The sequence below is a fragment of the Cornus florida genome, unplaced genomic scaffold, assembly GCF_030987335.1.
Source record: "Cornus florida cultivar Cherokee Brave unplaced genomic scaffold, ASM3098733v1 CherokeeBrave_3.0.0_Hap2_Chr07, whole genome shotgun sequence".
Lineage (NCBI taxonomy): Eukaryota > Viridiplantae > Streptophyta > Magnoliopsida > Cornales > Cornaceae > Cornus > Cornus florida.
In genome coordinates, this window is record NW_026775577.1 from 57,715,548 (window position 1) to 57,787,636 (window position 72,089).

Genomic DNA, 72,089 nt, shown 5'->3' on the forward strand with positions numbered 1-72,089 from the left:
CTCTTAATTTGGCTTAGAAATTGTGAATTTTTGTGTCTGTCTAACACAAGTAGTCAACTTTTTCAAATCCAAAACTCTTATTATATAGAGTAACGAAACTTGCACCGATTTGTTGAACCGAACGTTTTTGATTGATTATTTATACATGGTACATATAATTTAACTGTAGTTTAAGTGTGACACTTAAACTGAGACGACCATTAATTTTTGTGACTCACACATAAATCATCGGTGACACTAAATTTAGGACCAAGAAAGTATTATTAATATTAAATTACTTATATCTATCCATTGGTATCCAAATATGTAGGGAACCTATATGATTCTGGTCCAATAAAAATGCCTGTCATCTCATGGTAAGAAAACATGACTGCCATTTATTAATTGCAAGCCATTCCTCTCTCTACACGCAACACTCTTTCCAGAAACGCGAGCCATCGCTCTCTACAGGCAACACTTGTTTTCTTGGTCGTTGGTATGTTAATGAACAACGCATGTATCGACGTAGTCATGTCTGTATAGTCAAGTCCTATATGGTCACGTCTGTATCATAAAGAGAGAGAAAGTGAGTTATTAGCTTGTCGCTCTGCATCATTACAGACATTTAAATAACACTCTCTCTAAACTAAAATATATTACTGTATAGTCACATCTGTATCTACATAGTCGGAATCCTTACAGTTTTTTTTTTAAAACAAGAATCCTTACAGTTCTATCCTTGAATTTTAATACAAATAAGTCACAAAATCCTGAGAGAATCTTTACAGTCATGTGCCTATCCATGAATTTTAATGCAAAGAAATAGTACCTATGCGAAATCTTTACTCTTGTGTTTTAATAATTATATCGAGTGTCCCAAGCTTTAAAATCTGTTACATAATATCGATTGCTGTATAATGAATTCGGACAAAATTAATGATCGATACAGATCGCGTATCAACTGATACGACAAACTATGATTTAGAGGTAAATTTAAACTTAAATAAATTGAAGATAAATTTTATAATTTTATTTTAGTATAGTCAAATATTTAACCATCATAATAACAAAAATATTACTAAATTTTAAAATTATCATAAAAAATAGAGAAAAAAAAATTATAAAAAAATATTTACTTATTTTAATATAAATATTTTTTTATAAAGAGATGGAAGAGGTAGATGTAGTACTGTAGAGAGGAAAAGTCTGGGATTTGCTCTTCCATTTCTCTTTTACACTGGAGAGAGAAAAAGCTACTTGGAAATTCAGATAATTGTTTACTATTGTTTTGACAACTAGGTATACTTTGCATGATAATCAAAGTGGAATTCAATACTAAAACACCCATTCTTTTTCCGATTATGAACACTGCTCAAACGCACAATTATTTTTATATATATTATATATACACATAGAATTTGGTAAGGGAATGGAAAGTCATTCACAGCTAGTGTGAGTTTCCCTGTTCAGGGTATTATCTAATTCCATATAATTGATATAAGAATAATGAATTCCAAGAAAAATATACCGGTACATAATTTTTTTGGATGCCTTGAAAATAATTGTTTACTATTGGAATTCAATCTTCCATAAAGACTAAAACATCCATTCTTTTTCTGATTATGCACACTGCACAGACGCACAATTATTTATTTTTGATGATAGATTTACTGTTCTTAGTTAATTGTCTCATGCACACTGCACAAACACGCAAAATTATTTATTGGTGGTTATAGATTTATAGTTTATTAGTTAGTTGTCTTATACACACTGCATAGACGCACAATTATTTGTTGGGTGGTTATAAATTTATAGTTATTAATTAGTTGTCTTGTACACATAGCATATACACATAATCGTGCGAAAATTTAGCACTCTTATAATTTTTTTTGAGCGTGTAAACTTAAGGGCCTCGCATTTGAAAGTTCACCTAGTACCTCTCAAAATTTTAAAATCTCAGTGCCGACCCAAATACTTGGTACTACCTCCGTCCCATAATAATTGTCCTATCAAAAATTTTTGACTCATTACCACCTTTTATTTTTGAGTCATTTGAGATCATTTTTAGTTATATTCATTTTTTATACTATCTATATCCCATATTAGATGTCTATTTGGCTAATTTTAACTCACAAAAATTGTGAGTCAAAATTTTTAATGCTGACAATTAATATAGGACGGAGCGAATATATAAATATGTAATTTTTATACACTTGTAATGTAGAAGGTTATATTGCAAATATTATGTGGTTTTTTATATAGGCTTACACAAAATTCTTTCGCAGCTGCCACTTTTCACACGAAGAGAAGTTGGAAGAGAGAGAAAGCTTTTGGTTTTTGAGTTTCTATTAAAGTTGTGGCTCTAACAACTATCAAAGGATCAACGAGTATTATGCCTCCTCAATCTCCGGGTATTATTTCTCTCAAATTCTAGGTTCACTAGTTGAAAAAAGGAAAAAGCTCATTGGAAATGGGTGGATTAGGGAAAAGACAGGTATGTTTTTAGGATTGTTTTTTTGTTAATTAAGGATATTGTATTTATTATTTTTTTCATGTATTTGAGAATATTTTGAACATCATTTGCATTAATCAATAAAACTTTTAATATAAACAAGTACAAAAAAAAAAAAACAGGAAACATTGCATTCTTCTCAAAAAGATTTAAATAAATAAATAAACAATAAAAAGTATAGCCCGCTAACACCCACTAAAGAACCAAAAATCAAATCATATATTTTAAACCATGAATGAGAACAACAAAAACCACCTAAACCTGAAACCAAACCCGGTAATAATTGTAAAACAACCTTTCTAGTTCATTTTTGTCACAGACCCGGCACTCCACCTTTTGGTAGCACTAAAAGTTATCATGCCCCGAAGAAAACATTGGGTTTACTGAAGGAGTGTCTGCTGCTGTTGGATCCATGATATTCAACTATCTCATAAATTATAAGCGCAATGCTAGATTTTTAATATGTATATTTGTTTGTGTGATTGAGATCATGGCCAAGGTAATGTTTATTATTGATTTTTAATTTTCTTCTTTTCTTTATCTTTGTTTTTTCTTGATTAATTATGTACATTACAATTCACAAGAAGAGTAGATTACGCCCACTACCGATTCTTTGCAGATAAACTTGCATTTAATGCAAGTCATTGCAGATAGAATTGCATTAGCGCAAATTGGTTTTGAATGCGGCCCTTATAAGAACACCAACAATAGGTTGTTCACTAATGAAATGGAAGCATGGATTATTCCAGAGTCGCAGTGTGCAACCATCGGCGGCGGAGTTCCAACCTAGCGTGGCTTCATTCAAGATGATGAGGGGATGAAGCAGGTTCCCACAGGTTGGATCTCTGCCGACAGCTGGGATGGAATAATCTAGGCTTCCATTTCATTAGTGAACAGCCTATTGTTGGTGTTCTTATAAGGGCCGCATTCAAAACCAATTTACGCTAATGCAATTATATCTGCAATGACTTGCATAAATGCAAGTCTATCGACAAAGACTCGGTAGTGGGCATAATCTACCCTTCTTGTGAGCTGTAATGTACATAATTAATCAAGAAAAAACAAAGATAAAGAAAAGAAGAAAAAAGAAAAATTAAAAATCAATAATAAGCATTACTTGGCCATGATCTCAATTACACAAACAAATATACATATTAAAAATCTAACATTTCGCTCATAATTTATGAGATAGTTGAATATCATGGTTCTAACAGCAGTAGACACTTCTTCAGTAAACCCAATGTTTTCTTGGGGCATGATAATTTTTAGTGCTACCAAAAGGTGGAGTGCCAGGCCTGTGACAAAAATGAACAAAAAAAGTTGGTTTTACAATTATTACAAGGTTTGGTTTCAGGTTTAGGTGATTTATGTGGCTTCTCTTGTTCTCATTCATAGTTTAAATTATATGATTTTTGGTTCTTTAGTGGGTGTCAGTGGGCTATACTTTTTATTATTTATTTATTTAAATCTTTTCGAGAAGTATGCAATGTTTCCTGTATTTTTGTACTTATTTATATTAAAAGTTTTATTGATTAATGCAAATGATGTTCAAAATATTTTCAAATACATGAAAAAAATAATAAATACAATGCAACATCCTTAATTAACAAAAAAACAATCCTAAAAACATACCTGTCTGTCCCCTACTCCACCCATTTCCAATGAGCTTTTTCCTTTTTCCAACAAGTGAACCTAGAATTTGAGAGAAAATAAGATAAATTTTTTATTCATGACTTAGGCTAGCATCCCAATCTAAAGATATATAACATAATAACAACAAGAATTATATAGTTGAAGATAGTTCATAAAATTAGTAAAAATATGTCATTATAAAACTTAAATCGCCAATTAAGAAGAGCATGTATAGTTGTGAAATTAATACCCGGAGATCGAGGAGGCATAATGCTCGTTGATCCTTTCATAGTTGTTAGAGCCACAACTTCAATAGAAACACAAAAACCAAGAGCTTTTTCTCTCTTCCAACTACTCTTCGGGTGAAAAGTGGCCCGCTGCAAAAGAATAAGTTTTGCGAAAGAATTTTATATAAGTCTATATAAAAACCACATAATATTTGCAATATAACCTTCTACATTACAAGTGTATAAATGTTACATATTTATATAAAAAATATCAAGGCCGGCCCTAAGATTCACAAAATTTTGAGAGGCTCTAGACCAACTTTCAAATGCGAGGCCCTTTAAGTTTCACACGCTCAAAAAAATTCTAAAACAATATAATTATAAGTTAAAAGCGTGTGAAATTTTCACACGATTTTTTCAAATTCTACAACTAATATAATTATGTGTTGTGCGAATAACGATAAATTTATCAACACCAACAAATAATTGTGCGTCTGTGCAGTGTACATAAGACAATTAACTAATAACTATAAATCTATTACCACCAATAAATAATTGTGCGTGTTCGTGCAGTGAGCATAAGACAATGAACTAATAATTATAAATCTATCATCATCAATAAATAATTATGCGCCTATGCAATGTGCATAATCAGAAAAAGAAAGGATGTTTTAGTCTTTACGGAAGATTGAATTACACTTTCATTATCCATGCAAATATACCCGTAGTTGTCATAACAATAGTAAACAATTATTTTCAAGGCATCCAAATAAATAATGTACTGGTATATTTTTCTTGGAATTCATTATTCCTTTATCAATGCTATGGAATTACAGAATATCCTAAACAGAGAAACCCACACTAGGTGAGAATAACACCTCTCTGCACTTACTCCCTCTAAACTTCATCATCAGACCTCCGTATATAGATGATACTAGTTATCAATAAAATCCATAATTACATACAACTCAACAGCTCTAAACAAGACAAATTCTAACCAATCAACTTCATGACCTCTTATACAGATGCAGAACTTTGTCAAAGCCAAAGCAAACAATCTCACTTTCTATTTAATATTAAACACCCAATTTACACTAGTATTCTTAACTCTTTCTTTCACTTTCACATGCATCGTAGAAGACAAATACCAACCTTGAAAAAACCCTAGAAATATTAACACAATCTTCAATTCATAGTTCTTTCTTGGAATATTAGGTATGAATTAAATTATCTTCATATATATATAACAGCCCTTTCTCAGTTTTCTCTGCAAAATCATTTAAGTCCAAGGCAAGGTTCAATCAACATTCCTTGAAAAGAAAGAATTAATATGAATGAAGCCAGAATGGTTTGCCTTGTAACCTGCATGATTTCAAGCAATACACTAGGTAGAAGAACAAGTGGCCAGCTATAATTCCACTTTGAGTATCCAATTTATCCTGCCTTTTTTGTTCTAAGCCCTCTAAGGTAAGGGGTAAATCTTCTATTTCAAGCATCCCATAAATTTTCAAAATTCAATAATGAAATTGGATTCAAATTGATCAAAAAGGAGATAAAAGATTCCATAAACACGCGTAATCAATATAAAAAAATAAAAAATCAATTTCAGATTGGAAAAAGCTAAAAATGAAACTAGTACCATAAATTGGGCCCATAAACCCAAATGTTTTATTTCTATTATGGGTCAAAAGTCAAAAGTCGGCTTTGAATGATTTTTTTGTCTTTGAAATTAGTGGAGTTAGTAGTATCAACAAATCGATTGAACAATTGCAAAAATAATCTCACGAGCTATCGAAAGTTCAAGAACCCTAATTTAAAAAAAAAAAAAAAAAAAAAAATTAACAAAATAAAGTTTCTAGTAGAGTACAGAATTGAAAAACGAAAAAAAAAAGAAAAAAAAAAACATTAAAAGTACGGAGATATTGGCCAAATTTTTCAACAAAATAGAAGATCAGAAGACAATACAACAAAAAATCTAAAATAGGAACACCAAAACCCTAACCCTAAAATTTCATATGGAGCACAGGAACAACAAAACCATGATATAAATCTACCAAAAGTCGATCACGAACCTACCCCTCAAATTACGAACAGAAAATATTCGCCTTCTCTCTCTCAACAATCTAGAGAACTCTCTTCGATCCGTACAGATGCGCAACAGTCTTTATATAGCACATCTGTAATTAGCGGTTTGAGAGGAAAAGCCTTTTGTCCTTTGAATCAAACATTCGGCTAGTTTGGTGTGGTGAAATGGAATAAAAGAAAATGAAATAAAATGATTTTTTTTTTCATTCTTGCATTTGGTGCCAATTTAAAAATTGGAATCATTTAGCCGAAACTACGTACATACCTTCAATTTCAAATTGAGCAACGCAACAATGGAGGGCAGAATAGACTTTTCAAAAGGAAAATTTCTTCACATATTTAATGTTGCTCGCTAACTCGTGAACTAAACTCTGTAAGGGGGCAGAAGAAAAAAGATACTCCATGTATAGTATATGAGAGCTGCTATTTCCCCGACTAATAAACACCAGACAAAAACCGAATCCTACGTGGATGTGTCTATGGCCCACTAAAATCATTGTACGGAGTTCTTTTTTTTTTTTTGCCCTTGTTAGCACAGTACAGCAACCATGTCTCTCTCTGCACAAACTTGCATTATGCCATGACCAATGTCGCTGCCGGAGTGCCACGACAAATGCCACCGCTGAAAACTATATCGTCGCCATCCAACACAACTCTAACAGCCGCCGATCATTGCCGTTGCTGCAGATTGATTTGCCCATGAAGATGATCTGCAATTGTTTCCAAACCCAATCCTCCTACCCCGTTGCCGCAAATTGCCGACGCAGTTGATTTGTTCCTCCACAAACACATGGTAAATCGCCGCGGGAATCAATGGACGCCATGGTCGCCGGCGAAGAAGAAGAAGGATAATTGGAGATTGAAAGGAATGAAAGAGGTACTATGGATCTGAGCATTAATTTAAGAGGTATAGCATGTATGTATTTGATGATGTAAAATTAGTGTAAGATATTTGAAACAATTCCTTTGGTTTGTGCATCCTCTCAGAAGAATTTCGTGCTCTGCTTTGCTTTTGATTTTGTTTGCAAACTTATATTTTTGCTTCAAAGGGGAAAAAGTAGCACTATAAAGGAATTTTATTTTATTTTTTATTTATTTATTTATTTATTATTATTATTTTTTTCTCACCACCAATTTATATTATTTTCCACTAAAGCAATTGGTGATCGCCGAAAACAGAAGAGATTGACGGTTTATATTATTTTCCACCAAAGCAATTGGTGATCGCCGGAAACAGAAGAGATTGACGAAATCACTATGTGCAATTCTTCCTTGCCGTTGCTGGACTCCTTGCTCGAGTAGTTGGATTTGGTGCAGGACCTCTCCATCCATTGCAGGAGAGGATCCTTGTCCTTTGCAGAGGAGTGAGAGGGGAGGGCTGCGAGGAGAAGAAGAGAGAGAGAGTATTGTACGGAAATACTCTGTTGCCAAGTGGAAGTCAATTTTTTTATCGGTAGTCAAAAATAATATTTTCTATAGTAATTAATTACTCTTTCTCTATTCTTATGGAATTTAAAAAATATAACCTACTTTAAAATAAAACTAACATTTTAAAGACAAAACTAACTTTTAAATCCTTTTTCATTATCTTTTGTGTAGCATATATATATATTTATATATTTTACTGTCTTTATTTCTTTCCTTTTTATTTCAATTATGGCCATTAGTTATTTTTTTTCTTTATTTGCCTTTCTTTATTTCATTTTTTTTTCCAGTTTATATATATTAAAAGGGGCTAATGGCGAAAACTAAAGGAAAAAAAAAAAAAATGAAAGGAAAGGGGAAAAAAAAAAAAAAAGGCAAATGCAACAATTTAGAAAAAAAAAAGGAAAATAAAAAAAAATGAAGGAAAAAAATAACTAGTGGTGACCATGGAAATAAAAAGAAAAAAAATAAAGATAATAAAAAATATATATATATTAGACGTATATGGATTGAGGGAGGAGATATAAAGAAAAAAGATTTAAAAGGTAGTTTTGTTTTAAAAGGTGAGTTTTGTTTTAAAGTAAATAATATTTTAAAATTTTCTTTAGAATAAAGAAAGAGTAATTAATGAAATTTAAAGTAGTCAATATGAGAAGTAATTGTGAAAGGACAGTCGAGAGTTTAAGTGGCATGGTGAAAACATGTGGGAGCATGCGTAAGTATTGTATGTTCAAAAGCATCCAAAGGCAAAAGTGCACGATGTGACCAAACAGTGAATGCTCTCTCACTTCAAAGGCATTCATGTTGTCCAATCAATAACCTTTTTAGGTGATGGATTCCACCAGGAGAAAAATCCTCTCCAAGGCACCTTCCATGGAGGGGTAAATTGCTGACATGGCTGATTGAGTAAAAAAGGTATTTACTTGAACTGTATATACATACATATGTATCACTGATTTATACAAGAATTTTGACTGAAACTGAAATTTTCCCCCAAAAGTCTGAATTCATTTCCCCCCAAAAGTATTCTATATATTTAACTCTCTCTTTCTAAGATCCAAACTAGAGGAGAAAGTTCCAAAATTCAGCAAAGAAGTAGAGCAAGGAATTTTATGGCAAAGTTACACGTTTGGATTGGATTAGTTTATTTTTATTTTTATTACTTGCAGAACTAATCTATCCATTGGTAGCTTGTTTTTAATTTGTTGGTAGAACATAATTTGTTAGGCTTTCTTATTGTATTATTTTCTTATTGGATCTTTAATGTTTTCCGATATACCTACATCAAGCTTCGACCTTTCAACGGTATTGTCCTTATCAGTGGTGTAAAGAAAACCATTTGGGTCTCTTCTCTATCTTAATTTAAAATTTAAATGTATATTGTGTGTGTGTATATATATTATAAATTTCTATTTTACTGTTTATAGATTCATTGACACTCACAAATTAGGGTCATATATATGTGTGTGTATATATATATATATATATATATATATATTGTGTATAATATATACGTATATTATTTGGGCACTTATATCTTCTGTAAATGTCAGTTATGTTTAGGGTGGTGGTGGTGGTTGTATATGGTTTTCAAGTGTATTTGGGTCTGCATAGTGCATAATATTATACATATATATATATATTGTATAATATTTACATATATAATTATTTTGGGCATGTATATACTCTACAAATGTAAATAGGATCGCCCCTGTGTTAATGTTGATCATTCGTTTCAATGGGCAAGCTTGTTAACCATACGGATATAATTTGTTGCAATCAATTTCAAACCAAATGACTTGTGTGGAAAAAATTTCCGAGTTTCTTTTTATATATATATATATTTTTTCTTTGAAAAAAAAAAACATAATTAGTATACAATTTGTATTGTATATAATGTTGTCTTTTTATTCGAGTTAATTGATTATAATATTGTAAGTCAATACTTTGTATGTTTGTACAAGTTTCTAATGGTATTTTCCTTGAGTTTTTTACTATTTCAAATGAAATATATAATGTATTTGATTATATTTAGAATCAAGAACTTGAATTTTATTTTTATTATTCTTTCCTATCTCTCTCCTTGGTGAATAATATTTTGGGTTATCACGGTTTTTGTATTGCGAATTTTGTATTGTCAAGTTCTCTTTTTGGGTGAATTATTTATTAACAGAAAGAATGACATAGTGTAACATGTAATATCAATCAAACGTAATAACAAACAAACATTATTTTAGAATGACAACACAATTTAAGCATAATATGTTTCAAACGTAAATTATATCTTGCATCCCAAATTACTTGTAACATGTATCACTTTTTATTTTTATATGATTTGTATCAAATATGTAGCACTAATCAAACATAATATTAAACAAATATATCTTCCAGACATCACAACTTTAAAGTACAATGTTTCAAATATCAATTATATGATACATCTTAACTTAATTGTAGCATATATCATTTATGAACTTTATAATACAACAATAATATAAAAAGGAATGGGAGAAAATAAATCCATCAACTTTCTGTTATGAGTGGAAGATTGTTCTATTGTCAAAAGTGAAAACATGTTACACAACTTAAGCGTAACATGTTTCAAACATAAATTATATCTAGCATCACAAATTAGTTGTAACACGTATCACTTATTATATAAATTAATGTCTAAAATATAACGAATACTTACTTATACATATCTTGATTAAACATTGCTATTTTACTTTATTGTTGGCAAATAATTTTTTTTTTCTTCAAAATCAAATTTTATTAATCAACAACCGAAGGGAAGACGATACTTTGTGAAGTATATTTTTTATATGTGTTATGAAAATATTCTGATACAATATTTAATTCATACATGATATATGTTGTAAGAGCTTGTGATTCTTATTTATTGTAATTTAAAATTTTAAATTTACTTATCCAACTAAAATTCTATTATAATTGGGTAAGAAAGTTATTAAAATTCTATTACACGTTTTTAGAATGACATCACAATTTAAACTTAACATGTTTTAATGTTGTTATGTCATTCTGAAATATATTTGTTTGACATTTCATTTAATTCATGTTACTTATTTGATACAAGTCGCAACAAAATAATGTATGATACATGTTATAAGTAAGTTAAAATGTTACATATAATTTAGGTTTGAAATAAATTACATTTAATTTGTGCCAGTTGTTCGTAAAATATGTTTATTTGTGTAGGTGCAAAGACTTGAAAAACTTTGAATAAAATTACAAGAAATTCTAAATCACAATCTATCACTTAAAATGATAAAAGATTTACCTTACCGCCGAAATGTATGGAGTTTTTTCAAAATAGATCTCAATGACCAGAAACTTTGCTATTATGTTCTTTTATAATTTTTTTCCTTTATGTTTTTTCTTAACTCCCATGGTCAAAGTAAACAACAAAATTTATTATCCAAGTCTTCAATCCATTATAAACAATGCATAGTTCGAGGACCATTTATTCCAATGCCATCCAACTAGAGGTTTTCAAAATGAATCTGCAACAATCTCATCGGAGTCAACCCAGATCCAATTCAACCATCCAAAGTCCTCTTTACCCAATTCCTTATAATGTTAATTGAACTTTTGTATTTCCATAATATATATATATATATATATATATATATATATATATATATATAGAGAGAGAGAGAGAGAAGAATTCTTGGGGAAAATTATTTTAGACTTTTGGTTTCGAAAAGGGACGAAACCGATTTGGAGAGAAGAAGAAGAAAGAACAAGAACCAGAGGAGGAAAAATGACATAGTGGGGAAGATGAATAAGTTAAAAGTAATTTAATTTTGACAAAAGATAAAGGTGAATTGGGTCCCACATATAAGTAAATAAAATAATATTGTATATCAATTGTGTATACTGTATATGTACATAGTAAAAGAAAATTTAACAAAGTAACTTTCTTACTTCAGTTGCTGAGGTAGCTCTTAGTAGGTAATGACAAGGCAGTGACTAGGTAAGTGTGGCTGAGTTGGCTTCATGACAACCGTAGGATCCTCCATGGACAGCCTCAGGTGAGAGGTGCCATGGAGAGGATTTTTGCCCATTCCACCCGCTCAACGTAACACCAATAACTCAACATAACACCAATAACCTTTTTGAAAAAAATTTCTTTAGAACATTTCTAGAGTCTTTAAAATTAGACTATATGAATTTATTATATCAACATTTTTCAAGAGTAACTTTAATATTTTTTATAACCACGTCAATATTTTAGATGACGCCTTTTCGCTCTTTAAAAATTTTAATAATTTTTGTCATTTAACTTTTTCGGTTGTTTCATACAAAAAAATAAATAAATAAACAATATAGTATTTATTATGAATTATAAAAATTAAAACAATACAATACGATATGAATTTAAAATATATATATATATATATATGAATTTAATTATAAAAATATATTTTTGTGCCAATATAATCGTTAAGATACTATTTGGGTCAGCCAAACAGTACTTAAAATGGACAACTGACATCGCCAATTTGGGCCCAAAGTCTCTAAAATCACTACCAAACATGCATTAGTAGGCTACCAATCACTAACCCCAAATTTCTCTGAATTGTGAATGATAAGCAATATCAAAATCCTTTCAGCTAATAAAAGTAATTTATTTATATGAAAATAAAGAATGATAAATTAATTAACAAATCAAACAATAAGCTAAAAGACAACCGAAGAACTAAAATAATGTTATATGCGTGTAAGTAAATTGGCATCATTAATTACATGAGACAATTATGTCTTTGGCCTAAACTAAAATATAATGTTCTTTCTTGGGACAATGAGTTTGGGCCAAATTAAAATACAGATTATATGAATACAACTTCAGCACTTTGGAGGATTACGTAAGAAGAACTGGATGCTAAAGAATTTTAGAGAGTTAATTGAAGATTGTGCACTTCATGACTTGGGGTATAAGGGGTACCCGTATACCTGGCGAAATAACAGAGAACAAAATGGTTTCATTATGGCAAGGCTTGATCGAGCTCTATGTACGCAAGGTTGGCTTTCTAAATTCCCAAATAGCTCCGTAACCCATACTTCTGTCTTGGGGTCTGATCACTGTGCTCTACTGATCTGTCTAAATGCACCCGTCCAAAATCACAAAACAATGGCATTTCGATGCAAGATGGGTTAAGTTAGATGACTACAATAGAATTGTGAAGGAAGCATGGGAGGCCCCGGTAGTTGGTTCTAAACAATTTTGTGTGCAAGAGAAACTTCGTAATTGCAAACGAAATTTAAAGAAATGGAGTTTGTGCTTAAACGTCCAAATTCCAAAGAACAAATCAGATCCCTTCAATGCAGAAAAGAAATGTTAAGGGAGAAAGGGGCAGAAGGTACCAGAGAGGAATTATGGCAATTAGAAAAGGAGCTTGGAGATACATGGAGAGATGAGGAACTTTACTAGAAACAGAAATCTCGAATCGATTGGCTTTCACATGGAGATAACAATACTAGATTTTTCCACAGAAAAGCCCAGATTCGTCGGCAAAAAAACACCATCATGGGTTTAGAAGACGCATCGGGCATTTGGTGTGACTCTAAGGAAGACATTCGAAATATATCAACAACATACTTCAAAGACTTGTACAGCTCCTCTCCAATTGCGAATGATATTGAATTTTGGTCCTTGGTGGAAACAAAGGTGACTACAGAGATGAATTTGGAGCTCCTTAAGCCAGGTACTTCAGATGAACTTTATTTAGCTTTATCATCCATGGGAGCTTTCAAAGCACCCGAGCCTGATGGCCTTACCCCTTTATTTTTTCAATCCAATTGGAACCTGGTCTAGGAGGATGTGGTTGCCGCTTTTAATTCGTTTCTTAGAACTGGCCATTTGCTAAAATCCTTGAATCACACAAATCTTGTGTTGATTCCTAAAATTAGACACCCTACAAAAATAGCCAACTTTTGACCCATTGCATTATGTAATGTTATTTATAAGATTTTTTCAAAAACATAAGCCAATCGGTTGAAGAAATTTCTTCTTGCACTCATCACTAAAAATCAAACGGCTTTTGTTCCAAATCGCTTAATTCATGATAATATTGTCATTGCTCATGAGCTGTTGCATGTTCTTAAAACCAAGAAAATGAAATTTAATTTTCTAGCTCTAAAACTTGATATGGCGAAGGCATATGATCGTGTCAGTTCAGTCTCATACTTTTTAAAGATAAATAGGGAGTGTGGGTCTGTTTTTCAACCATCAAAAGGCTTGAGACAAGGTGATCCAATTTCTCCTTACCTGTTTTTGTTTTGCACGGAAGGGTTGTCTCTTCTTTTACAAGAAGCAGAAAGGAAAAAACAAATTCAAGGGTGCAGCTTAGGAAGTGATTGCTCTGCTATTTCTCATTTGCTTTTTGCCGATGATGTCATTTTATTTTGTCAAGCCATTCCATCACAAGCAGAGTCGTTGAAGGACATTCTCACAAGATATGGTCTATTAACAGGCCAATTGGTCAACTTTGACAAATCTAGCCTTTTCTTTAGTTCTGATACACCATTAGACACAAGAGACAATCTTAGAAGGATCTTGGAAATTCGAAATGTCAATTGGATCAACAGTTATCTGGCCTCCCTTCAATTATTGGGAAATCTAAAACTGATACTTTCAATTACTTGAAAGAAAAGGTCTCTGCAAAATCTAAATCTATTAAAGGGGAATATACGTCTAAAGCAGGGCGTGAAACTTTCCTGAAATCGGTCTTTTCTGCTCTCCCTAATTATTCTATGCAGTGCTTTAAGATTCCTCTCTCAACTCTAGATTTTCTGAAAAGTTAGATGATGAAATTTTGGTGGGGAGGCAAGATCGATTCCAATAAGATTCATTGGGTCAGTTGACAGAAATTATGTGAGCATAAATAAGAGGATGGATTGGGATTTCGTGACTTAGAAGCTTTTAATGTTGCATTGCTTGCAAAATTGGCTTGGCATCTCGAAGTGGGCGACGATTCCATGCTTTTTAAGATCTTCAAAGAGAGATATTTTCGCAATTGTAATTTTATCGACTCTCCATGTAATGCTGGATGTTCATGGTCATGGAAAAGTTTGGCAGCTACACAAGAAGTGATTAAGAAAGGTATGAAATGGCAGATTTGAAATGGTATATCAGTTAATGTGTGGAAAGATCCTTGGTTACCAGGGAAAAAGAATTTTAACGTGTCATCCCTTCCATCTGGTAATGATATTCAATTGGTGGAAGATCTTATAGACGGACACACTAGATATTGGGAGCGAGATTTGGTTTTAAATTCGTTCACCCCTCGGGACGGTGAAAGAATTCTCCAAATTCCCATCTCTTTGAAGATACTCAGGACACAAAGATTTGGGGATTGACTGCCGATGGGAAATTTTCAGTTAAAAGTGCTTATTTTTTAGCCTTAGATGTGTTGAAAATATCAAATTCTTTTGCACCACCAGGGGAGGGTTGTAGCTATTCATCTCAGTTGGAAAAAAATTGGAAAGAGATTTGGCGTTTGCAAAGTACTAGGAAGGTGCAGTTCTTTATATGACAATGTGTCCACGAAAAAATTGCCGTTAATTACAACTTGAAAAAAAGAAAAATTAAAACAGAGGTTATGTGTAAGATATGTGGGATAGCAAAGGAAACAATGGACCATCTTTTGTGTTGCTGCAGTTTTGCTCAAAGGGTATGGAAATTAAGCCCTTTGCGGTTGGATTTTTCAAAGTCCAATTCGACAATTTGGCAGATGAGATGGCTTGCCTTGGTTGAACTCTGGAAGACTGGTGATTGTTATGTGGAATGCGCAAGTCTAGCAGCATACATTTGCTGGCATTTGTGGAAGAACTGAAACAACTTCATTTTCTCGTCCAAAATGGTGGATCCTCAAACTCTGGTTGAAAATGCTGTTTTTTACTATCAAGAATTTTCTGATGTCCAGAGACAAAATAAATTGTTATCCATTGCTCCTCATCATGCTCCGCTTCAAAGTCCTCAGTGGAGTTTTCCTCCTAATGATTTTGTCAAAGTTAATGTTGATGCACCTTTCAGTTCTTCTTCAAAATTATGTGGGGGTGGCTATGTTGCTAGAAATCATGAAGGGCGTGTTCTTAGTTTGGGATCTTGGCTATTTCAAGATATTTTTTCACCAGTGGTAGCTGAAGGTCTTTCACTCCGAGCCGTAATACAAGTTTGTTTACAATGGGGCTGGCCTAAAATTATTTTTGAAGGGGATTGTCAAACAATTATAAAGTTGTGCTCATCAGAAGAAGCTTTGGCTACGATTGTTCACGATATCAAGGTTCTTCTTCAGCATGGAGAAGATTTCTCGTTGAATTGGGTTCTACGACACTGTAATAGGGTGGCTCATGAAATATGTAGATGGTCTTTTCTTTCTAATTTTTTTGAGCCTGTATGGTCCTTGGTTCCTGCTTCTGTTGGAGAAGCTTTGCTGGGGGATTTGTGTTGATTTTTCTATTTATTTTCTCTAGTTGCCTTGGAAAAAAAAAAAAAAAATACAACTTCAGCAGATATAATATTTATTATTATTATTATTATTATTATTTGGATATTTTTTTATTTTAATTATGCCAAGATTGAATATTGAAGTTACCTAGTAATTCTTTCTCATGCTGTGATCACGTATTTTTTATGAGAATTACTACAAGGAATAGAGCTTGAAGATGGAGAGAGAGAGAGAGAGAGAGAGAGAGTATCTAGCTATGGTGCTTATAAAATTAAAAATTATAAGGATTGAATTTTAAGTGCGAAATATTTTAAGTGGTGATTAAAGAATAAATATTTTTTAATTTTTTTTTTTGAATTTTCAGCACTTAGCGTGATAAGTGATATACTCCGTATCTGTCATTTAAAAATTTATCTCATTTTAAGTAATCCTTACTGAAATGTTTTCAGTGATATTCAACTTACGTTATTAAACACACTTAATTGAATAAACGCTTAATCCGTTCAGAATTAAGTACTAAATTGAGTTTTTAAACAATACCTATGTCAATTTATCTTGTCTGTCAGTCTCGTTCATTCCCGTCTCTAATCAAACGAATTTGAAATTATCCTAATAAGGCTTGATAAAAGAGTTTAAAAATCAGAAAGTCTCAAGCCCGTCCCGATTAATATTTAATATATAAATAAATATTTTTTTATTTGCTATAATTTTTTTTTCTCTATTTCTTATGATAATTTTAAAATTTAGTAACGTTTTTGTTATTATGATCCTTAAATATTTGACTATACTAAAATAAAATTATAAAATTTTTCTTCAATTTATTTAAGTTTAAATTTACATCTAAAGCTTAGTTCGATCCGTATCGATTACTAATTATGTCCAAGTCCATTACACCGCGATCAATACTATGAATCAGCTTCTGTTCCGAAGCCTGTGACACTCATATAATTATTGAAACACACGAGTAAAGATGTCGCATAGGGACTACAGTATTTCTTTGCATTAAAATTCATGGATAGGCATAGGACTTTAAAGATTCTCTCATGATTTTGTGACTTCTTTGCATTAAAATCCAAGGATAGAACTGTAAGGATTCCGACTATGTAGATACAGACGTGACTATACAATAATATATTTTAGTTTAGAGAGAGAGAGAGTTATTTAAACGTCTGTAATACCATATAGGACTTGATGCAGAACGACAAGCTAATAACTCACTTTCTCTCTCTTTATGATACAAACGTGACTATATAGGACTTGACTATACAGACCTGACTACGTAGATACATGCGTTGTTCATCAACATACCAACCACCAAGAAAACAAGTGTTGCGTGTAGAGAGAGATGGCTCGCGTTTCTAGAAAGAGTGTTTTTTTTTTTCCCGAAAGTTGAAGCTATTATATAAAATAAAAGGAACTGTACAGGGATGGCATTTGGCCCATACAAACCCAAACAATGGGACGCAGAAGAGCCCATAGGCTCAAACGGAAGAATTACATCTTTTTAACAGCCCAAGGCCTAAAATGAAACAAACAACTCCACTATAACGGTCAATTAGCCGTTAATGGTGGAATCAGGCACAAATCCGGTGAGCAAGCTTTAATGGCATTCGAAGCTCAATGGCTTCGAGACTTCAGTCCGGCGGCCGCAGCGAAGGACGACAGCAAGAGGGAGGAAGGTCCCAGTCCTTGAGGATGTGATGAGCAGCGATGGAATTTTTTAAAATCCCCAATTTCAGAATTGAGGTGATACTATTTGAAACCCTCAATCGAATCGAATTTTGGGTTGACCTTGCCCCACGAAAGATACGAGCGTTTCTTTCCTCCCAAATATGGTACACTAGAGCCGCAAGGCATAGCTTTCTAAGAAGATTCAATGGGGATGGAGAGGACCACCGATTACTGAATGTCGACACAATCTCTGGCCATGGAAGGGCTGCAATAGTAATCCTACATTTTGCTTTGAAGAATAACCAAATTGGAGATGTGAAGTCGCAGGAGAAGAACATGTGAGAGTATAATTCCAGGCTGGCATTGCAGAGAGCACAAACATTTTCATGTCTTGCCATTAATCTCCTATCTAGAGTGGGGAGACGACATTGGACAGCAAGCCACATATTGAATCTCATTCTGGGGATGGCTGGAGAACGCCAAACCAAATTAAACCATGGCACAGATGGAAAGGAGGGGGATAAGAGAGCTGCAGTGTGCTTGAGGCTAAACTTTCCTGATGGAGAAGCTGCCCAAATCAACTTGTCTTATGTCATGGATGGGGTAGGCAATGCAAGAAGCTCAAGAATTGCCGCTGAGAGTGATGGAGGGAAATTCCAAGACAATTGGAGATGAAGCAACTGACAGTGAATGTGAGATCAAAACCTGATTCAGTAAGCATTTGTGGAGGGAATCTAAGGCTCAATGGAACAATATGCAGCCAGTTATCAAACCAAAAGTTTGTGGATGTGCCATTGCCAATCTTGTGGTTGGTGAATTTTCTAGCATGGTATCCTTGCTGAAGGATTTTTCTCTAACTCCAGGAACAGGATTGTGGAACCTCCAAAGCCTAAATGTTTCTGCCTTCGATGAGGTATGTTTTACACCAATTAATCCAAACTCTTTCAGTGTTGTCAGCAAGTAGATCCCAAATGTATCTTGTAATTGCAGCATAGTTAGAGGTAACCAAATTAGGGATGTCAAGACCACCTACCTCCTTTGGTCTGCAAATTGTCATCCAAGCTATTTTAGCACTTGTTGATTTCATTTCAATACCAAACCATAGGAAAGCCATGAAGATTCTATTGAGCTCATCAATAACCCCTTTTGGTAGTATAAAAATGCTTGACCAGTAGAATTGAGTTGATACCAAAATAGATTTGATCAATTGTAGTCTTCCTGCATAGGACAGTGATCTTGAGGTCCAGTGTGTGATTCTGTGGGTTATCCTTTCAATAAGGGGTCTGCAATCAGCTACCCTTAGACACGTAGAGATTAATGGAACCCCTAAATGCCTAATAGGAAGGGATCCAGTCCCAATGCCCAACAAATTTGAGATTGCTAATTCTGTGGAGGGGTCAACCCCTGAGAGGAAGATTGAGCTCTTGGAAAGATTGATGGATAAGCCTGACATAGTACAGAAGTGGTCTAGGGCAGATTTTAGGATAGAAACTGAGGTAATGTCACCATGACAAAAGAGGAAAAGGTCATCTGCAAAAGAGAGGTGAGTGATTCCCAACTCCCTACACCTCTAGTGGTATTTAAATCTTGGAGTTCTAGAGATAATATTCTGCACAACTGAGGTAAAAACATCCATAATAATGACAAATAGGAATGGAGACATAGGATCACCTTGCCTTAAGCCTATTTTTCCTTTGAAAATTCCTTTAAATTCTCCATTGATAGCGATAGTGAAGGATGGAGAGGTTATACAAGCTTTAATTAGCTTGATGAAGGATTGTGGGAAGTTGAGATGTGAGAGGCAGTCAAGTGTGAACTCCCATTTCACCGAGTCAAAGGCCTTCATTAGGTCAATTTTGATGGCACACCTTGGGGGAGGGGTGTCTCTATGATAACCTCTTAGGAGTTCATGAGTGACTAGGACTGAGTCAGTGATTTTCCTGCCTTGAACAAAGGCTGTTTGGGTTTGATCAATGATGTGGGGGAGGGCCAGTTGTAACTTGTTGGCTAGGAGCTTTACTATGCATTTGTATATATTGTTACAACATGAGATAGGCATGTAATCATCGAGGGAGGTGGGATTTTGACACTTTGGGACAAGAGAGATGTAGGTAGAATTGGTTCACCTAGCAGTTTTCCATTTCTGAAAAATTCAGAGATAGCTCTAATTGTTGAACTTCTAATAATTCCCTATGCTTGATGGAAGAATATGGCATTAAAGCCATTAGGGCCCGGAGCTTTGTCCCTATTGAGATAGAACATGCAAGATTGTATCTCATGGTAAGATGGGATAGTCTCCACTATGCAATGGAGGTTGAGAAGGATTGACTTGGTGATGAATCATGTGAGCTCTGCCTGAGTGTGAGTAATTGGAGAGCTTGTACCAAACAGCTTTCGAAAGTAAGATACAATTTCCTGAACAACTGCATCTGCATCTTCCAGAATGATGCCATCTGCATTGGTTAAACTACAGATTTTCTTCCTGTTAACTATTGAAACAATGGATTTGTGGAAGTATATTCTCATCCAAATAGATAGGAAAATAACCACAAAAATTAATACACTCTTATCCATCTGCGGATTCAGAAAAAATGAATAATATATCAACTTTTTTGCTCTAAATAGTTATCAAGAGTGGGCAGCTAATTAACTAACCCAAAAAAACAAAAATAAATTATTTCTTTTAGTAGTAATTCTATCAAACAAGATATAAGAAATAAAATTATAACCAAAATAAAAGTTTGCTTTGGGGAGTAAAAAACTAACAAATAGAACAGAATCATGCAAAAAAAAGAACAAATCTTTGAATGCTAAAGAATTTAGCAAGATAAACTACATTGTTAAATTCTTGGATGTATGTTAGATATGAAACCAATGAAGATCGAGAAGAGCTCACCACGAATCGCCTCAGCTGTAGTGGAGTCGCCGCAAGCTTCTAGCCCTAGAACATGAACTAATTTGTGTTTATACTTGTTCTCAAATCAGAACAAGTGGGTGCATTTGTTGCACCCGCTACAGTTCATTTTGGGCCTGAAATAAGATCGGAACAAGCCAGAACACCAAATTGGATGTTCCAACTTTTGGCCCTTTTTTACAGAATGTTCTGTCACTGTTCGAACCAACACAACCCGGCCCAAACCTATTTTGTTCTGAAAATGACCTACTGTTCACATTCTGAAGCATTACAGCACACTACAACACACTTACCAAACGGGGTCTCCTTCCAACCGTTTACAGCATCAACAAATTGAAGTCAGCAAGGAATAAAGATATATATTTTAATATAATGGCACAATTTTTGATGATCGTTACTTAATTGCCAATCCCACTGGTTAACATAATAAGGTTATTTTTTTAAACAATGATGATAAATCATTGTTACACCGATCTCAATATCTTCTCCATTTAAATATAAATTATGCCCTGGCAAATTAGTTAATAGTAGTCTCTCTCTCAATTCTGAGCCACTTTTCACATCTCAGTTCTGATTTTACGATACCCTCTCCCTCTCCCTCTCAATTCAATTCAGAGGGTTCATAAACATTTCATGCAACTCTCGGGCTCACGACCATTTAACAACTAGTCTCTCTCTCTCCCCCTCTCTAAAATAATAGACCAAACGAAACCACTTCAATTTGGACGATCTATCTGTTTGCAACTTACAGGTAAATGTCACTGGACTTTAATCTCTGTGTGTTTTGCTATCATGCTGGATCAATGATTTTCTAGGTTTCTTCTGGTTCTTCTACGATCTGTTTGGTTTAATGGGAACCATAGGAAAATGAGAGAAAAATGGGATGTTAAACATCCAATTTTACCCCAAACTCATTTTAAGGCTCTGATTTTTCAATTCTCTTCGGATGATTTAGCAGCAATAGAACTGTTAATAATGTATGAAATGTATGTGTATAGGTTGGCTTGGGGGTTGTTCAAGAGGAATGAGTGACATATTGATTTAGATTTGTTGGTAGATATGAAAACGAACAACTATTTCTTACTAATATCATTCAATATATATATAAAAATGTATGCATGTATATATTTGTGCTTGTTAATAATTTTGACTAGTATTTTAGAAATTCGATTGACAGGTATAATGTGTTATGTTGAATGTGTTGAGTTCAATTTAGAAATTCGGTTTGCTGACAGAATTTCAGACTTCAAATTTCTTTGGTGAAATCCAAAATTCCTGTTTTGATGAGGATATATGTGCAGCTGCACTTCCAAGTCTTCTTGAGAAAGTAGAGAGAGCGTATTTGCGATAATTAAAAACGATCATTGAAAAATGTTCTGTAGTTTTTTATTGTATGAATTTAGCTTTTCTGCGGAAAGGATGAAATAATGCTGTTTAATTTAGCTGTTCCAGATGTCGTGATCTGAGTCGATGAAGATATACAAATAAGAAACCTTATTAGGATAATCCATTGCTCAGTTGAATTTCTAAAGCTGCATCTGAGATAGAAAAGTTGACTCTTAACAATTTCATAATTTTTTGCTGCTCACTTGCCTTCGTTGCTGTCCCATTCAATATATCATAGTATGAGATAAAGGTGCTTTTTTCCACATTTTTATATTTGGATTTCTTTTTTTCTATTTAAAGAACCCACTTTTCACAACATAAGCGGGTCTATTCACTCTCATTTATCCCATTGTTTTCTTGTTTATCCCATTGACTTCTTGTTTCTTCTATGATGAATAGGTAGAAGATTCTGCTCAATATATATATATATATATATATATATATTTTGCGTATTGTCAAGATGCATATATACCCTTATCAATTTTACTTATCAAAAAAACAAAAAATGCATATATACCCTTTGAGAAACTTCTTTCGCCTTGCTTGTAGGTTTATAACCAGAATTTTTTTTGTTCTTATTGGAGGTGTTAGCTCTGAGGAATATTGCTTTTGACCTGTTTCTAGTTGTACCTGTATTTGCTTAATCTTACAAAATAGAAATGGGTTGAAGTTTCTACATTTCTATTTGTTTTCATTTTTTTTCTTTTCTGGTTAGAAAAAGACACAGGGCCATCTAGTATGTGGCTCCATGATAACCCTTTGGATCAATCCAACAGCAGCCCATCAAATTTTCCTTTAATTTAGGGCCCTCAAAGTTTTCTTAAGGATTATAGTCTGCTTTTTAACCGATGTTATATATTCACCTCATTTCTTTCTTTCTATCTTATTTTCTTCCTCTAGGGCTAGTATTACTCCGGGTACAGTGCTGATCTATATATGCATTTAGGAAAATATATATATATATATATATGTAAATATTTGTTACTTCTGCTGGTTGTTACTTGTTAGCAATCTGTTAGCTAAAGTATTTTAGAATAATTGGTGAATTTGGCTGTTTATAAATTTACTTGTTTATCTTTGCTTTTATTGTGTAATTAAGGTTGGTGATTATTGCATAGGAATTACATCTACTGTCTTTTTTGGTTTCCAATTCTATGTTATTTTCTGTTGAGAAAGCTGGGGAAGAAACTGAAAGACAAGGAATACCATTTTTAAAGGTTTTTTTCTCTGCTGTTTAATTCATTAGCAAGAGAGAACTTAAGACAAGACAAAATCTTGTTCAAAGAATCAGTAATTTTGTTGTTTCTAAAACACCCAAATCTTTAGTAAATTTGGTTTTTTAATATTCTTTTCTTTTCATTTTCCTTTATTTTCTTAGCGACCATTACTGGAAAAAGTTGTGGTTTGTACTACATCAAAAATGTATGTTGTGTTTTGTATTTATATCTTTCTTTTGTGTTTTTCCCATTGTTTTCGTGTGCTTCCGATGCCCTGCAATATATCTTTAACCGAATCATGTGGCGTTTCAATTTACTTTGTGCACATCAGGTTCAGATCTCTGCCTGTTAAACCACAAGGCAAGCAAATAATTGCACCTTTACAGAACATGTAATATACAAGAGTATAGTAAGCAAAATTTAACAAATGGCCATGACCCAATACAGGAACATGCTTTGGTATCTCCCATCCCACATCTGAAAACAAAATATAAATATAGACATGTATATGATTGAACAGGTGAGGAGGGATAAATTCTTGTTTTTCTGTTTATAATTTCTAACCAGGTGAGGAGGGATAAATTAGGTGATAAGAAAACAGTCCTTCACCAGCTAGTTTCTCCTTTTGGAAAGGTAACTATGCAATTACAAAGCCTCATGCCTTAGATTGAGCGTACAATTGTGAAATAATGAGGATAAAGAATCTCTTTACAATTATGAAAGTTCTCTTTCTTCTTCAAAATTTGCATCTAGGGTTTCCTGATCTCTAACCATTAAAGAAGACATGATGCATGACTAATTACTTTGGAGGCTTTTTTTCCCCCTCTCTCTCTTTCTCTGTCTGTCTGTCTGTCCTTCTCTCTCACATACTGAGATAGCTTATATCCTATCAGAAGCTATTGGGTACATTAGATCCCTTCAGAGTCAAGTTGTTTGACTTGGACTTTCTTTGAATTTTTTTTTTTATTCTATCTTGATCTTTGATAGTATTATTTTCTTTTTCTTCCCTCAGGGTTAGATGTAAAAGTCTCCAATTTTTTTTGTCTTGATCTTTGAATTATTTATTTTTTATTTTTTTCTGTGGTTGACAAACAGAATTTGTACTGCTTATGCTTTCATAATCTCCAATTTTTTGGGTTCTAATAGTAGTTTCCATTTGAATTCTATTTGGTTGTTGGTCCTTATTACTCTATTAGAATTTTTTCTCATGAGCTATAGGCCAGGTCTGTGATTTGTCAAATTAAACTGTAATACACTAATAGTACCCAAATGTTACTTAAAGTCTGATTTCTTTACTTCGTAAATGAGTACGAGCCTATAATATAAATAAGAGTTGCTTATGACCAGCTTGGTTCTTCTTGAGTTCTCTCTTAAATTTGACTGAATATGGTACATATGTACTTATCAAAAAAAAAAAAAAAAAAAAGTTACATATGAAAAGGGAGAGTTTTATATGCGAGGAGAAAGAACTGCACAACCCAGTTTCATTGCTTAATTTCCCATTTGGAGAAGATGAAGATGAAGAAAAAGAAACTGGAGCTATAAGGTGGCAATATATGAGATATATATATATATATATATATATATATATATATATATATGTATGTATATATATGCGTGTAAAAATTGATTGATTTGAGTGCATTTAGTAGCAATCCAACAGTTAGTGTGTGTGTACACACACGTCTATATATTTTCATGTATATGTTTGTTGTTGTAGAGCAATTACAAAAACTGTTTTAAAACGGACAAAAATCCAGTATATATATGTACTGGATTCCATCTAACATGTTAGAATTGTTCATAATAATATCAGATCATAATGGTCTCACTTAAAATTAGATTTAATTGACTCAAAATGCACTTGTTCACAGAGTAAATGGAACCAAACAGGCATGGCTTTCTTTCACCTTTTTTCTCCCCCCCCCACCCTTTATTTTTTCCCTTCTTTAAAAAAGTTTGAGTAATCTGACAAGATGCTTTCTCATTTACTGATGCAGATATATGTATGCATGCTTCACTGTAGATTCAAGGAATCATACGACGTGTCATTCAGATAGGGCATTCTTCGGCATTGCAACACTGTGTATGGACACCTAGTTATCATTTATTTAGTCCCATACCCTACACTCTCGGATCCTGCTTTTTAGTGTGTCCGAATGATCACGTCCTTCATTATTTGCTAAATGGGCCAGATTCTATTGCTCCAGAAAATTTACTCACTGGACCAAAGAATTTCTTGATTGGTTTCCCCTTCCTTATTTATTTTATTTTATTTTATTTTTGTATGGTCAAATCATTTTATTGCCACAATACACGTGTATACATATTTCAATAATCGTACGGCCCCCCCCCCCCCAACCCAAACACCACCACCACCCACCCACACAAGAGAAGTTTCAGGCATACGACTCACCATAAGACATATTTGTCCTCAATGTCTTGGATGTGATTTAACATATTATTTTTTTCACTATGCCATAAAGATGATCTATAAAAGGTATATAAAGTTCCATTTGTTGGTACTTTGTTATAGACCATGTTTTCTTCTATGTTGGAATGAGCCCTTAGCTCAACTTATTAGTACTTTCAATATATTTTGTAATTGCTGGTGCTTAATTTCTTGGAAAGTTTGCTTTTCAATTTAAGTATGTTACTTTATATGTAATATTATATTTGCAATTTTGTTGTTGATTATGGTCCACATATTCTGAACTTATTTTTTTTTGCAAGGTGATATTCTAAAATAATTACTTGATGATTGTGTACTCTTGGTTATCTCTTATTTATAAATATGATATTATCTGTTAATTGCTTCTCATTTGGTATGCAGAATGTTAGATCAAATAAATTTTTGCTCATGATTTGCTTGCTGATCTACAACTTGATGATTTTATATTTTTAATTTGAGGTCTTTCTTCTTTTAGTACTTTTGTGGCCTGTTGACCTGATTCTATGCTAACAGATAAGTAACTTTTAAATAACTAGCAAAAAATTGACTGCAATTTGGTTTAGATTATTTTGAAATCAATCCAGAACTTTTTTTTTTTTTTGTTTTCTTGAATCAAAAGCAGAACTTTTTTAGAACACAACATTGTTAGGGACTGCGCCGTTTTCCTTATTTTGTAATCTAAATAGCATTATGATGTGAGTTTACTTTTATAAACCAATCAGAAAAAAATTTATATTGTTCAAATGTTTGTGAATTAAAGAGGTCATTATATTTTGTCTAACTTGTTTTTGGGTATAGATTTGATAGTTTTTGAAGCTGTTGGAAAAACTGATGTATATAGTCTCTCTCCCCGGCGCCCCCCCCTCGCCATTAGCCTTGAAGTGGTGTCTTTTGAATTCTCTAAAGTGCAGATTGGTAGTTTAGAACCAAAACTTGAATTTTTAAAACCTAGAAACAACACAGATTTGTTGATTAAAAATAGTCTGACATTCTTGGCTGCCTTGTGATTTAAAAATTGAATATTAGTTTAATCTTTGAGTGAGAAAATATGGCCTTCGGTGTCACGTATAAATTGTGCTGATTAAAGTCTCTTAAAGAATGTGAAAAGTTGCTTATTTGAAAAATACACCCAATAAACTAATGGCTACTTACTTTTGAATAGAAAATATCTTAAAGAAATAAAGTAAGATCCTCGCTTGAAGATATGTGATTTTGGGTAGGTATTTCTTGTTTTTCACTTCCTTGTTCTCTAAGGCAGCTCCGCTCCTTGATCTTTTAGTTTAATTCATGGTTTATATTTTGTATAAGCTGTGTTTCTTTTATTGGAAGTGGATATGCTGGAATTTTATGTACTTCACTGAGCTCTATTTATATTTTGTTTTTATGTTTTTCTTAAGTTTTAGAATTTGAATATAGGATACAAGTCCTTGGGATCGAAGTGCTTTGAATAAGTTTTGGAGGGTAATATTCGATTCTGAAATTTGCAAGTAATAGTTCGAGGGAACCATGATAGGATCATTTGAAATTTGTAAGTAATAGTTCCAGGGGACCATAATAGGATTGTACTTTATATATTCCAATGGAAAGTAAAAGCATATAAATGGGTTTAGGAAAGCAATGCATGCCTAGTTTAATCTCTTTTTTTTTTTTTTTTTTTTTTTTTTTTTTTTTTTTTTTTTTCTCTCTCTTTCGATAGCAATGTTTTTGTCTTGTTCTGTGTTCAGTTGGGGTTTTGATCTCACTGATCTTTCTTTTGTTTTGTGCAAGGTGGATTTAAGCTGTTGAGTATCAATTTGGTGGTGATACAGACTACTACTATCAGTTGTAGTGTCTGGTTTGCATGTATTTGTTGGGTGTATTGCCGTCTGTTGCTTTTTATAATTGACCAGTGAAAACTGGTCTAAGAGAGTTGCAAGGTTGGTCATGAAATTTTGTCTTTATGGTTTTTTTTTTTTTTTGTGTGGTTTGGTCCTGGTATATTGTCCTGGTATATTATTACCAATTTGTATACTAATGATGAACATGGTTTATGGTTACAATAATCACCATGATTTATCATACCTCCTCTGATAGGAGTTTTACATACGGTCACATCACGTGAAGGAACTATGCTCTCTCTCTCTCTCCATCACGTGAAGGAACTTCTCTCTCTCCCTCATATTCTCTCTCTGTGTTAAAAATAATGGCAACCACCTTGCCGGGTTTTATGTAATTTGAATCTGCAAAGTACCCTTGTTCGAAATCAATCAATTATGTAAATCAATACAGAAAGAAGACACGAAAAGATTTTTAGCAAATCATTGCAGAAAGAAGATACGAAAAGATTTATAGAAGGGCTATCGATTATATGTGGGTCCTATTCGGAACAATGATAACTAGATAGTTTTTTGGGATAATTACGTATAAATGGGGTTAGGGCTCCGTATTTACTCAGAGGCGGAGTCAAAGTTTCATATTTCCCTAAAATGGATTGCTGACGTGGCACATGGATTATTACTGTTCAAGAAATGTTTTGCCAAAAATGTCCTTCTCACTTTTTTCGGTGTTGCCTAAAATGCCCTTTCTCCATAATTTAATATATTGCCCTAATTCGTTCGGTAAATACGATCTTCTTTGGCCCTAAAAATAAAATTCTCTCATTCGCTGCTCTCTCTCATCGCTGCTCTCTCTCTCTCTCTTTCTCCACGACTCTTTCTAAGCCGGTCCCTCCACCCTCTCTCTCTAGCTCTATCGCTGTAGGAATTGAGAAACCCAGCTCAATTTTCAGTCCAGCTACAATGGGCTCAGAAGAGGGATCAAGGGTTCTCGGTGAGCTTCAAACCATACATTTGTCAGTGCATTTTCATTGTTTCAGTTGAATTTTTCTTGTTTTCTTTTCTCGGCTGTAAATTTGGATTGAGTTATGATGATTTGGTGTTTCTTAAGCTTTTTTGTTGTAATGGTTCTTGTTTTTGTGTTTTCTTCTTATTGTAGGCTATTGGGTTTTCTAAAATTAGGGTTTTCTTCCTATTGTAGGCTATTGGGTTTTGTAAAATTAGGGTTTTCTTCCTATTGTAGGCTATTGGGTTTTCTAAAAATAAATATAGAAACTACACAACAGGAGCCAGTTGCAACTCCTTTTTTTTTTTCACTCAATTTAATAGGAAAAATGTAGAGAGCGTGATTTTACATCATGGATCGCTGGCACTTATAAAATGTTTTACATAGCACTTGAAAAACAAGAGTTCAAATTTGAGGAGTTGTCACTTAAGAAGCAAGGAATTACTCTTATCGTGCACTATGGTTGGTGTCTCTCAAATTCGTTGTGAATCAGTTGCTTTGTTTCCAATTTATTTTAATTTTAATTTTTTTTTAAAAGAAATTGTCACTAAAATTTTCTTACTTCATCATCAATCAATTGCACAGAGCACCATCACATCAATCACTACAGACTCAACTGATTGATTTAACTGTCTAACAAGCTATTGGTTGTTTGTGAATAGGCGAGTAATGGTGAGGAGCCAATGAAGCTGAAGCTATATTTTTCCTGGGGGAGCTCTTGCTCTTGCCATGTTCGTATCGCTCTCAACTTCAAAGGTCTCTCTCACTCTACTACTTTCCCTCTCTAAATTTTGATCAGTCAATTTCTTCTGCCGGTTTCACTTTCTAAAACCCTGATTTTTTATTTGATTTTAGTTAAAATTTTTTTTTTTTTTGTTAATTATTGACCATTAGTTATCGCCTCTTTCAACATAGATCTCAAATATGAGTACAAAGCAGTTGATGTCATGAAATGAGAACATTTTAGTCCTGGTGAGAACATACATGGTGTCTCAAGAAATTTCTTGTAGTATTTGGGCTTATTTATATGATGATAAAGTATGATATTTATAATAATTAACATATTGGGTGTCTGGCATTAATGTTACACTATGGACATTCAAATTTCAGAATTCATTTTTTGTTCACACATTATGATCAGTAACTTTTGTTGGTGGTGGATAATTTATCAAAGAAAGTTACTTTCAGCTGGAAATAGACATCAATTTAAAGGAGAAGTCACCCTCTCTTGAAAAGAGTCATAAGCTCTCTTCACTGGCTATTGGATTGAGAAAAATATCGTAATTTGTGAATGTAAAAACACAGTCTGAGAATCTTATATCAGTCCTATCCATAAAGAGAAATCATGGCTCTTGTCAACTGGAGATCTTTGGATAGCTTTACTATTAATTTAAAAGGTTTATTTGGAAATGCAGAAATGTAACACTAATTTCATAAGTTAGTGTTTGTCTTAACTTTTTGATCCATTTCATGCATCTAATAAGTGAAAACAAAATAGAAACTTGATTATTATCTATTGCTTGTAATATTATATATATATTCAGTTTGGCTTTATAAAATAGAGTCTTGAACGGTCGTTGCAATTTAATCATTGGCCTAAAAGTTTTTGGGACTCTAACTCCATATTCTTTTTTGGTAGTCTTTATATATCTTGTTAATGTGTTATCTGTTTTTTGAGTATAGAATATTTAAATATCTTGTCAATATCTTGCTATTGTAGGCTATTGGGTTTTCTAAAAAGAAAGATAGAAACTATTAGATATAAGGGGACTACACAAAAGGAGCCGGCTGCAACTCCTTTTTTTTTTCACTCAATTTAATAGGAAAAATGTAGAGAGCGTGATTTTACGGGTTGGATCGCTGGCACTTATAAAATGTTTTACATTGCAATTGAAAAACAAGAGTTAAAATTTGAGGAGTAGTCACTTAAGAAGCAAGGAATTACTCTTATCGTGCTCGTATCATACTCTTTAAATACTAACCAATATGTGTTCCATACTTTTTAAACTTAGTGCTTTCTAGACAGTGGCTTTAAATTGAATGTACCCACTAAATGGTTGATTTGCTAAAATAAGCTATATCCTATTATGCACTAAAATAATTGGATTGGTTATGTACTTTCTGCTACAATGGTTTTCACATAACATAATTGTCTGTGTTCGATGATTAACACTCGCAATCAGCATCTTTCTTGAGCCTCTTTGTTCTTTTGAAAGAATATTCTTTGAGCATTTGACTTGACCAATATATGAAAAATGATATATCTCAAATTTCTGTTGTTTCGAGACAGGAAACCTTCACTGACTTCAATTTTTTGTAAATAATGACAGGATAAGTTCTCATCTAGTGAAGATAAAGTGGAAGTTGTTATTAAGATTTTTTAAATTGATGTCATTCCTGTTATTGTGAACTTCAGAAGGTTAGTTTCTATAATCCTCTTAAGAATGTATAATCCTCTGAAAAATACCCCTGCACACTATCATACTCTTTAGGATATATAATCGAAATCGTTATAAATTATAGGGATTATTACACATAAATGGACTTAGGGTATCATATTTACTAAGAGATTGAGTTAAAGTCCCATAGTTTCTTTAAAATGGGTTTGACCCAAAAGCTGAGGTGGCACATGAAAAAATACTGTTTGATATTTCTGTTGCCTAAAATACCCTTCTTCCTATTTTATGTGTTGCCTAAAATGCCCTTTTCTACACTTGCCTAATTTCAAGCCCTAAGGCCTTTCATATTCCATTCGGTGTAACCCTCTCTCACGACTCTTTCTCCCTCACTTGTTTCCTGCGATACAGATACAATATGCCATGGCACGAACAATCTTCGATCTGCTAAAGGGAAATCAAATACTCAGGCTCAACGGTTCCTCTTTCCCTCTTTGCTGAAACCCTAACCTTTCTCTTTCTAATTTCTGGTGTAGCGGCAATAACTGGACGGTTGCAAACAATTGGGGTTTTTTACCGTCATCTCAGCCTCCGGTCACGTTATAACTCTTGAAATAGGTACTTTGACCTAATTAGAGCCCTAATGCTCTTTCATATTTCTATTTGTGCAGACCCTTCTCTCTCCCATTCTCAAATGAGACCTAGCCCTCACTCTATTGAATCCATCAATGAAAGCCTAACCCTTTCTAAGCACTGACATAACTTTGCCTCAATCACAAAGGCTGATTGTTTGAAGCTTTGTCTTTTGCAAGTTTCACCTTCAGAGGAAAATCGCCCAGGTACTGGCCTTGTTCTCCTTTCTTCCTTTTCTAAACTTTCATTGATCTTTATTATTCTGCTTTCTTCCTTCTCTGAACTCTCATCAATTTTCTAATTTTTTCTTCAATCGCAGAAGTTATTTCTTCAAGCATAGGGATAAGCCCTAACCCTCTCTAACCCGGGTACTATTTTCCAATTTCTTCTTTCATCTCTGCCTTCCCCTAGAAAGTTGTAGAGTCTCTCTGTAAATGATACTATGTGTTGAAAATTTTAATCAATTAAGTTGTTGTTACTTTCTGCTGACATGATTTCAATTCATGTGTTGTTTACATATTCACTAGATTTGAGGATTCATATGTTGTAAGCTGTGTTTTTCTGTCTTATGAAGTTGCTGGTTTTTTTTATTTTCTTTTATTTATTTATTTATTTAATAGAAGAATGATTCAGTTTTATCCTTTTTGGTTTTGGTTGTGCTACTGCTCCAATTGGGTGCATACTAATTTGCAATAAAAAGTGGAACTAAACTTTCTTGTTTCTCCAAAGATAAGATTAGAGGATTTTTTTTACTTTAAAAAAAAAAGATAAAAAAATATTAGAGGATTTTTCAAAATAACTGCATACCAGTAATACTGGTAATTTCTTTGTAGTCTCATTGTAAATATGACTATGATTACTATTGATAACTCCTCTGTTCATGGTAGGTGTGATGGCAATACAATTATTGGTTATATATTATGCAAGGAAGTAAATAAGTCAAATCCAAAAGTTAAGGGAAAAATAACTGTGGTGTTAATGAGTTCTCATTGGCAAACACTTGTAACTAATCATGCAGAATTTCATAAAGTTGTGGTAAATCTCAAATTTCTGTTGTTTCGAGACAGGAAACCTTCACTGACTTCAATTTTTTGTAGATAATGACAGGATAAGTTCTCAGCTAGTGAAGATAAAGTGGAAGTTGTTATTAAGATTTTTTAAACTGATGTCATTCCTGTTCTTGTGAACTTTAGAAGGTTAGGTTCTATAATCCTCTTAAGAATATAATCGAAATCACTATAAATTATATTAACCCAAAAAGACAATCAGAGCTACTTCACCAAAAACCCATAAGCCTGAACTCTCTTCAAGGACTTCACAACTGTGACTAGTACCATGTGATGAGAGGTTATATACAAATTTATAAACTCAATCTACCATAGAGCACAAATCCATGTATAATGGGTAAGGCAGTCAAGTAGTTCCTAATATAGTAGTAGTTATGTAAGGAAGAAGCTCTTCAATATTGGTATGTATAGAAGAGACTACGTACCTATGCTATGTCTGGCTGTGTAGTTAAAAATGCTATTTTATAGCCAGAAGTTAGACACATACGCGATAACTAAGTGGTTGCCATAGGGAATATCGGAAAGAAGTAGTACCTTAATCTGCTACAAAATAAGGAACTACGGCTACAAAATATTTGCTACAAGATATATGTATTGGCTACTAACTACCTCCTGGGACATAGTATGCACTACCTCCAATAATGATACTAACATTATATTTCTTCAATTATTTGGTACAATTTCAAGAATCTTGTTTAGTCACTTTTGTTTTTTAGATAATTACTCCAAAAATATTATTTTTAAGTTTTCTAGTTAAGTTTAATGGTGGTTAATAGCATGCTTTTTACATACGTGCTTTAATTTTGGTGAGAAGGTGAAGATAATGATTATGGAAGTATCAACTAGGTATAATCTCTTATATAGGAATAAGTAGTTGATATATTCTACCAACAATTGCAGTTATCTTATACAATAAATGTGTTAATTATTTCATCTTTGTCTTAGTTTTGCATCTTTAATCTTATGACTTTACTTCTCAATTATTAGGGATTAGATTCCATATTATGCCTATTTGATTACTGAAATGTCACAATTTTCTCCCCTTACCAGAAACATATGCATACTAAAGATTTCTTTCTATTAAAATGTTGAATTCCAAGCGAATAATGTACTTCTTTTGTAGATTTTATACCTCAAGTTGCTAAAATTTTGTTCCAGACATTCCATCAAGCTAAAGTACAATTATTTCTAATAACGTAACAGTAGAAGTGCATGTTATTCCCAGCCATGAAAATGGTATTTTCTCTCTATTTTTTTTTTCCTTGGCAAACTAGAAGGAGAAAGGACTCGAACACAGGAAGCTGGCCACTCTATCAATTAGGCCACTGGGTGATACTCTTTTCTCTATAGAATGAACAAGTTGACTGAAAAATAATTTAGGATAAGTAGATTATTGTTGATTAATTAATCTCATTTTGTTGGATTTGTCTTACTAATAATGGTGTATATGCAAAATTTCATTTTGTACCATATGTGGATGATGTTTCTTTGTGTATGTTGAGAATTAACAATGTAGGACAAAGGGCTAGCTATGTCATTAAATTTGTTTGCTAGAAGGCATGGACTTTGGTATTGATCATCCCAATCTTTTATAAAAGTTTAAGTCTTTGCTTGGACTTTTTAAGTTAAGATGTAGGTTAAATTAGGCTAGAACACAACAATTTTGAACTGTCTATTATTTGGTAGCAGAGAAAATAAGGAAAGAAGAAAAACTTTAAGATTAACAAGTTTCTATAAAGGAGTAGAATTGTTACAAGATTCCATGTTTCCTAATTTCTTCTTGTTTTCCCAATTTCTTGGCAACCAAACATAGGATAAAGTATAAGGACTTAGGAAAAGATTGGTTGAATGGACTTGTATCCAAATTTTCAGATTTTCCAATAGTTATTAGGAAGCCTTTTTATGCATAATGTACAGTTTATTGCAAATTTCAATCACTTGTGAAAGTAGTACAGCAATTATTGAACCTTTTTTTACTATTTCGTTGTTATTATTGTATATATGTTTGAATATTGTTGATGTAGCAAGTCTCATGATTGTTTTTTCCTTTATACCTTATGTGGATACATAATTTGAAACTTTGAACTAGCATTTAGAGACATCGTAGAGCATTCCTTGGCAGATTATCCTGTTAATTTAAGTTTTTCATGCGTTTCACCTATCTTTTAGATTTGATATTCATTTGTTTACAGAAAAAGAAGTCAATGGTCCAAATTTAATCAACAATTAAAACTAAGAATCTACAGTCACACAGACACATTTTCTCAATCTTTTGCTCCAACAGTGAGAAGTTGCAAAGCATGACGCGCGTATTTTATTTTGACTAACAATTATGATAACAAGGCTCCAAATTTCCCATCCTCCAGAACTTCTTAAGAACTCAATTCATTTATGCGAACCGAGCTGAGTAATTGGTTTATTTGAGTGAGTCAAGTTTGATCACAACTGTTAGAAAATTAACCAAGCTCAAACTAAGCTCAGACACTGCTTCTAACCAGCCAAGCTGAGCATAAGCTCTATAAAGTTGGCTTGACTCAGCTTGTTTACAGCCTACGAAATGGCTGATCTCATACTTAAATATGTCTCCTTATAGTGGCCAGTTTAAGCTTTCACCATGTCACCTGACCCCTTTTTTTTTTATCAAATATATATATATATATATATATATATATATATATATATATATATATATATAAAGTAGCATTTTGAATACTAAAGAGTTGAACTATCACAAAAATATACTAGGCCATGTAGAAATTCCCACGTCTTGAAGAACCGGCTGGCTGGTGATTGTCCCTTCCACTTCCAAAACCTTTTCTCTTTTTGCTGATCGAAATGCAGAAAGGAGAGATGACCCTGATTGGGTCTTCAATTTTCTTATTGCCCTTTAAGAAAGACAAAAAAATTAATATTTAGAAGTTGGATTTGATGTGACCTTATTTATAAATTCATGATAGGATAAATTATTTAAGCTTGAAACTTGAACGGAGACTCAAGAAAACGTCATCAGAATATCTCCCATCAGTTAACTGGACTCATGTACACATATTTTTCTGAAAGTAACATGTATGTGTGAGATTTGTCAAACCACCAAATTACAAATTCTGAGTTTCAACAAGAGTATATCTAAAGAAAACAAGGGTTGAAGTAGTTTTTAGTTTAGCATACAGTTGCCAGTTTGAAGAGAGCCTTGCATTCCTATGCATGCTAACTCTATTTTCTTTCATTAATTCTTTCTTTATTTCTTTGTTTCTGATGCACACTTTCTTATTTCTTTACACTTAGAATAGCCTTCCTTAATTTATAATTATAGTAACATAAAAGCTAAAGCATGTGGTTCCTATTTTGTAGCATAACTACTGCATAAGACTCAGCTTAAATGAAGACTGGACTTATAAATTTGAATATCTGTGTCATGTTCGATTTTCTATTAATAGTTAATAAGTTGGTGTATATGTCTTAAGATGACTGTTCGTGTTCATTCTAGCTTCTCGTGTTTATGGTTATCTTGTTCTGAGATTTGTAACGGTAATTCTTGTTTTGCAAACTAAATCCTATTTGGTGAAAAATTTTATGATCTTTTTTATATACTTTTTTTTTTTTTTTTTTTATGAATTTTAGTTATAAATATTTGTGAAGATAATGACTGAAACAGGATCTCCCTTTGCAGGATTTGAAAGACTAATTGGTAAATTTGGGTTGAACTTTAGTCTTGAACAAGCTGAAGGCCCTTATTGTGGATTATAATTTTTACAATTGCAGCACCCTACGGTCTTACCATATTTTAGAGTGCTTTCATCACTTCATACTGGTAAGTCATATCTTTAATTATTTAAATATATATATATATTTTTTATTCCAGTTTTTTTCATGCTAATAATAAATTGGATGTTAACCGCATGAAGCATAAATCTGTCAATTAAGACAGGCACCCAATTGTATATGAAACAAAGTACAATATAAAGTAACAAAATTTATTAATATATAAACAACAAAATTTTCATTTTTTTATTTTTTTATTTTCTTTTGTGTGTGTGTTTTTGTGTTTGAAGGTTGAAAGATTTGTGTAGTTATTCAGTTGTAGAAGCAACAAAAACACTTCCAGTGCTTCCCAAAAATAAAAATCATCATTATCATGGTGTTGTCATAAAACTTTATTTGAAAAAGGATAATTCTTAACTTATTTATTTGACTCGAGAAACTGATGTTATTAATATTTGTGGGCCAATTTGGGTGCTTAATTGGTAATTGATTGTGTGTTTGAATTTTGAATGTCCTAGATTCAAAGGGGGAAGCCACATAAACTTGCACTGAGAATGGCATAGACTTTATAAGTTGTAACCTTCCAGCACAAAATGAGTAGTTGGTAGTCCAAAACTCCTCAATTAAAGGATCACAGTGCTGTTTATTCAGTCTATTAGACAATAATAAAACTCCCAAATATCTAATTGGGAGGGTCCTAATAGAGAAATTAAGCTTTCTGAGAATTAGGTTTTGAGTAGCAGTCTCTATACCAGATCAGAATATGACACCTCTTTGCATTATTTGGAATCAAGCTAGAAATAGAAGTTAAAACTAAATTGAGCTATTGATTCTGTCAGTATTTTAACAGATTCAACATCCCAGCTGTGATTAACATAAGATCATCAACAAAAAGGTCCATTACTTATCCTCTGAGCTGAGCATTTCCAATGGTAATCAAAACCCCCTAGAGTTATTCTCTAATTAAAAATACGAGGTAGAACCTTCATTCCTATAACAAATGGTATGAGGACATTGGATCCTTCCTCCTTCCCTTATTAGGTAAACCATACGACCATTAACATCCAAGGAAAAGAACTTTTCAACAATTTCAATAAAAGAAATAAAAATAAAAACTGTAAGTGTTTTTTTTTTTTTCCTTTTATCTATTTGATTGGGTTAAGTGATGCTTTATATATGCTTATTTTTGTGTGTTTTACCTATCATTAACGTGCTTAGTTGGATTAATTCCGAAGAATGTGTATTGAATTAATGAATTAGGAATATATGAGTACTCCCAAGTGCCTTTGTAAGCTAGCAGATTTGAGATTGAATCTTTTCAACATGTAATGTGTAGAAGTGCAAATTGGTAAATTTAAGTTGGACTGTTATGTCCATATATGTGCTCTATCCTTCCTTTTTGTATCTAATGTGCCTGTGTTGGTAATTTATTTGTAGATGTTGAATACCCGGTGTTCTCCAAATAAATTCAAGGAAACGGTTTGCAATTTAAGTGAAGACAAAAAGGTTGCCGTACAAGAGATTGGGTTTGGGTCCCTTTTAGACATCGAGTGTACCATTTTGAAGCGCAACCTGTGCTTATGGTTGGTAGAACACTTTGACCCTAGAACATCTCATCTCACCCTTGAATCTGGCGCTCGGATCCATGTTACGCCAAGTGACGTTGAAGAGGTACTTGGCCTACCCTCGGGAAGAGGAGAAGATGTGCCAAATTATATTGTACAAAGTGTGCATTGGTTAGAAAATGGCATTTTTTTAAAGGACGGTGTAATAGAAGTGCCAAACTTAGTGCATCAATTAGACGTTCTTCCTGTTGGGGATGACTTCAAGAGGGCTTTTGTCCTTTTCGCTTGCGGATCACTTCTAGCACCCATATCGAAAAATGAGACAAGCAAAAGGTTATTGGCAGCGGTTGACAATGTGGATGCTATTAAATCGTATAATTGGGGGAAGTTTGTTTTAGATTGGTTGAAAAAAGGAATTGCGTCCTATAAAGGAAAGGAAGGAAGAGAAGGTTGTACATACATACATGGATGCTTGTTCTTTCTCATGGTATGTTCTAAGATATAATATTTGTAATGTGTCTATCATTTTATTTTAAATAGCTATAATGTCATTATCATAATGGCTTATATGTTGTAGCTTTTCTACCTACACCGTGTGGATGTCAATGGACCAAAACCGAAGCCTGAGATGTCATGCGTACGTGGATGGACCAACAAATTAATAGGCGAGAGGTTGAATTTGGAGAAGCATAAATATAATGGTTTCGGCTTCGGTGAGGTAAAGTTTACAACTGATACATCTGAAGATGCCGATAAGGTAATCACGTCAATTATGGCTTTTTATAATTAGTACTAAATATACGGTTATATTTGCATATTCATAATTACTTGGAACTCTACGGTTACATTTATATATTAACTGATATATATATTTATTCAACTTGTTTAAAATTGTTAGGAGTTGGCATATGAAATTATTAAAGTTGTTAAGAAATGGAAGCAACGGCACAATGTAGGCCAAGGCAGGGGGTCGAGATCCTCAGAACCCAGTTCATCCACACGACAACCTAACCCATCTTCGCAATTGTTTGCACAACACCATCCGATTGAGGAGGAAGATGAATCCCACATACCAGTGGAGGAGGAATTCGAAACCTCCACAAGACAAGCAAACTCACCCTGGCAATCTTTTACAAAACACGATCCCATGGAGGAGGAAGGAGAAATCCCCGCACCAATGGAGGAGGAAGTGGGAACCTCCACAGCAATGGAAGAGGAGCGTGATGTGCAGGAAGCAATGATCCCTTTATTACGTGTTATAAAGCCTGGGCGCCATAAGGGATCACCTTGGGTTGAAATGAAGGTCAACCGATTGCGTGTCCTTCGTCCAGAAGCAAAGGCAGTCATCTCATATGCCATGGATGAGAGCAGAAATGATGAGTGAGAAATTATATAAATAATTTCTTATTTGCTCTATATTTACTTACTTTCTATGCTCAAACACTTAATATGTTATTGTTTAATTATAGTGAAATGCTGGTGAACATAAATGATATTTTCCTCACAAGAAAAGAGATGAGAACAATCTCTTACAATCATTGGATATCAAATATGGTATGTTCACTTAAAGTTCATTGATTTTTCAAACCAATCATACGCATGCATTAATGGTTTAAATGTGATCATTGTAGGTGGTTGAAGTCTATTGCCAAATGCTCCAGCTGAAACAAAAGCGTAGAGGAACCAAATTTTTCTTTCCGCCTTCGATTGGGGTAACAAATTCTTCTATCTATAGTGAGTGTTTGTTTGACACATATTAGGTTATCAATTGTGTGCATTTTCAGATTGAACTTTCCAAGATACCTTCAAAAGTGGTTGATAGGAAAGGTAAAATACAAGCAGTTTGGAACAAGTATAAAAGGATAAGGAATGTCGATGATAACAAAGTTTGCCAATTCAATATGGTAATATTTATCGCTTGCAAACATAAATAATTATTATACTTTTATCAAAAAAATATGATTCTAAAAGTAATTAAATTTTGACATTGTTAAATATGCAGCTTTTCTTTCCAATACTTGTAAATGAGAAACATTGGTGCTTGTATGTCTTTAACATTTGCGATAGTCGTATGGATGTGTTGGATTCAATGAAGCAATGTTCGCATGATAAGCGTACTCCAGACAAGATGTCAAAAGATTTGGTAAACGCTTATTACATATGAGCTCATTTTTTTGATTATGTATTCATTTACTGTTAAATTAGGACGGTAAAGTATACAAGTTGAAGAACGTGGTACTGAATTTTTTACTCTAATCATTTATATATTGTGCATTTGTAGGTAATGTTGGTTGAGGTATTCACCGGAAGAGATCTACAAAACTTCATATACAATGTGCCCAACGTACCTCAACAGCCCGATAGGTAATTTTATCACTTAATGTTCCTAGTTTGGTGTACTGATTATGTTCACAATTATAATTAACAGATACCTAAACAGTCTTTTATTCAGTGATAGTTGTGGTGCTTTCATGTTGGACTTCATGGAGAAATGGGATGGTTCACTCAGTCACCCAAAAGAGAAGGTGAAGCCCAATTCTATTTTTTACATGGGTCTTATTTATTTTTTTCCCCGAATGAAGAAAATACCGAATTACTAAATCACATAATCTCCTCGATACTCTTCGTTAATCATTTAATTCTCTGTTTTCTTCTAAACCATTGGTGCATTGTTAATCTAAGCACCCACTGATCATTAGTCTTCAAAGGAAGAAATGGGTCTTGCCTTTAAAGGTTTCAAAAAATATATTTGTAAAACTGATCCACATTCCTACATACTTTTGTTCAAGGGTTGAAACTGGAGGGTCTTCAATTCCAATACATGCAAACATAATTTAAAAAATTAATGCAACCACAAAATGCATCCACTATAACGTTTTCCTTCTTCTTCACTGCACTCCCCATTCTGTTTTTACACGTTTTCCAGCTTTTACCTTTCTTTTTTCTTTTTGCATCTTTTAAACCCATGTTTGTGTGCAAGTACTTCGCTTTCCGATCTCTCCCTGCTAGGCTGCAATGTCGTAGTGTCAATAGCGGGAAGACCAGGGGACTACGGCACGTGTTGAAACAAAGAGAGCGGTAAGCACCCCCTTTAGGCAACAAAATTTTCAACCTTAGAACCCCCTAATGCAGTATACCCTTAATGTGTGCCATTTTTTTGAAAGAGAAAGCATCCAGCTCTAGTGAGTACGGATCTAACATGAAGTAAGCAATAAAATGAACCATGTAATGAATGATATAGAAAATGTTTGACATCCACTGTATAATGGGTCCTATCGAGTAGAAACCAGCTTTGCTAGATGAGGTTTAAATGAATAACATATTCTTAAATATTTTCAGACAGTTTTTCATTGTCAAAGAATTCAGTATGAGATCAGTAGCTTAAATCATCAGTCAACCTTGTTTTTCCTACATCACCTAACCAATTAGATACGCAAATACTGGACTCCTGTCATTTTAAATGAACATATTGCAGTTTATATGGTCACTTCACTGTACTTAGTGGTGCTCATTAAAAATGAACCGAACACAAAAGATACTGAAACTACGACATATTGAAATGAATGATTAAAAAATTTCAAAATAAATAGTCACTTTAAGATTACTTTTGGAATGTCAGAAAAAAGGTGCGTGCCATTGAGTGTTTGGAATCAGTAAAAAGGGATAACTATTTTGGGACAGAGAGATCTTTCGTATTATTAGATTTGTTTTGGTTTTGTTTATGTTCTGTCTCTGTGCTGATCTGACCAAATTGCTAACATATTTCCCAAGGATGAAGCTACCTGTTTATGCAATATTTCACATATAAAAGTTTAGTATCACCGAGATTTTGTGCATATGCCAAATTCAACATTGTTGAAAAAGTTTTCTTTATCAAATATATAGTTTCTGCAACACTAGATTCCTATCTATTTACATATATGTATTCACATATATGTATTCATGCACGAAGTCCATTTCCCTATCCTATATTCATGATTTGTCTTTACCTGGTTTAATGTGCACGTGGATGTTGATAGACTACGTGCAATTATTGCTTCAAATTTGCTTTCAGATGACAATAACAAAATGAAGGATTTTGTAAAGAACAAAGCACTTTATCCATTTGGTCAAGCATGTTGATTTCAAGTAAGCTTCCATCAGCTTACTTGTGGTTAGTAATTTTTTTTATTTTTTTTATTTTTATGATTCTAACATCACCTCCATCAGCCAACAAGGTACCATTTACCTCAAGGAACCTCACATACCAGTATTTGCCCAGTTGGAAGCTAGAGGAAGTGGGATAGGACGATCGTTGAATTTTCTAAAAAGTGGTACCTGAAATGATGTGGGATATGGGACATTTGTATTGTTGAATAGTGTCATTTTTTTTTCATGTATTTTGCACTCTTTTGGTGTTAGCTATTTTTAAAGTTTTAAAGAATAGTAGCTTTGCAACTTTTGATTGTGGATTAGGTTGGTATATTTTTGCAACTATTATATGGCTTATTATATTGGCATCTACCTTACATGAAATCAAATGAAGTTGCTCTTTTGGGTTTTCAGGAATTAGTATTGTATGGCTTATTATATTAGGGTCTCAATGAAATTTCTTTCACTACTATATTAATGTACTAATTTCAAATTTGATGGAGTTTAAAACTGAAGCAGTTTATAATGAATGAAAAATTGGTTTGGATCTTCCTTGGTTCCATGGTGTCGATAAATGGATAGTTTAATGAATGAAAAATTGGTTTGGATCTTCCTTAGAGAAAACGTGGTACCTTGACACCAAAAAGAAGTACCTTCAGTTCAAAAAACGTGGTCCCTTTGGGAAAAAAGTAGTACCTTTACAAAAGGTACCTATTTTTGCAATTGAAAATGGTATTACACCCCACATCGCTAATTAAGTTGCACATTATATCCACAAACAGCTCCATTAGTGCCATGAATAAGTGTTTAGAGAAAACGTGGTACCTTGACGCCAAAAATGAGTACCTTCAGTTCAAAAATGTGGTACCTTTGGAAAAAAAGTGGTACCTTCGCAAAAGGAATTTATTTTTGCAGTTGAAAACGTGGTTTTATACCCCACACCGCTAATTAGGTTGCACATTACATCCATAAATAAGTGTTTAGAGAAAACGTGGTACCTTGACGCCAAAAAGAAGTACCTTCAGTTCAAAAAACATGGTCCCTTTGGGAAAAAAGTAGTACCCTTACAAAAGGTACCTATTTTTGCAATTGAAAATGGTATTACACCCCACATCGCTAATTAAGTTGCACATTACATCCACAAACAGCTCCATTAGCGCCATGAATAAGTGTTTAGAGAAAACGTGGTACCTTGACGCCAAAAATGAGTACCTTCAGTTCAAAAATATGGTACCTTTGGAAAAAAAGTGGTACCTTCGCAAAAGGAATTTATTTTTGCAGTTGAAAACGTGGTTTTATACCCCACACCGCTAATTAGGTTGTACATTACATCCATAAATAAGTGTTTAGAGAAAACGTGGTACCTTGACGCCAAAAAGAAGTACCTTCAGTTCAAAAAACGTGGTCCCTTTGGGAAAAAAGTAGTACCTTTACAAAATGTACCTATTTTTGCAATTGAAAATGGTATTACACCCCGCATCGCTAATCAAGTTGCACATTACATCCACAAACAGCTCCATTAGCGCCATGAATAAGTGTTTAGAAAAAAACGTGGTACCTTGACGCCAAAAAGTGGTACCTTTAGTTCAATAACATGGTACCTTTGGAAAAAAAGTGGTACCTTTGCAAAAGAGATTTATTTTTGCAATTGAAAATGGTTATACCCCACACCGCTAATTAGGTTGCACATTACATCCATAAATAAATCCATTAGCGCCATGAATAAGTGTTTAGAGAAAATGTGGTACCCTGACGCCAAAAAGAAGTACCTTCAGTTCAAAAACGTGGTACCTTCGCAAAAGGGACTTATTTTTGCAATTGAAAATGGTATTACACCCCACAGCGCTAATTAAGTTGCACATTACACCCATAAATAGCTCCCGTTAGCGCCATGAATAAGTGTTTAGACAAAACGTGGTACCTTTTTTCCAAAAAGTGGTACCTTTAGTTCAAAAACGTGGTACCTTTGGAAAAGAAATGGTACCTCCGCAAAAGAGACTAATTTTTGCAATTGAAAATGGTATTACACCCCGCATTTCTAATTAAGTTGCACATTACATCTATAAATAGCTCCATTAGCGCCATGAATAAGTGTTTAGAGAGAACGTGGTACCTTGACGCCAAAAAGTGGTACCTTTAGTTCAATAACATGGTACCTTTGGAAAAAAAGTGGTACCTTTGCAAAAGAGATTTATTTTTGCAACTGAAAATGGTTATACCCCACACCGCTAATTAGGTTGCACATTACATCCATAAATAAATCCATTAGCGCCATGAATAAGTGTTTAGAGAAAATGTGGTACCCTGACGCCAAAAAGAAGTACCTTCAGTTCAAAAACGTGGTACCTTCACAAAAGGGACTTATTTTTGCAATTGAAAATGGTATTACACCCCACAGCGCTAATTAAGTTGCACATTACACCCATAAATAGCTCCCGTTAGCGCCATGAATAAGTGTTTAGACAAAACGTGGTACCTTTTTTCCAAAAAGTGGTACCTTCAGTTCAAAAACGTGGTACCTTTGGAAAAGAAATGGTACCTCCGCAAAAGAGACTTATTTTTGCAATTGAAAATGGTATTACACCCCGCATTTCTAATTAAGTTGCACATTACATCCATAAATAGCTCCATTAGCCCCATGAATAAGTGTTTAGAGAGAACGTGGTACCTTGACGCCAAAAAGTGGTACCTTTAGTTCAATAACATGGTACCTTTGGAAAAAAAGTGGTACCTTTGCAAAAGAGATTTATTTTTGCAATTGAAAATGGTTATACCCCACACCGCTAATTAGGTTGCACATTACATCCATAAATAAATCCATTAGCGCCATGAATAAGTGTTTAGAGAAAATGTGGTACCCTGACGCCAAAAAGAAGTACCTTCAGTTCAAAAACGTGGTACCTTCGCAAAAGGGACTTATTTTTGCAATTGAAAATGGTATTACACCCCACAGCGCTAATTAAGTTGCACATTACACCCATAAATAGCTCCCGTTAGCGCCATGAATAAGTGTTTAGACAAAACGTGGTACCTTTTTTCCAAAAAGTGGTACCTTTAGTTCAAAAACGTGGTACCTTTGGAAAAGAAATGGTACCTCCGCAAAAGAGACTAATTTTTGCAATTGAAAATGGTATTACACCCCGCATTTCTAATTAAGTTGCACATTACATCCATAAATAGCTCCATTAGCGCTATGAATAAGTGTTTAGAGAGAACGTGGTACCTTGACGCCAAAAAGTGGTACCTTTAGTTCAATACCATGGTACCTTTGGAAAAAAAGTGGTACCTTTGCAAAAGAGATTTATTTTTGCAATTGAAAATGGTTATACCCCACACCGCTAATTAGGTTGCACATTACATCCATAAATAAATCCATTAGCGCCATGAATAAGTGTTTAGAGAAAATGTGGTACCCTGACGCCAAAAAGAAGTACCTTCAGTTCAAAAACGTGGTACCTTCGCAAAAGGGACTTATTTTTGCAATTGAAAATGGTATTACACCCCACAGCGCTAATTAAGTTGCACATTACACCCATAAATAGCTCCCGTTAGCGCCATGAATAAGTGTTTAGACAAAACGTGGTACCTTTTTTCCAAAAAGTGGTACCTTCAGTTCAAAAACGTGGTACCTTTGGAAAAGAAATGGTACCTCCGCAAAAGAGACTTATTTTTGCAATTGAAAATGGTATTACACCCCGCATTTCTAATTAAGTTGCACATTACATCCATAAATAGCTCCATTAGCCCCATGAATAAGTGTTTAGAGAGAACGTGGTACCTTGACGCCAAAAAGTGGTACCTTTAGTTCAATAACATGGTACCTTTGGAAAAAAAGTGGTACCTTTGCAAAAGAGATTTATTTTTGCAATTGAAAATGGTTATACCCCACACCGCTAATTAGGTTGCACATTACATCCATAAATAAATCCATTAGCGCCATGAATAAGTGTTTAGAGAAAATGTGGTACCCTGACGCCAAAAAGAAGTACCTTCAGTTCAAAAACGTGGTACCTTCGCAAAAGGGACTTATTTTTGCAATTGAAAATGGTATTACACCCCACAGCGCTAATTAAGTTGCACATTACACCCATAAATAGCTCCCGTTAGCGCCATGAATAAGTGTTTAGACAAAACGTGGTACCTTTTTTCCAAAAAGTGGTGCCTTTAGTTCAAAAACGTGGTACCTTTGGAAAAGAAATGGTACCTCCGCAAAAGAGACTTATTTTTGCAATTGAAAATGGTATTACACCCCGCATTTCTAATTAAGTTGCATATTACATCCATAAATAGCTCCATTAGCGCCATGAATAAGTGTTTAGAGAAAACATGGTATCTTGACGCCAAAAAGTGGTACCTTTAGTTCAATACCATGGTACCTTTGGAAAAAAAGTGGTACCTTTGCAAAAGAGATTTATTTTTGCAATTGAAAATGGTTATACCCCATACCGCTAATTAGGTTGCACATTACATCCATAAATAAATCCATTAGCGCCATGAATAAGTGTTTAGAGAAAATGTGGTACCCTGACGCCAAAAAGAAGTACCTTCAGTTCAAAAACGTGGTCTCTTTGGGGAAAAAGTGGTACCTTCTCAAAAGAGACTTATTTTTACAATTGAAAATGGTATTGCACCCCACGCCGCTAATTTTCTTGCACATTACATCCATAAATAGCTCCAGTAGCGCCATGAATAAGTGTTTAGAGAAAACGTGGTATCTTGACGCCAAAAAGTGGTACCTTCAGTTCAAAAATGTGGTACCTTTGGAAAAAAAGTGTTACCTTCGCAAAAGGGATTTATTTTTGCAATTGAAAATGGTATTATAACCCACACCGCTAATTAGGTTGCACATTACATCCATAAATAAATCCATTAGTGCCATAAAGAGTACAAACTTTATTCCAATCTATCTAACTTGAGGGAATGAGTAATACAAAATATACTCCAACATCACTTAAAACATTACACATAAGCTAATTTTTTTTATTTATTATTCTATAAGATATCCTAAAAACAATTATTCTCTCCCTAATAGGTAAAGAAGCTGCTTTTAAGCCAGTTCCATTATGAAATAGTACTTTGCAAAAAGTTCTCCTTACCTGATTTGTGTCCATAGTTCTTCAAAGTTTTTCTCCCGGAACGGAGCTCTCAACGACTACAACTTCCACCAGCGTTCCTTAAGCAATTTGATAGAGTTTTACCTTCCAAGTCTATAATTAGGAGTTATGCAAGCAAATCGTAGCGGGTTGAAGTGAGAGAGGTTAATAACACAAAATATTTTTACAAGGGTTAGCATGAATTTATAGAAGACAATTCACTAGAGTTCGAAAATTTCCTAGTATCTTATTATATATACTGAGGAGATTTCCTAGTATTTTCTTATATATGAAGGAAGAACATTTGCTGGTTGAAGACAATGGCAAGCAGCAAAATCCTATACGTCGGAGGGGTCTCATGGCCTCACGAAATGTTGTGAGGAGTTAAAAATGGAATAGTTTCAAATATGAGGAGTTAAAAATGGAATAGCTTATAATGCTATAATGAATAGAAGCCAAATAATAGCAAAATAAATACAGGGTACATTTGTAAAAACACTTTTGAAACGTTTATTGAGGGAAAAATAAATACACACTTGAACACATTGAAAAATAAATACACACCAAATCTCGATGGAGGTGACGACGATTACATGCCAGGTTAGTTTTACAAAAAAAAATGAACCATCGATGTGAGGAGTTATAAATGGAATAGTTTTGAGAACGATTGAGAATGTAAAACAACTACTTTCAATCCATGCATCTCTTAACGAGTACTTTCGTTCTATATACTTTCGGTCCATAGATCAACAACTGAGATTTACTAGTGCTAATGTTATGGTTTTGTGCATATGCCATATGTCTATTTATAGAGCCCAATTCACAGACATGTGAATGAATTTTACCCATATCATGATTTGGCAAAAGGGACTTACACATCTCTCTCTTTGGCATGATAGGGGTGTCTTCATAATAGTTGTCGTGTTATACACATAACACCACTATTTTTAACTTTACCCATGTGATGATAAGATGAGAAAGTGGATTGGTTTTGTGTATCTACAAGAGCTGATTTTTTCAGTGAGAGTCATATTCTGTGACTAGCCATGTGATTGAAAAAAAAGCCAAATAATTTGAAGTGGCCTTACACCATGGCAGATAAAGATGAATGGTCACATCATCAAGAAAAAGCCTTAGTGTCTGAAAAAGTTATAAATAGTGGCATTGTTGTCATGAGGCAGAGTATTGACATCCGTATTTGTAATTACAATTTACTAATCTAAACTTTTTATTTTAACAAAACTATTATAATGTTAATTTATTTTTTAAATAGATTTCTAAGTGCACTTTGATTATGTAGTATCTTTATTTTTTCTCATATTTGATCAAAGCTATTAAAAAATCTATATGTCAGATGTTGCAGGAATGAGAGCATTTCCATTGCAAAGAAGATGCATAAGGATCCAATTGAAGTTATTCAAGCCATTACTAATGATCCAGACTTATAAGTTGCTTCAGAGTTGTCAGATTATTCAGATACAGGGGATGATGACTTTGTAATTCCACCTCCCCGTTATTGCTAAAAAAAACTTAGTAGTTGAGTTAAATTGTATGCAGTATGTATATGAAATGTATGTATTTTTGATTTATTTTATGCAGTATTTTGTATGAATTCCACCTCCCCGTTATTGCTCAAAAAAACTCAGTCCTTGAGATTTACTAGTGCTAATGTTATGGCATTGTGCATATGCTATATGTCTATTTACAAAGCCCAATTCACAGACATGTGAATGAGTTTTACCCATGTGATGATTTGACAAAAGGGACTTACACCTCTCTCTCTTTGGCAGGAAGTGGGGTGTTTTGCATAATAGTTCATGCACCTAGCACCACTATTTTTAACTTTAGCCATGTGATGATAAGATATGAAAGTGGGTTGCTTTTGTTTATCTACAAGAGCTGATTTATTCAGTAAGAGTCCCATTCTGTGTCTAGCCATGTGATTGAACAAAAAGCCAAATAATGTAAAAACAGCCTTACACCATGGCAGATAAAGAGGTATGGTCACATCATCAAGAAAAAGCCTTAGTGTTTGAAAAAGTTATAAATAGTGCCATTGTTGTCATGAGGCAGACTATTGACATCCCTATTTGTAATTACAATTTACTAATCTAATGTCTTTATTTTAACAAAACTATTATAATGTTAATTTAATTTTTAAATAGATTTCCTCCTATAAATTATTTATATCATTTGGATAATCTTTAAATTATTTCATCCATCACTTTTTCAAGTTGTGCATGAATGGTGTCTGCCTATCACTACAACAAAAAATTCATTGTACATTAAAAAAATTCATCATTTACTAAAGTTCCAAAACAATTCACCATTCATCAATGTTCCAAAACAGGAACAAAATCTTCTAGCACTGCTATTTACCAAATTTATAAACCTTCTACCACTTGAGTTTCAGTCTGCACTTGTAAAAAAATCACCTCATTGTCCATGGTACAAAATCCAAGCAAGTAGCTGCATCACACAAGTCTCAAATTCAGTATGCTAATCAGAAAAAGGAACGAATAAGATTGTCATTTATGAATCAAATAGATATCATCATCATTGACAAATAAAATGTAGCGAAGAAACTACTACCAAAACGTACGAACAAAATAACATACATAAATAAACAAAACCAAGATAAGAGAGCCTAGTGCTAATTTGGGCAGTAGGCAACTTAATTCCGCCTACTCCTGATAAACAATACTGCTTTCCCATACAATTAATTTGGGTAATGGAGGTCTAAATCCCCGTGACCCGCCTAATTTAATTCCAAAGGTTTTGTATTTTCATGTAAATTTTGGTATACACCCAGAAAGACCAATTAATTATATTGGATTCTCAAGTACAAGTATAATTTAACTTGACTATCAGTGAACAAGATATGTAAGTAGTAATAGACTAAATAGTAAAGGGAACCAAGATCCAGTATAGGATATTTTCAGCAAGGGGTAAGAAAACAGGATCATAAAAGAACTGGACAAAGAAACTGCAACTATATTTCAAGATTAACCAGTTAAACATCACCTTTTGAGTCTTTAATTTCTTTAATAACCCTACTTCGGGATCACTCCTACACCAACACAGTTATTTATTTATTTTTTTTTTTAGTATTTTCTTCAGCAGTATTCTAAAGCCATCATCCATACCAAGACAGTTTTTGGTTTCTTTTAATTTTCTAATACAGTTTTCTAATACAGTGTGTGATTGTTCCAATCAAGAGAACCAACCCTTGAACTATGCCCGTCTTGCAAAGTCCTCAGCTGTTCAGAAAAACCAAGAAAATTAGAGTACAGGATGGAGAGGTGGCACCAGAAAAATCAAATCTAATGCCTAGATCATTAGAAATGTGACAATTTGCAATAAATACATTTCATTTCACTCCAAATAAAGAATATAATACTCTTAGTTCTAATATTTGTTTTCTAAAATATAGGCCAACTATACAAGCCATAATCCTTCATAGTAGTTCACTTTATGCATTATATCAGTATAATAAAATCTTCAATGATACATGCCTCATTCAACCTTGTACTTCACCACTAAACTGGACTTTGTTCTCTTCCAAACTAAATAAAACGTAAAAGAAACTACCAACTTTATCAGAACTTAAATGGGATATAAAAATGCATCTTGTGTTGCATTTAAACCCATGTTTTTCTTTAAGTTTTTCTTTTTCCACACAAAATGCAGTTAGAGAAACTGACAGAAGCCCAATTTCTTCTTAGCACCTACATATCATGGAAAACATGAGTTCATGAAATATCAAAGAGCAGAGTTCCTGGTTTGTAGTTATTCAGTTGAACGTTTCGTTCCTCCAACCACTCGGGCTGTGAGTGCCTCTATTCTTTATTTTTAGGCTTTTTCGTCTCTGATTTAAATTTTCTTTCAGCGAGAATGTGTTTTGAATCTTATTGTTTATCATCTCATTTTTTGTAATAAAATTTTTCTTTATTGACCAGGGTTTCTTACAACTAGTCAAAAATGCTTGTCATATTTATTTAACAGAACAACATTAAAAAAGAATGCCAACTTTTTACCATGCCTCATCTAATTACTTACAATAATCTGTTCAAAGAAACAAAAGCATAAATGATCAATAAAATAGAAAAAACGAAAGCATAATTAAAAGAAAACTCTTACCATCCGACAAGATGAAGGGTCCAACAGCAAGATGTACTCCATCCGGCGCCCATCTGACACTTGTCACATGCCCAATTTCCTCATCAATCACAACAAGTGCAGAAGTAGCGCCATTAGCAGCATTCCACAAATATACTGAATTCCCAAGAGCGATAGCGACAATGTTATTGCTACTCCAATCCAGTAAATTCAAATAAAACTCATCTAGGAGCTCAGAAACAACAAGAATCCTTTCTGGAGACTGTTAAATTACCAAACAAACACATGTCAACAAGAAAGCAATCAATCCAAAACACAAATCAGAATGAGAGCTTAGCAACAAGAAGAAGAAAAAGGGAAGAAAGAAAACCCACTTGGGGAATCTATCTCCTAGACTTGTTCTTAAAAGCAAGGATCCTCTTCCTGTAAGCTTCTTTGGCTGGAGAGCATGGTGTTGGGCTTTCCTTTCTTACCATCCCACCGTTGAGCATGTAATGTGCAAAATCAAAATCCATTGCAGATCGGTTGGGAATAAACCTATCCAGCTGCCATCCCAAAAGAACAAGATTAGTGTGAATTTCCAATAAAACCTATATATATATATATATATAAAGGCAAAATGACAGGAAAAAATCAGCCATAGAGTTTAAAACCCAGGAGCAAGATTAGTGTGAAGCCTATTGCGATGACAAAAGAAGGCAGGCAAAGATATTAAAAAAAAAATTAAATAAATAAAGAGAGTATATTTTGAAATGTAATATTTTCTTTATATGGAACACAAAAACAAAACCTGAAACTATCGTTACTGTCTTCTACAACTATTTTGGTTCCTTTCGAGTAAAAATTCTTTGTAATCCAAGACAATAGGACATATGATAATATTACATTATTATCTATTTTCCTCACTTAGAAACCTAACAACTGGAGAAATGAAAATGCTTACCGGTTCACCTTATAGCCTGTTGGCTTATGGTTTGAATTATAAACCCACTGGTCAAGGTTCGAGACTGGTATATATAGAGAGGAAGCTATATGAGAAGTCACAGATGTTAGATTGTGAATCTTTTGGTCATTCAACCCAATCTTGCTCTTCTAAGCCCACTACTAAGCATACACAAAAATGGAGAATGAAGGAGGACGGCTAGACCTAATTCGAATTAGTGGGAGGAAGTTATAAGGGGAAAAGGGAGAAGTGTTGTGGATCCCCCCAATGAGGAATTGTGAAAGGAAAGCCCTAAAATGGCTATACCTATTGCTTCATTATCAAATATATTTGAATTCACTTCTTCTTTTGATGTGTCTTTGATCACAATCTCATTGCACCTCTCTCAAGAGATTATGGGACCTATTGATTATTTAAACTTTATTGGGTCTATTTCTCTGAATAAAGAAAGAACTACGTAAATCCAAATTTATTCAACTAGAAACAAAAACATATTGAGTGTGTTTTCCCTGAATCTTCATGTTGAATCCCATGGAAATCCAAACCAAGAAACCTACAGGACTATGACTTAAAAAATTATCTAATGATGTCAAAAATTCTAGTCGTGCAGAATCTATACAAGTTGAACAAATAAACCCTAAATTCCTGAAAACTCATATTCGTAGACAATAAACCATCCAAATATGCTAAAGAAACCCTTACGTGAAAAAAAATCAAAATCCAAGAAATTAATGGGAACATCAACCACAAAAATCTAAAGATATTGCAAACAACACTAGATATCGTCTAAAAAAAAGAAACATTCAAATAGTAGACGAAGAAACCGTAGTTCACAGTAAATCCAAAAGTCCAACAAATTCACGAAGACAAACAAAAGAAAGAAAATCAAAAGGAATTCGATACAAAAGCTAAAAGAATTTAAACTTTTCTCGTTTTCTTGAATTCATTGCAACGAAACAGAAAGCCAAAAATATCAATTGGTTGGCGAACATACATAAACACACACAAGCAGATGGAAACACATACTTTTTCGCACAAATTTTGCCTTCGAAGTTTCTGATCGGAGAGAGGGAATCGCGACATTTTTGTGTCCAATTCCTGAATCCAAAATTGATGTTTTAGGAACAGCATATATATATATATATATATATATATATATATATATATATATATAGGGATCAAAATTGTATAAAAACAGAGTAGAAATCCTAGCAAAACGATGAACAAGACTAGAGAGAGAGAGCAAGAGAGCGTTGATGAATGAGTTGGGTTTAAGAGAAAATTAGCAAAACCTCCACATATCAACATGTACGAAGAACGTGAGAACTTGCATTAACTCATTAAACAACATATCAACAACTTCTCCTCCACAACAATCAATCAAAACCTCCACATACGATGATCCCATACTCCCATGCTTTCAACATTTTAAAACAAGAAAAAAAAAAAAAATGGCCTCCACATGGGCCGATGTAGCAATAAGGTAATAAAGTTCAAGATACACCATAAAATTGGTCACTTAAAGGCATGTGACCACCCCGAGTATGAGTATAAAAAGCATTACAAATGTGCAATCATAAAAGATTTTTATCGAACATAAAGACCATATAACTTACAAATTTGATGTACTTGATAGCCATGCAATCGACGCTCCCGTTGTTATCTCTTCCCAGCCCCTAGCGGGAAGACTACATTTGAAGTACATGCAAATCAATTAAACAAAATATAACACCAAAATATTGTACAAGTGGAGATGGTTAAATGAAAAAACTCAAAAATAAGGGACATATGAACAGACAACTTTTTTATTAGGCGCTAGTAACCAAAAGCAAGACTCTAAACAAAATAAATAAATAAATGCGGTAACAGTAGTCAACTAAGATTATAGCAAAATCCTTTTTATTATTGTTTCTTTATTTTTTTATTCTATCAAACATGATTGGACAATTTGGACCACAAAAAATCAGAAGGAAGCCCAAAAATCTATTTGAAACAATTTTTCCCAGAAATACATACTTCCCTTTGAAAAATCAATAAAAAAGAAATTCTCAAACAATTTGCATGAAACCAAGTCCATTGGAAGCTTAAACACACAATTTTTCTTCTATCAATTTAAATCAATAAATTTTCTTACCGATTAAATAAGGTTTGAAGGAAAAGATAGGAAAAATTCTGCTTACAAAACAAGGATCACAGCATGTTAAGATTAACTTCAAAAATCCATACTAATTTCAAAATCCAATCAATTTGAGCCAAAACAAAAACCTGTAAACTCATTAATAATAACTGATATCACATAATTTGAAGTGATTATTGTCAATTATGCTCGTGAGTTTGAAACGTATTCGTTCACGTGATCTTTTGGACATTTAATAGAGAAACAAACAAGTCTTTTTCTTTGTCATTGTATAAAAAAGAACAAGTGATAAATACCAAAAAGTGCCATACATACCTCATCGGTTCGCAACACAACAAATTGGTCTCTGCTGGTTATATGTGACAACACCTCACTTCAGGGACGGATATAAGTCCAAAATCCTTAATAAAGTAGTCCCCAAAGGCTCTAGACATTGCCAATCTGGGGCATTCCTCATTCGGCAGCCAAATTTTATGCACCACAGGCTTGTCGTTTAAACTGAACACTCTTCCTTTGTACTGATTTATCCATTCAGCCTCATCTGTCAAACAATGTTGATAATGTAAACACAATGTTCATATAATTTTTGAGACACAAAGAAAGTGAGGAAGAGAGAGACTCACGAGGTAAATTGTGGTTGAAATAACAGTCATAATGCAGTAGGGGAGCTCCAAGGAATTAATAGTGAGGAAACAAGTCATAATGACTTTAATATGATGTTATTTTCCTAGCCTTCCGTAAGCATGTAACATGTAAGCCCGTCCATTGTCACATAATCCCATAACCTCCTTGCTTTCACGACCCTCCAGCTGCCAGAAAACTCACACACCTATGATTTTTAAATAACACTCCACATGAGACTCATACGAGGACCCAGGAAAATAATTTCAATACCAAAATAAACCACCAGACGAATAATACAGATTCAACTTAGAATAAGTTACATCATACTTAGAAATGTTTTCTAAATAAGTTAGAAATACTATCACAACATAGTTATACTAATGCAGTAGGGGAGCTCCAAGGAATTAATAGTAATTACAAAATAATTCCATATTTAAGGCCTTAACACCTTACAAAATAACTCCACTAGAATTAGCAATTATATAACTATTCTATCCAGGTATAGGAGCCTTGCACTTTCGACGATTATGACCATTCTCGCCGCATCGTGAACAGTGTAACGACCTTACATTTTGAAATTGTGATTCGATTCATTTAATACGAGGTCGTCCAGGGGGACGTGTTACCGCAGGAGGCCTAAGATGGGAAGCACCTTCACCGTCAGCAGCAGCAACAGCAGCTGCATTCGGCATATCATGCATGGGGACAGAAGACATGAGATGTTCACATAGTTTTTGTTGTGTTTCAACCCTAAACCATGGATTAACCATCTCATAAATATTTAAAGATAATTCATGGATGGCATAGCATGCATGCGAACAAGGAATCCCACTCATGGTCCACTTCAAACAACTACAAGAATTTTCACTGCCAAATACCACCCTGAATGGTTTTCTGTCTCGATCATATATTGTACACTCAGTAGGCGAAACACGCATCGACTGAAAACCAAGAGCTAACTCTTGCTCTTTTTTTATTTTCTCCTCAATACGATCCCCAACCGGGATAGTCCACTTCTGAACATCCAAACTCTTTTGGTATAAAAATTTGCTGAGTCTTTGCATGTGTGTATCCATCAACCTTGTGATTGAAAAAACCCTCTCTTCTTTCACCCATACATTGAAGGACTCTGCTTGATTGGTGTATAATTTATCCCAACGCTTGGAAGTAAACATAGCATTTGACCAATGTTCAGGTGAATTCGCCAAAACCCAATCGCATAACTCCCCTCGAAATACCCGCATGGTAGCCAATGCATTCTTATACTCATCTACAGTTCGAGCATATGCAATTTTATTGAGTAATTTTTTCGCATGCTCTTTACCCGAAGCCCTCAATCCTAAACTTTGTCTCCCAAGAATGGATGTAGAAAAATTCGCCGTTAGGTGACGAAGACACCATGAGTGGTACTGGGAGCCAAAAATATCTCTAATACAACTTATTAGGCTCGGATGCCTGTCGGTTAAGATTGTCACAATGCGACCATCTAGAATCTCTTTCACCTTGCTCAAGAACCAATGCCAATCATCATCATTCTCAGAAGAAACAACAGCATACGCCAAAGGCCACAAGCCATCATTCGCATCGAACCCCGTTGCACCAAGCATTGTTCCTTTATAATTGCCACTCAAGTGGCAAGCATCGATTGCTAACATGGGCCTGCAATAGTTGATGAAACCTCGTATGGAGCACCCATAAGCTACAAACACTCGCTTAAATCTCCTATCATCCGTGCACTCCCACGATGTAATTGTCCCAGGAATATATTCTGCTATTCGTTCACACAACCACGGGACTAAAATATAGCTATCCTTGGGATTTCCCTCAATGATATGACGTGCACACTCCTTAGCTCTCCACGATTGCATGTAAGTCATTTTAGCAGAAAATTCACCGTTTATGTCTGTGGAAATAGTCTTGGGGGTGCATTTAGGATTGTCCCTAACCTTGTTCACAATAGCTCGACCCATTTCCTTCGACCAAAAAATGGCTTTATAATCTGAAATGTCTTGAGCAGTGTGAGTGTGAACATTATTAAACCGTTTGATTCTCACTATATCACCACTTCCTTTACAACCAGCTGATAATTTCCATGGACAATTATTAACCTCGCACACAACTCTATAATATTTTCTGCTATTGTCCAAGTACTTGAACTGAAAATGATTACGAAGACCAAACAAAACGAGTGCATCTTTGAAATCATTTGGGCTGTCAAAAAGCTGTTCCACACAAAGAATGTCATCAATGTGTCGGAAAGAATCCCGATGCGCATTTATCGGAGGAAATGAAGACGTTGACGCAACACTTTGTAGAAGACCAATTGGCGACGTGGCTTCAACAAATTGTCTACAAGTGGATAAAAAGGTATATTAAAAATCACATAACCTATGCAGCGCATACATCAATGTATTACTTTAAATATATGTGTCTTACCTCTCACTATGATCAGTAGGAATTGTGCATGATGCAATTACAGGCTCTGCATCTTCCATATACACATTTAGCATGGGACCACTCACTACAAGCATCACTCTAAATCCAGATTCTCCCGTCATCCTCAAAAGTTCATTCTTGTTAGATTCGGTGGTATAATATATGACTTTACCACTCATGTTTGAAGATGAACGTTGTTGTAACTCATTTATAAATGATTCGTATGTTGTTGTTGTTGTTATCATAAAAGAGTCTGTGACACCGCCGATGTATATAATTTCCCCATTCTCATTTTTGTCAATTTTCCCATCAAATCGACAATAGCATATAATTTGTCTCTCATCCATTTGTCCAACTGCTTCGAAAATTGACTCATTAGTTTAAAAAAAAAAAAAAAAAACTAAATATGAAGTTCAAAAAATAATGAAATATAAAACAATTAAATATCATAATTATATAATGTAATTTAGAGATCTATTTACAGCGAAACACTACTAATTCCCTCAATAGGGATAGGCGGTGTCAAGATTAAACTTTTCCTAAACACACACTACAGACCTTTTTCAAATCAAAATACAACCACAAAATCAATGCCATTGATTACTAGATAATTGTATCACTATGTGTACAACAAACATATATACAAGATGAGGGAGATTATGAGATGAATAGAGAGTTAAATGGGACAATATAGATTGAAAATAAAAAATTGAGAGTTAAATAGAGAGAGAGCAGAGTGTTGAATATTTTTCACACACAAAATTTATATGTGTAAGTCTTGAAAATGGGGGAGACAAGTACAAGGGAATGTTGGAATAATAAATTAATACTAAATACATTTTTTTTGATAAATTAATGCTAAATACATATATTAAAAAAGCCTCATTTATAGAGTTTGCTAGCTTTTGCATCAATTCTATCATGTGCGTAGATGCCTAAAGACATATTACACAGAGGTATACTCTACATGCCATTTGATAAAGAGGCAACAATCTTTAATTATTCTTGATCTAAATTGAGTTATAATAATTAATTATACATAAAAACTAATTGGACTACCTAAGTGTTGGTGGCTTTGAATTTTAACTCCTAAATTCCTACGTTCTGCTGAGGATTTAGTCTGCAGTCATCAAAGAGCCTTGAATATATAGCTTGAATGAAAAAAGCTACCAAAACAAATAAAATCATTCTTCTTTGGCCCTCTGACTATGTGGGCATGGAAGATTCCCGTAAATAGTCTGGTTATCTTAAAATTGAACAAATTGTTAAGTTTCAGAATTCTTTCTAATCGGAACCATTTTTTATTTTTTGTATTACTTACTTTTTCCACTTCTATTACCACCCTTCCCCATCCAAGAGACTCAGCTTGAGTGGTATCTCATGTCGCTTCCAAATAAGGATTCAATTTCCATGTAAAAAATAATAGTAAAAAATTGATAAATTCTGACTCTTTTTGTAGGAGGATACAGATATAGCTGATTTTACATAGATATTATTTTCTAACGGAGTGAATTGATACTACTCATAGCTATCGACCAATATTGTGGTGTGTATTGGTTGTAACTGACAATGTGAATTTAAAATTTCAAATGGATATAACCATAGTCAGTATTAATGGTTTTAACTAAATTTTGATATTTCCATTAAAATGGTATCTCTCTTTGATTTTGGATCATGTGTGTGGTTATTAAATTATGTGTTGATTTGTAAGGTTGCTTTCAGATTTTGACAAAAATAAAATGAAAGTCTTGATAGTTTGTTGATGTAATGAGCTTAAAAATTTAAAATTATATGCTTTGAATATATATCTATATCAGTCCATGGCAACTACTGCTTAATGATAAATAAGCCGTGAAACTACTTTGATCATATGGAGCTTATTAGTTGCATCATGATTACTACTAGTTTTGTGTATGTGTTCCATTATGTACTAGTTAATGTGTGGTGTTTAGGCTTATGGCCAGTGTGTGTGTTAAAATCATGTATAAACATACATATATATGACAAAGTCGTGTTATGTTTAAATATTTCAGCCTAACTCTTGTAAAAATTAGAACAAATTCATGTTGGTTTTGATGACTCCTAAAGGTTTTTTTTTTGGAAGGTTAAACAAGTATTATTATACCATTTCTCTCATTCCTTCTCTTTCTCCTTCCAAATCGAGGTACGTTAGGGTTTTCTCTCCCCTAATGGCACACGTGTTCTATGGACCTGTATTAGAGTATAGTTCACACTATGATTCTTAAGATTGATGTGCTTATTGACGGTCCAGTGCTGTTTCAATCTCCTCCTAACAGCACCTAACATAATCATAAACTAGATTTAGCTCAGCCATTTTGTCCTGAAGTTTTTCCTCAATCTCATTGGGAAGCTATTCATGTAGTGGCTGAAATATGTTTGTTTTTTTATGATCCAAACACACTCAAACAAACAAGAACAGTGACCAATAGCTAGCCGCAGAAGTTACAATAGGTGTAGCTAGCCTATGACAAGTGTGTTTGTGTTAAAATCTAGGTCATACAATTCTTTTTAACAGGTGTAAATCTAGCTCCCATTCTCATGATTTGTTTGTAATTTAATTTTGTTGCTTTTGCGCTTTATCTACCACTTTATGCGACTTAGTATAAAACCAAATATAAATATTAACTTACTGAATTTTTCTGTTACTATCAAATACCATTAAAGCAAAATTACAAAATTAGACCCTCCCTCACAAGAAACAAAATTTTAAGAATTTATTAATCACTCTAATCGATTGCAATAGGCTGCCAACATAGTTAATTGAGAGTCGATAATTCAAAGAGCATTTCATTTTATTTTTGTCCAAAGCTGAAAGCAACCTTACAAATCAACACATAATTTCATAATCACACACATAATCCAAAATCAAAGAGAGATACCATTTTAATGGAAATATAAAAAAATAAGATGTTTGGATACAACTGAAAATCAAAAAATAAAAGTACATGAAGCACCAGATTTAAAATTAGATTCCTCATAAGTACAAATAATTCTTTGAGACTACGCTTTCATGAGTACAAATAATTCTTTGGGAGCTCCGAGAATTAGTGGGGTAAAACCATGTATATCTCGATTGCGAGAAAAATATATAATGCAGCTAAAAGAGCATAGGCAGATTTAATAAAGCAATCCCCACAAAAATGTATAAACTCTACCATGTTTGAAGGCTTTTCTCTTAAAAAAGACTTTAGTAGTACTACACTTATCTGTTTCCCATTGAAAACTTTAAATCACCCATTAGCTGTTTTGATTTTGATTTTGATTCCTTTCCTAGTGCAAAGACATGTAGTATCCGTATTCACCTTCACATAAAGGTGGTGTCTTTGGTTTGATTGTAGTGCCAGAGTTTTGGACCAAAAAAATCAGATCCACCTCAAAGAGAGAGAGAGAGCTCTCTCATGTAGCCTTTTCAAAACAGAGCAAAATACAAAGAAATATTGTCAGTGTTCCCTCAACCTCTTCACTCCTCATTTATGAAACCTGTCTTTCTTTATTTATTTGACATCAAAGCTCTATCAAGTGAAATTCTCAACTTAACTCACAATATTATATATATATATATATATATATATATATATATATATATATATATAAAAAAAATATGTTTTTGGAGTAAGTGTTGTGATTCTGTACACAATAGGAGATTATTTATTATCTATTATTAGAAAATCGAACAGATAAAATGAGAAACTTTGGGAATACCCCCCCCTAAGGTAGTGTGTTTAATTGTGGCATTCATATTAAGTCATCAATTTAATATGTATGTTCCACAATATATTTATATATATGCACGGGTGTAGAATATATTAGATAAAAAAGTAGTGTTACTCTTCAATTTATACAAAAAGTAGTGTTACTCTTCAATTTAGTTCTAACTTCTATTTCTACTTTGATTCCAAATAATGCAAAGAGGTGTCATATTCTGATCTGGTATAGAGAATGCTACTCAAAACCTAATTCTCAGAAAGCTTAATTTCTCTATTAAGCTCTCCTCTTCGCACTTCTTCAGCTCTCACGGCTGTTGGGGAAGTTCTTGAAAAATCAGCAAACTCTCTCTCATCTCCCAGAGAAATGCTGCCCAGAATTGACGAGAGTGGTAGGTTTTGCAGCCCCAGAGCCGCCAGAGAGATCACCTTGTATGTCCCCCTCTTACCAATTTTTGTTTTTCTGTGTGTGTATATATATAGAAAGTTCGGGCTATTTGTTTTGGTTCTTTGATGGGTTGAAAATTGCTTGAATTTCAATGTCAGGATAATTATTTATGCGGCGTGTTTAGAGGGTTATGACCCAATTCGGCTATTCAAGAAGAGAATCAACGCCCGAAGAGGTATTAGTATTACCAATGCTATGTCTTATTTTATGACAATATGTTTATCTTTTTGGGTTTTTCTGCATCCCTTTTGATAAAACTGAATAAGTACTTAATTTATTTATTTATTATTATTTATATAACTGGTGTTTAGATAACTACCTACTGCTTTATATTTTCTCTTTTTCATCTCGTTAGAAACTAAATAACTTCCAAAGCATCAGTCTTGGACAGAATTTTGATCGAAATTTACTTCTTTCTTTCATTCTCTCTTTCTTTTCCCGTAAATACAATTTAGACGTAAAGGTCATATAACAGTTTTCCCATTACTGTTCGTGTCTTGTATTTTCAACTGAATTTGGGCTTAGGTATAAAGCAGCTTGCACTCTTCACCGGTTCGGGGGGGGGGGGGGGGGGGGGGGGGGCGCGGGGGGAACTTGTAAGCATATCTAGAAATTTGTTGTTTAAAACCATTCAAATTTCATGAACAGATGGTGAAGAAATCTTTTCCATTTCTGGTCATTGCATGGCAATATCTTAGACTAAATTTTTTAATCGTTTAAAAATGTTAACATATTCAATCAGTCTACTAAAAAGAATTATTTATCTAATTTATTTAAATGTTGGTAATTATCAGACACCAAGGCCATCACTGACATGCTCTAAAATGCTATGTTTCCCTCGTGAAAACATTTACCAAAGACTTCCAACCTTGTAAGCTAAGGCACAAATCATAGCATAACCATGAAGATTTGTTACTTCATCTCTGAGTCACAGTCCAAAGATCCAAACAGAGTAGCTTCTTCCCTTTTGTTTTATATTGAGAACTAAAATCTTTATTAGTGATTCTTAACACCTAAGATATTAATCATGAAATTATTATAAAGCATTTTCATTTAATTGAACCAAACTCAAATTTTATATTTAATTACATTTCAACCACTAAACCACAACAAATATAGTATGTATGAAAAACCTGTTTTTAATTTAATATTGTAGAACCAATACTAGTAATCTTAAACAATTCTTTTACTAAGCAAATGCAAATGGGAATGTAGATTTCACAAACATTTGATAACAAGTGTCCCTACCCAAAGACTATCACATGCATGCCTCTTTACAGTTTACATTTATTGATTGTATCATAAGGTCTCCAGAGCAAATGACTTATGAAGATAGGATTTAAGCTTGTTACCTTGGCACAAGCTAGTTAGCTAACTAGTGAAATCCAACAAAAAGCCTGTAGGCACCACACGTACTGCCACTTGCTTCCACATGGTCCTAGTAAATTTAAAGAACATGAATTATTTGGATTTAGGGACATTGAATCTCTACTATACACAGGTAGGCATTAACAGTACAATGTTTAAGTTTTAAGATCAGATTAATTTTCTATAAAAAAAAATTCAGCAGGTAACAAATGACATGCATGGAAATTTGTTTTTTATCCTGTTTAATTATGTTTTCTTCAGCAAATTCCGAGTATTTTAAGTATGAAAACCCATGCTAGTGGAGAGATTGTAGGATAACATTTGGGATTTCAGTTCAGTCAACGTATAAAGAAAGCATGAACTCTTCAAAAACAAGCAAACCTAATTACAAAAGAAGAAGAAGAAAAATAAAAAATAAAAAATAAAAAAAACATTTGATTAATTAAGTATCTACTTTATGAAAATTTTGCCTTTGTTGGTGGGATAAAACTGAGTTTTAAAAATTAATTTTGTCACGCACAAGAGAGCAACATTTTGTTACGCACATTTCAAACATATACAACAAACAGAGCAACAACAATCTTGATTGCAGAATAGAAATTATATATATATGATTGCATAATAGAAATTATAAGAGGAGAATATATATAAACATAACCTACATGAAAATCAGACATCCAATTGGAAAAAAAAAAAAAAAAAAAAAATTATAACACTAAATCAGGACCATAATCATCTAAAAAATAAACGTGTGTGTGTTAAGAGGGAGAGAGTACTTACCATATTACTAGAACAACAATAAATGAATGGCAGAAGTGGAGAAGTGCTTCGCTGGGTTATAGAGAGGGCGCACCAACGACGGTTAGACGTGGAGAAGTGCTTTGCTGTTACAGAGGGGGAAAGAGAGAGGGCTTGAATGAGGGTTAGGGCTCAACGGCTACGCTTCAATCCTGTTACAGAGATGGGGGGAGAGAGAGAGAGGGCTCTTAAGGGCTCTTCACGAATGAGATGAGGGAGGGTTAGGGTTCCATGTTCGGTGATGCTGTGTTTGCCTGGGCTTGCTTCGCTGGATTTGTGACGCACGACTGTGTATTTTAGGACAACAATGCTTTAGAGTTGAGTGACTAAATTAAACGGGGGCAATAAGGTAAATGTGCTGGAATAGTGAGAAGGGCATTTTAGGCACCACAAGTTTTAAACAGTAATAATTCATGTGCCATGTCATCAATTTAGTCAACCTCATTTTTAAGAAATATGAGACTTTGACTCAGCCTCTTGGTAAATATGAAACCCTAACCCCATTTATATGTAATAATCCCTAGTTTTTTAGGAAAATACCAGCTTTTTCTGTCTTCTTTGAAAAAGGCACCCTTTTTCTCTCTCCTTTCCAAAGTACCTCCTCTCTGCACAATCAATTTCTCTCACTATATTTTAAAATTGAATAAATTACACAAATTACTCGCGAGGTTTCTATATTGTGCATATAGATAAAAGTTGAGGTTTCTATATTGTGCATATAGAAAGAAGTTATAATAATATTACAAGAAGACCCATATTAACCGTTTGACCACAAAAAATCAATATAAATTTACCCTTTTGATCTTAAAATTAAAGTATTTATTTTTAATAAAAAAAATAAAAAATACTGTATATTAAAAATTTTCATTGTTGCCCCTGGATACATTACTTCCCTACCACATCATTTCTCTTTTCTCTCTCTAAATTCATCATTCCACCCTCTCTCCACTGTTAACATTCGCCACCTCCCTCTGCTTCCACAATTTCACGGCCTCTTTCCTCCACCTCTGCCACCGCTCCCACCCCCCTCAGCCCTTCAACACCATCACGTCAACACCACAAGATCAAAGATCTCATCTCATCTTATCTCTCTCGTCTGGAAGAAGAGCAGCGGCGGCGACAAGGCCTTCATCCTCTCTCCCGGTGACGCCTACAACACACATATTACAATCCCATCATCGTTGTCCTCACCCAACCAAACCCTAATTGTTAAATTGCAAACCCGTAACCAAAACCAATTCACAAAACCCAAATGCAAGACCCAAACCACAAAACCCCAACATTGATCAAAGCCAAGCCAAGCCAACCCAAAACCGTCACCACCGCCAAAAATTGTCTTGTGGTGGTCAGGATATCACGATCGTCACCAAGCTTGTTAGTCATAACCGGAGTCGCGTCTCGTCACCATGAAATGCAATAAAAGAATTGCTGATTCGCTCCCCGATCTGGAGCGTTAACGCGTTGAGGATGTCTCTATCTATATATATATACACACACACACATCAATGTCACATATGTATGTATACATACATATATATATCTATTTATATATATGCACACGGCGGCTGCGAAGGGTGAATTAGGGTGCGTCGGCAGGATCGATTTGGGTTGTGGATTGGAGTTGGAGGTGGAGGTGGCGGTGGCCGGGCGAGCTCAGATCGGCTGCTGCGAATCACAGGCGACGATGGCCTCGGAGAACCCAGTTCGGGCACCACCGGCGGTATCACAAGGGTCGGCTGGATCGACTTTTGATGAAGTACCAGTGATGGACATAGGAATATAGGAGGCAGTGGCCGAAGGGATAGATGAGAACGAGTTGGGGCTTGGTGCCGTACGAGTCACTCGGTATTAACGAGTTGGGGCTTGGTGGATGCTAACAATGGAGAGAGGGTGGAATGATGTGTTTAGAGAGAGAAGAGGAATGATGTGGTAGGGAAGCAGTGTACCCAGGGGCAAAAATGAAATTTCCTAATATACAGTATCTTTTATTTTTTTCATTAAAAATAAATACTTTAATTTTAAGGTCAAAAGGGTAAATTTATATTAATTTTTTGTGGTCAAACGACTAATATGGACCTTCTTGTAATATTGCTCTAATTTCTATCTACATGTACAATATAGAAACCTCGTGGGTGGTTTGTGTAATTTGCCCTTTAAAATTTAAAGGTAATATTATTTTTTTCGAAAAATAGACATCAATATATTTGCCATATAATTAGAGTCGGATTTGAATAAAAAAAAATATTTGATTTTAATTTAGGTACGACAACCTTTGCTTAAAAATTTTATAATTTAAATTAAATCATTTAATTTATTAATTATTTAATTTATTAAGTTTGAGCTCAACCCGAACATGCCTGGGTTTTGACAAAATCTAACTCGAACATGAACCTGATTTATGAATTTTAAGTCCAAATTTCAAAATTCTTAGGTTGGAGTTGGGTTGGGCTGGGTTAGCCCACCCAAATTGCATCCTTAGGTTTGAATCCCCGATCTCTCTTTTGGTAAGAAAAAAGTGATATTACTTAGCCAATTGGTTCTTTGGTTAAAAAATATATATAAAAAAATATTACAACTTGTACGAATCTTTAAGAGATATTTTAGAAATAAACAACACGAAATTATTCTTATCATGTATCTTGAGAATTATTTTAAATTTCTAATAATTTTTTTTTGCAAATTTGAAACAATTATTTCGAACACAACTAGTTAAATTATAGACTGCATTTAATTAGATTAAGGCTATATAGTTGTTATCAAACAAACAGAGAAGGAATTAAATATGGAGTACTAGTGGATTGTCAAATGGGTCACATAGGAAATGTTATTGAAATGAGTTAGTATCCTCTCTTAATTACTACTATTTCTCTGTCTCAAAAAAAGTGTCAGTTAACGGAAAATCGTGTTAGTTCAATTTATAAGAGTCACGATTTCTTAAAAGTGATACTTTTTATGGAAGAATATATATGGAGGTCCTAGACCAGCATGTACGTATATGAATAGACGTGCAATATTGGCACATTTCTCGCTCTTTCTTTGTAACAGCTAGCTGGCCGTCCTCCTAGCTCCTCCTTTTTCTCCTTTCCAATGCCAGAGAATTCAAAAGGCTTGCGTGTTACCCACAACCACATTAATTTACTTCTCTCTCTCTCTCTCTCTCTATATATATATATTATGTCCAAGAGAAATGAATGGCTTAGTAGTAGTATTCTTCTTCTTCATCAGCTCTCTCTTTTCTTCATTAGCTCTCTCTCTCTCTCTCTCTCTTTCTCAAATGGAAAGTTGATCTTTATAGCTCCTCTGTGCATATATATATATACATATATATATTTATATGCAGTTTGTAATTATTATATGATTTTTTTAAATTTATATTTGATTTTAATTTGTTGTTATTTTTAATTAATATGTATCTTATGAACGTTGTTTCATTTTTTTAACTTAATTTATAAAGAATATTGTGTTTTTGTTTTGGAAGAAATAAAACTTGAGAGGAGGAGTTTTGGTGCGAATGATTTGTGGTCAAGTCCCTAGTTAAGTCATGGTATTTTTTTTTTTTCTCCTTTGCAGATGGAATTTTGTTGCTGTGCCACTTTGTCAATGTCTGATTTTAGTAAAAAAAAAAGGATAAATTTTGGTCATCAATGGTTAAGATGTATTAGGTTTATATCCAATGGCTCTCCATCTAAAATCTATTAAAAAGGGTGATGGTAAGCATCCAACGGTATGTATGTTTTATATTGAAAAAGTAGCGGTTGGATTTTTTTCTTTTCACCATGTTATTCAACGGTTTGGATCTAGAAGCTTCTGTGGCATGCTTTTTAACGGCTGATATCTTCTATTCTAGAAGTTTCTCCTAAATGGACGGTTCAGATTTACTAGACCCCTATTTTAATGTTTGTGTAAACCCTAGATCTATATCTCTCCTCTCTCTTACTTTCTTTACTCCCTAGATCTATATCATTTCCATTCCATTTGTGGCTTTTCCATTGCCTGGAGACTTCCCATTGCCGTTTGGAGCTGGTTTTCCATCGCCCTGAGCTTTACCATTGGATCCATTCTCCTTTTTGTGAATCGAAGATACTTTGACACCCAGAGATTCATTTGAATCAAGTCTAATGACGATTGAGTTCTCCTTACAGTCTAATTCACTACGGGGCTTGATGAAATTTTTTATGCTGTTTTTTATATGGGTTAAGTGCAAAAAATTCTCTCTACTAACCATATAGTGCATATCAGTCCCTGTGAAGTAAAAAAAAACTCTATATTATTAATTTGGTGCGATTGGGTCCCTAGTGGTGTAAAATGACGATAATACCCTCACTTCAGTTGAATAAATTAATGATATAAATATAAGCTATGTAAAATGACCATTTTGTTCAAATTTGTATAAAATGAAGTTTGTTTGGAAGAAGGATAATATAAACCTCAAATTATATAAAATTGGGATAACCTAAACCTAAATTAAATTAAATTTAAAACTAAACATGCAGTTTCATATTTTAATATATAAATAAATTTGTCATTTATACACACACACGCACACAACATAAATCTATGGGTTTTTGGGCAAATCATTTTAGCCTCCGCCTCCATGGCTGTTCTCGTTCTCAACTCTGAACTTGCCCCCTCTCTCTGTCTCTCTCTGCAACTGCAAACTACAAGATCGAATCAGAAGTTCAAAACCCATATATTTTAGTTTATCTATCTGCTGCAAGAATCAAAAGTTCAAAACCCCTATCGGCATATCATTTCAGATTGTTTAAAAAATCAAAACCCACATCTTTCGGTTTGCATCGCCCACTGTTCCAGTTCACTCCTCTCTCTTTACAGGCAAACACATTCTTGAAAAAAGGACTCCGCGCCGATAAAACGCTCCGATGGACCGGGACTTCTCGGCCGTCAGAGACTCGGATCTTTGCGTCGGCGAAGAAGTCGAAGTCCTGCGACGATTCGAAGATTGATTCGAGATTTACAGAGAGCCGATTCAGAGCAGCTATCTCTGGAGCTGAAATCTCAGGGGATATTGTTTCGGAGGTGTTGGCAGCACAGCATATGCTACTGCTTCCACTGAAATCCATTGAATTTGATAAAGCTGTCAGACTATCCATCACATAGACTGTTTAAAGAGAGAGAGTCTGATATATATATAGGGAGGGGAACCGTGAAAGAGCTAGAGATTATGTGAGAAAAAAGAAAATATCACCATACATAAGAAGACGCCATGAAATTGCCGAGAAGAAATACATGGATGTGTTGGAGGAGGAGATAGACATTGAATTAGACGGAAGATGAAGTCAGAAGAGGGAGAGTTTTAGAGAGAGAAAGCTTTAGAGAGGGAGGGGAGGATGCAGTGGATCAGCTATGGACAAACGCGACGACTGAAGCGGAGAAGTGAAAGAAAACAATAATACTGATGCTTTTAGTTGTAACAGAAACTTGTAAGATCAAAATTGGTGCTAATATTGTTTGGTTATATAATAATTTAATAAATACATATAAGATAAATATTATATTTCTGTTACAAAATAAATAAATATTACATCTCTCTGGTAGTGGGTTCTTTGGGTTTGTATCTATATGTGCTATATATATATATATATATATTCTGTATATGCATGTTTGCCATTTTTAATCAAAATTGGTGCTAATTTTGTTTTGCTATAATATATAATAATTTAATAAGTATAAGATAAATATTATATTTTTGTTAAAAAATAAATAAATATTGGTTGCTGAACATAGTATAGGGGGCCTTTTATGCACAATGCTGAGGGACTTTTATACACAAATGGTGAAGGGCAAAATGGGAAACAAAAGGGCAAAATGGGGTTTTAAGTTTTACTTTTTGTAAAAAGTTGTTAAGGGATCCAATTATGCATCTTTTTTGAATTTTGTGTACTTGCATGCACTTTTAAAAAAAATAAGAACTTGTTCTGTACAAAATCTATATATCAGAGGGTTTTTTGCACTTAACCCTTTTTGTATTTCATTGTATAGGTTGTGTCTAGTATATATTGCTCTTGTTGAAGCTTTGATTATACTGTAGTTTTTTGATCTGATAATCGTTTATGCTGATGTTGACTATTCTTTGAATAGGTGTGTTGGTTGTGCTTATTTCATTGTATGGGTTGGTTGTATAGGTTGGTGTTCTGACAGTCTTATCTTTACCTTTTATATATTTATGTTGTTCTTCTGTGTTCTTTTCTTTTAATGGTTGCGTCTAGGTTGGTGTTCTTATTGTGTTTGTGTATGTTTAAAGTCAGCTGAATATCGGGGTGTACAAAAGAATCGGAATCGAAATTGTGAGAACTGAAATTATTTTTTTCGGTTCTCACGGTTCCGGTTCCAAATTTAGGAACCGTGTACATACGGTTCCGGTTCCGGTTCCAGTCCGTAGGAACCGGTAAGAACCGGAACCGTTTATATATATATATATATATATATGTATTATATATTTAATTTTATACTAAAAAATAAGTAAAGAAGGTTGGAGATAAGGCTGTAGACCCGTAAAAAAATATTTTGCCCTCTCTCTCTCTCTCTCAGTCAGTCACTCCTTGCCTCCTTTCAATCTCTTATCTAAACGAAGTGACGCGGCTCCACACTCGCTTATTCTCCGCCCCACCATCTTCTTCTTCCATTCTCTCTCACTGTGATTCCAATTTTCAGAAAACTTCAAGTAGTTTCAGATCTTTCCTGAAATGGGTCTCAGGGATTGGTGTTGGTTCGAGCATTGGATTGCTCGTATACTGTTCTTCTCCCTACGATTCGATTTCTCTAAAGAATTCTTTGTACTCTTTTGCTGATTGGTCAACGGCTGTAACATCAGATATTGCAATCGAGGATCCAAACCCTAAATTTCTCTTTGGAGGTATCTTTCCTCATCATTATTTTGCTAATAATTGGGAATTAATTTGCATTGTATCCACTAATCGGAATGATACTGTGTATATATTTCTTCAAACCAAACAATTAACGGTTCTGGTTCGGTTCCATATTATACGGTTCCAGTTCTGGTTTCGGTTCCGGTTCCGTTTTCAAGGAACCATCATGAACGATTCCGGTTCCGACCGGAACCGTGAGAACCGGAATCGTGTGCACCCATAGCTGAACATATCCTGGTTGAGAAGTCACTTGTTGGCAATATAATTGACGGCGCCTTAAAATTTCATCTTGCTCTCGGAACGTTTGAATCTTTCAAGAAATATGTACTGAAGCGCCCCCATCTGAAGTTGATATGGATGCTGTGTACAAAGCCCTCGATCCTGTAGTGAAAATTGTTAGCAGACTTGATGCCGTTCTGAATCAGGTGGTCATTAACTAGAAAGCTCTGAATAAGACTGTGGAATCTCATGGTGTCAAAGTATCTTCGATTCACAAGAAGGAGAATGGATCCAATGGCAAAGCTCATGGCGATGGAAAAGCAGTTCCGAACGGCAATGGGAAGTCTCCAGGCAATGGAAAAGCTGCAAATGGAAATGGAAATGTAAAATCCAATGCCCCAGAATCTCCACCTTCTGATACTCCACCTAATGATTCTAATGACGATTGAGTTCTCCTTGGTTGCTTGGTTTTGCAGTCTTCTTTATATTTTGGTTTATGTTCTTTCTTATCAGTTTTTTTGTTTTTGTTCTAGGTTTGTTAATGTTTATGTTCTTCTATTCATTAGTTTTTCTGTTTTGTTCTGGGTTTTTGTCCTCTGCTCCTATGTTGCCTACTATAGTGTAGGTTGATGGACAACTATGTTTTCTTTTATATATTTTAATGAATCGTCTAATCCCTCTTTTGACTTCTGAGGGCAAGTGGTATAGTGCTAGCAATACAGGCTAGCAAAGCTTTGTTGGATTGCTAGCCACATCAGCACAATTGCTGATGTGGCTAGCAACAGTATATTGCTATCTTTCAGGCACTGTATGGGTTAATTGATATATATTATTTTATTATTTTTTGTTGTACTTTTTTTTAATACATTTAATATTTTGAGTAAAAAAAATTAAAAACATATTTATTTTTTTGTTTGCTTGTATTTTATAAAACGGCTACTTTTTCA

General features: G+C 33.8%; 3 protein-coding genes and 1 long non-coding RNA gene across 4 annotated transcripts; 3 read left to right on the forward strand and 1 right to left on the reverse strand.

Moving 5' to 3' along the window:
* The first annotated feature begins 13,408 nt into the window (after positions 1–13,408).
* LOC132266244 (uncharacterized) lies at positions 13,409–14,527 on the forward strand. The gene is made up of 2 exons (XM_059767096.1): positions 13,409–13,586; positions 13,869–14,527. The coding sequence occupies exons 1-2, from the start codon at positions 13,409–13,411 to the stop codon at positions 14,525–14,527; spliced, it is 837 nt and encodes a 278-aa protein (XP_059623079.1).
* Positions 14,528–15,740: 1,213 nt separating this feature from the next.
* Positions 15,741–16,334, forward strand: LOC132266245 (uncharacterized). Its single transcript, XM_059767097.1, has one exon. The coding sequence runs from the start codon at positions 15,741–15,743 to the stop codon at positions 16,332–16,334; it is 594 nt and encodes a 197-aa protein (XP_059623080.1).
* Positions 16,335–35,858: 19,524 nt separating this feature from the next.
* Positions 35,859–40,814, forward strand: LOC132266246 (uncharacterized). Its single transcript, XM_059767098.1, has 10 exons — positions 35,859–36,698; positions 38,087–38,701; positions 38,792–38,971; positions 39,113–39,594; positions 39,684–39,768; positions 39,846–39,926; positions 39,999–40,118; positions 40,217–40,357; positions 40,496–40,578; positions 40,667–40,814. Exons 2-10 carry the CDS (start codon positions 38,087–38,089, stop codon positions 40,812–40,814), a joined length of 1,935 nt encoding a protein of 644 aa, XP_059623081.1. The 5' UTR covers positions 35,859–36,698.
* Positions 40,815–51,963: 11,149 nt separating this feature from the next.
* Positions 51,964–63,309, reverse strand: LOC132267677 (uncharacterized). Its single transcript, XR_009469049.1, has 6 exons — positions 63,223–63,309; positions 55,261–55,466; positions 54,953–55,178; positions 54,117–54,188; positions 53,527–53,598; positions 51,964–52,102 (listed from the first exon to the last, which is right to left on the reverse strand). It is a non-coding gene; the product is annotated as an uncharacterized LOC132267677 (long non-coding RNA).
* Between the last annotated feature and the right edge of the window lie 8,780 nt (positions 63,310–72,089).

What these genes read in the sequence shown, in the direction of transcription:
- LOC132266244 (XM_059767096.1), top strand. Translation starts at nt 13,409, where the DNA reads ATGGGTTTAGAAGACGCATCGGGCATTTGGTGTGACTCTAAGGAAGAC. An exon ending in TTTGGAGCTCCTTAAGCCAG is followed by an intron (nt 13,587 to 13,868) that starts GTACTTCAGATG and finishes CAAAAACATAAG; the next exon opens with CCAATCGGTTGAAGAAATTT.
- LOC132266246 (XM_059767098.1), top strand. Translation starts at nt 38,087, where the DNA reads ATGTTGAATACCCGGTGTTCTCCAAATAAATTCAAGGAAACGGTTTGC. An exon ending in GATGCTTGTTCTTTCTCATG is followed by an intron (nt 38,702 to 38,791) that starts GTATGTTCTAAG and finishes TATATGTTGTAG; the next exon opens with CTTTTCTACCTACACCGTGT. An exon ending in ATCATTGGATATCAAATATG is followed by an intron (nt 39,769 to 39,845) that starts GTATGTTCACTT and finishes TGATCATTGTAG; the next exon opens with GTGGTTGAAGTCTATTGCCA.
- LOC132266245 (XM_059767097.1), top strand. Translation starts at nt 15,741, where the DNA reads ATGGTGGATCCTCAAACTCTGGTTGAAAATGCTGTTTTTTACTATCAA.